This window comes from Gadus morhua, chromosome 4 (genome assembly GCF_902167405.1).
Source record: "Gadus morhua chromosome 4, gadMor3.0, whole genome shotgun sequence".
NCBI classification, from domain to species: Eukaryota; Metazoa; Chordata; class Actinopteri; order Gadiformes; family Gadidae; genus Gadus; species Gadus morhua.
The window spans coordinates 1,492,042-1,554,541 of NC_044051.1; the positions used below are offsets into that span (position 1 = coordinate 1,492,042).

The 62,500-nt window shown below is 47.3% G+C and overlaps 6 protein-coding genes across 9 annotated transcripts in view; 5 read left to right on the forward strand and 1 right to left on the reverse strand.

The window, feature by feature from the left end:
• ntn4 (netrin 4) overlaps positions 1-280 on the forward strand; it is a 27,281-nt gene extending 27,001 nt beyond the window's left edge. The window contains exon 10 of the mRNA XM_030353182.1: positions 1-280. This exon is cut by the window's left edge and continues 1,346 nt beyond it. The gene's annotated coding sequence lies outside the window, so the exon portion shown is untranslated.
• A 3,132-nt stretch (positions 281-3,412) lies between these two features.
• On the forward strand, positions 3,413-5,723 carry sco2 (synthesis of cytochrome C oxidase 2). The gene is made up of 2 exons (XM_030353213.1): positions 3,413-4,297; positions 4,460-5,723. Exon 2 carries the CDS (start codon positions 4,499-4,501, stop codon positions 5,417-5,419), a length of 921 nt encoding a protein of 306 aa, XP_030209073.1. The 5' UTR covers positions 3,413-4,297; positions 4,460-4,498; the 3' UTR covers positions 5,420-5,723.
• Positions 5,507-14,213, reverse strand: ncaph2 (non-SMC condensin II complex, subunit H2). Its single transcript, XM_030353189.1, has 20 exons — positions 14,059-14,213; positions 13,263-13,375; positions 12,951-13,052; positions 12,711-12,772; positions 12,422-12,503; positions 12,027-12,083; positions 11,695-11,774; positions 11,366-11,550; positions 11,153-11,280; positions 10,420-10,512; positions 9,533-9,596; positions 9,333-9,434; positions 8,810-8,854; positions 8,652-8,722; positions 8,332-8,452; positions 8,064-8,153; positions 7,684-7,733; positions 7,487-7,588; positions 6,794-6,943; positions 5,507-6,172 (listed from the first exon to the last, which is right to left on the reverse strand). Exons 2-20 carry the CDS (start codon positions 13,368-13,370, stop codon positions 6,044-6,046), a joined length of 1,821 nt encoding a protein of 606 aa, XP_030209049.1. The 5' UTR covers positions 13,371-13,375; positions 14,059-14,213; the 3' UTR covers positions 5,507-6,043.
• A 1,010-nt stretch (positions 14,214-15,223) lies between these two features.
• On the forward strand, positions 15,224-19,269 carry socs2 (suppressor of cytokine signaling 2). The gene is made up of 3 exons (XM_030353214.1): positions 15,224-15,626; positions 15,937-16,179; positions 17,426-19,269. The coding sequence occupies exons 1-3, from the start codon at positions 15,542-15,544 to the stop codon at positions 18,001-18,003; spliced, it is 906 nt and encodes a 301-aa protein (XP_030209074.1). The 5' UTR covers positions 15,224-15,541; the 3' UTR covers positions 18,004-19,269.
• Positions 19,270-21,910: 2,641 nt separating this feature from the next.
• On the forward strand, positions 21,911-31,122 carry cradd (CARD and death domain containing adaptor protein). Of its 2 annotated transcripts, none has more exons than XM_030353226.1 (2): positions 21,911-22,383; positions 30,049-31,122. In XM_030353226.1, the coding sequence occupies exons 1-2, from the start codon at positions 22,074-22,076 to the stop codon at positions 30,336-30,338; spliced, it is 600 nt and encodes a 199-aa protein (XP_030209086.1). In that variant the 5' UTR covers positions 21,911-22,073; the 3' UTR covers positions 30,339-31,122. The 2 variants fall into 2 exon arrangements, 1 of the variants encoding a protein (XP_030209086.1); XR_003976349.1 differs by lacking the exon at positions 21,911-22,383 and adding an exon at positions 28,069-29,013 and having other exon boundaries at positions 30,049-30,187.
• A 7,973-nt stretch (positions 31,123-39,095) lies between these two features.
• ptpro (protein tyrosine phosphatase receptor type O) overlaps positions 39,096-62,500 on the forward strand; it is a 57,719-nt gene continuing 34,314 nt past the window's right edge. For 2 of the 3 annotated variants that reach the window (XM_030353127.1, XM_030353129.1), the window contains exons 1-3: positions 39,097-39,512; positions 60,870-61,149; positions 61,843-61,998. In XM_030353127.1, coding sequence (XP_030208987.1) covers positions 39,465-39,512; positions 60,870-61,149; positions 61,843-61,998 — 484 coding nt within the window. In that variant the 5' untranslated portion in view covers positions 39,097-39,464. Of the gene's footprint in view, positions 39,513-60,869; positions 61,150-61,842; positions 61,999-62,500 lie in introns of all 3 variants that reach the window. The other variant, XM_030353128.1, reaches the window with a different exon arrangement.

Below are 62,500 nucleotides of genomic sequence, written 5' to 3' on the forward strand. Positions count from 1 at the left end.
TGTGTGTGTGCGCGTGTGAGAAAGAAAGTGAGAAAGACATTTTGAGCACAGATGCAGTTTAAAAAAAGGCTTCAAAACTTTTATGGACATTTGTGCTTCTCTGTAGACAAATCAGTGTACAGTGCGAATCGACAAAGCTTCATCAAAGCTACGTCAGTAGGTGTAGCGCGGAGAAAGCTCCGCTCTCTGCATTTTTTAAAGCCACGGCCTTCAATCTTTTTGTGTTTTTTCTCGTAAGTGACATTTTGTATATATCTTATAAAAAATATCCTTGCTCATCCCGGCGGTTTGTTTATCTTCCTTGTTCTCTGAAATGACCGAAGCCCACAAGAGTTACCAGAAATGTCCCTGTTGTTCTCGAGGAGCCTTGAAATGCCCAAGATAAGTTCGCAAAAAATATCCTTCTCTGTAAGGTCCGTCCCTCTCTCCCTCTGTCCCTCTCTGCTGTCACTCTCCCCGCCTGTTCCCGCCTCCCTTCGCTGTTTGTCGCTTCTGTTTGTCGCTTCTGTCGTCGTCTTTCCCAAAACAAACGTTGCTGCTGTTGACGCACCGGGCGCAGAACGCCCACCACAGCGGAACGGTGTGTAGGGGGGGGGGGCCTCTGGTGTGTGTGTTTGTTCGTGTGCATGTGGGTTTGCGTGTGTATGTGTGGCTGGTCTGTGTGCCTGCGTGTGTGTGTGTGTGTGTGCGTGCAGGTTAATGCCTGTGTGTGTGTGTGTGTGTGTGTGTGTGTGTGTGTGTTGTGCTTTCCATGATGGCCGCCCCTCGGTCCCATCAGGGGTGACGTGCTTGGCGGGTACGTGTGGAGGCATTCCCCCACCCCCCACCCCCCCACCCACCCATGGACTCGCGCCCGGGGGAGGGGTCCCTCACCTGCCTTGCTCATGGAGGGCATTAACAGGGCAGGGGGCCCAAGGCCGGGTACACACCCCCGTACGCCCTCTCAGACGTTTAGAGAGAGAATCACAACAGTTATTAAAGAAGGCAGGGGGGGGGGGGGGGGGGGGGGGGGGGGGGGGGGGCAGATGTGTCGACTTGGGGGTTGCCGCCGTGGGATGCGACCCGGGCCTGTGTGTGTGGGTGTGTGTGGGTGTGTTTTGTTTGGGACGGCCCTGCAGGGAGACGCACACACAGAAAAGCAGAGGGAGAAATATGTGCACGCATTATCTCTCTCTTTGTACCTCTCTCTTTCTCTCTTGCTCTGTCTCTCTCTCCCACTCTGTATGTGTCTCTCTTTCTGTCTCTCTCTCTCTCGGTCTCTCTCTGTCTCTCTCTCTCTTGCTCTGTCTCTCTCTCTCTCGGTCTCTCTCTGTCTGTCTCTCTCTCTCTCTCTCTCTCTCTCTCTCTGTCTCACTCTCTCTCTCCGTCTCCGTCTCTCTCTCTCTCTCTCTCTCTCTCTCTCTCTCTCTCTCTCTCTCTCTCTCTCTCTCTCTCTCTCTCCGTCTCTCTCTCTCTCTCTCTCTCTCTCTCTCTCTCTCTCTCTCTGTGTCTCTCTCTGTCTTGGCCATTGTTCGCCATACAGATGGTGATGGAGGAGGAGGTGGAGGTTGAGGCATCGGTTGGGGTGATGTGGGTTAAGGGGTGGGGGGGTGGGGGGTAACATGGTGGGATGGGGAGTTTTTGGGGTGGTGGTTATGGGTTGTGGGAAAGTAGTTGATGAATGAATATACTGGCATACTTGTGCAGATGCATAGCTCTCCGCAGCATCCTGTGTGTGTGTGTGTGTGTGTGTGTGTGTGTGTGTGTGTGTGTGTGTGTGTGTGTGTGTGTGTGTGTGTGTGTGTGTGTGTGTGTGTGTGTGTGTGTGTGTGTGTGTGTGTACCACAGGAACACAATGCCCCATTTGTGTGCGCTATAGAGCGAAGTTATGGCCTTTGTCCTGTCAACATTCCAGCCCTCCTATTGGTCCAGGGAGCACGGCAGCTCCTATTGGTCCAGGGAGAACGGCAGCTCCTATTGGTCCAGGGTTGCCCCTCCCCCACAGACACACACAAGTACACAAATACACACACTCTCTCAGACCATTCCTGCTGCCCTCACTCCCTCTTGAGATTATGTCTGTGTCACTACAGACCCCATCCCCTGGTAGGGAGATCCCACCGGGGGAGGGATGAGGAGGATGGAGGAGAGGATGAGGGAAGGAAGGGAGGAACAGAGGGGATTTGAGGACAGAGGAGGGGAAACTGGGGAGCAGGGGGAAGAGATGGAGTGTGTGTGTGTGTGTGTGTGTGTGTGTGTGTGTGTGTGTGTGTGTGTGTGTGTGTGTGTGTGTGTGTGTGTGTGTGTGTGTTAATCATGTGGTCTGTGTTATTCCGGTGGAGAGGAAATAAGAAAGGAAAGTGGAAATTAGAATCAGACGCTAACTATATTCAGGGCAATCAACTCGTTCACATCGAATCCCATGACTGTAAAGATAGGCCTACTGTACAGTCATGGAGCTCGCCTCCCTGGATCTCATAGGCCTATTTGTAGAGCACTATTTACACACTCACATCATGCACACATCAGAGGCAATCCTTTCTCTTTTTTTCACCAGGAGAAAAATCGCAACAAGCCAGAACAGAGCCGTGTGTTGACGTTTCAAACGCAACCGCAGATTATTATACAGTCCGAACGATGACAGACGTGCTGAAATCATTACGCACCCGGCTGCCAACCAAGGAGACGGACTAACAGATGACAACAGACAGACAGGCAGACAGACAGATTACACCTTCACCCACACGGAGGGCAGTTAGAAACACGAAACAGCCGGCGGAATTGTATAACACTAAAAAAAGTAAATCAACTGAGAAACAACAACCAAAGCCAAAAAGTGTTGCTCTCTAACGACCGTCGGAAAGCTTGACATCAATAGATATTTTAACCGATGAATAGATCCGTCTTTGCTGTATTTTGGCATCGGCCTACCACAACGTTTCATTGTTTGAAACAGGCCTGGTTTTGGTGGAATTCATGAGAAGTCTTGTAACCATTTTGCACCGCATACAACGATTGAAAACGTTTCATGTCGTGTGTGTGTGTGTGTGTGTGTGTGTGTGTGTGTGTGTGTGTGTGTGTGTGTGTGTGTGTGTGTGTGTGTGTGTGTGTGTGTGTGTGTGTGTGTGTGTGTGTGTGTGTGTGTGTGTGTGTGTACGGAAGATGGAGAGAGCGGGAGAGCGCGAGGTGAGGCTGGTGGTGGTGTGTGTGCTTCGGGGGGGGGGGGGGGGGGGGGGGGGGGGGGGGGGGAGAGTCAGCGTGTGTAGACTTGAAGCTCCAGTGAAAGCCTACGGATATCGAGGGAGAAAAACATTAGGGGTGATTCACAGGCATCGCATGGCAAATAACACATACCTCGCACTCCCATTCACTCTTTCACACTCTAATCTCTCCCTCGCTCACATGTGCACCCACCACAGCCCACCCGCCCCCCCCCCCCCCCCCCCCCCACAGTCACACTCAAAAACATCATCTCCTTGTTCAATTTGTTTTTAGAAATACACAATTGTCAATTGTACGCACTTCCATGCACACACAGATCCTTCTTATTCACTTTTTCTTATAAAACACACACACACACACACTTCCGTTTTTTTTCCGCTTTTAAAAACATAGACCCTACACACCTATATTCACACACACCCCATTCAGTGTGGGGGCTGATGAATACACAACTTGTCCTGCGCACAAATCTATGTCTATCTCTGATTTGATTACATCTATGCCCGAATTACCTACATAATTTGGGTGCTTCTGCATACTTAAATATTATTTATTGTAAGGTTTCCCTGTTATACATACATACCTTTATATATTTACAAACGTACACTTAAACCACAGAGGATTGGTTGCCTTGGAGCACATGTAAGAGATTGTAAAATGCTGAAGTTCTAGGCCATGCTGCCGGAGTCTCGTATCTGAAAACAGACGTTTGCTGACCCCTAGTGGCGTCTGAGTGTAACACCCACAAGGTTCCAGTCGATTTAATGGACTGTGATTATAACACACATCAATAATCTGTGACGGGTCACCATGACTTAATGGAAACTTTTTGACGCTCAAAATGAGGTCATTGACATATGTATTGTCTCTGATAACTAAACGAATAAATAAAATACATTTCAACGAGGCTGATGCTGTTGGGCGAAAACCGGAAGTGACGTTTATTTCGGTCGCGCACCACACTGGATGGGAAATAGCTCAAATCGAGTGGCTACATAAGTGTCCTTTTAGCCAGTTTGAACTGTGATAGTTAATCAATTAACATTATACACCTTGTCACTCACTATTGCTACAACTTGAGCTCCTTTAAAAAAAGGTACGTCATGATTGAGGGGATTCTGGTTGAAATCAATGAATGTACCGGGGTCGGTTTATTAATCTAAAGTTTGGGATGGTTTCATGTAGTCTGCAGAATCGCACCATTGCTGTGCCTTCGTTTTAACACACGCGTTGTGCTTCATACTCCCTCTCCGTTAAGTTATTCTTTTAAGTCGGCTGTCCGTCCTGTGAGGAAGACATGGCCATGCTAGGGTTGGCGAGCTTCATCCAAGGTGACTTCCGCGGTGGAGCGACGTCGCTCCTGAGGTGCGCTCTGAGGGCGGCGAGGGACCAACAGAGAGCCCCTCTCCACTCCCCCCTACAGAAGCCCCCCAACACCTCAACACCGCAGGCCGTCTGCCGATACCAGCCTCTTAACAGTAGTTCCGGACTCTTCGGTTGCACAGCTCGGCCCACCGGTCCAGCTCATTTTATCCACAGATGCTTCCTCACCACGGGCCCCAAGCCCGGCGCAAAATCGGCCAAACTGCAGCTCCGGACGCGGCTGGCGGTGACCCTGGTGTTCGGGGCGGGGCTGATGGGGGTCTGGTGGTACGTGTACTCGGAGAAGCAGCAGATGGCGCAGAGACAGCGCATCGAGCAGCTGAAAAAAGTGGCCCTGGGCCAGGGCAACTTCTGCCTCACGGACCACACCGGGCGCCGGCGGAACAAGAGGGACTTCCTGGGGGAATGGGTGCTTCTGTACTTCGGGTTCACTCATTGCCCGGACATCTGCCCCGAAGAACTGGAAAAGCTGAGCGCCGTGGTGGCGGCGCTGGACAAGGACCCGGCGTTGCCCCGCGTACAGCCGCTCTTCGTCACGGTGGACCCGGTGCGGGACGATGTCGCAGCGGTGGGTAAATATGTGAAGGACTTCCACCCCCGGCTGATCGGACTGACGGGCACCGAGGAGGAGGTGAAGGAGGCGGGGCGGGACTACCGCGTGTACGCCAGCGCGGGGCCCAAGGACGAGGATGGGGACTACATCGTTGACCACACCATCCTGATCTACCTAGTGAACCCCGACGGCCTGTTTCTGGACTACTACAACCGCATGAAGAGCGAGGAGCAGATCTCCGAGAGCATCCGGAACCACATGAAGGTGCATGTGAAGTTGTGACCAGTTTCGATGCTTATTGACTTTAGGAACTCACACTTCTGTGGATGCACTTGACTCCTAGACAGAACCTGCTGCGGTTAGCATAACCATGAGGAGTTCTGGTTGTTTAATGTTGGCTGTAAAATGACATTTGTGTATATACATAAACACCAAACAATATTTGTGCAATGTCAAGAGTGTGCTGTCCTGTGTGTGAGTGATCAGTTGTATATACTTATTTTTACTAATCAGGAAAGAACTTCAACTAGTCATTGTAGGCCAATACAGATTGTATAGGAAAGTCGTAGCAAAGGAATTTGACAAATCAAAAAAAACAAAAAAAACATGACATCACGGTTAATCTTTTACCGAGCAAGTCTTAAAAAAATTGCATGCATGTTAATAATATTGCCGAGATACGAGCACAGTGGTGTTTTCAATAAAGAGCGGAGATTAACATTCGAGGTTAAATCAACAGCACTTAATGAGCCCGCATGAAATCCATTCATTTTGAGGTAAACTCAGTCCAGTTCCAAAGATTTTGCCAGATGATTTCCCCTTCGTGGGTTTCAGAGACGTCCGTCGCGCTTCTGTCCAGGTGGAGGTGTGTCCTGGCCTCGGGCCCCGCGGGGGGGGGGGGGGGTCTCAAATGGCGCCCCCCATGGTCTTGAAGCGGTCGTTGGCCCTGTGCGTGGTGAGGAGGGTCAGCCCCATGGTGTCCACACTCTCCTCCAGCCCCGGGGTACTGCTGATCTCCACCGTGTAGTCGTTGGCCTGGGGGGGGGGGGGGGGAATAGGGCAACAACATTACGGTTCCTTCCTCATTATGGAGCCGGGGGGGTGCGTTGGAGTCAAGGCATTCTTGTGGGTTGTGGAAATCCGACCCTAACCCTGCCTAGGGTTAGGGTCCCTGTAGCCCACTTATCGGATGTTGTACGTCCTGCACTTAAAAATATCACTCGGTGTAGCATCTTCTCCTAGATGTACTTTGTTGTTAACCTAGCGATGGTTAGTGCTTGGCACTCGGTTCTATTAACATCCTTAATGTACCGACAGCGATATAATGTTGTTTCTCTTCTTCTGACCAATGTACTTTTTTTAAGTCTCTTTGGACTAAACCATCTGCTAAACGCCCTGAATGTAACTGTTCATAAGTCAATGAAATCAGATAGTTGTGTTGAGCAATGTGACTTCATTGACACATATATATATGATGTATATATGATGATGATAAGTCAATGTAGACGAATTTGCGATTAATCGCGAGTTAACTATGGCATTAACGCGATTAATCGCGATTAAATATTTTAATCGCTTGACAGCACTGATGTATATGTGATGATGATAAGTCAATGCAGACGCCCTGAAGGTGGATGCGCGCGGCGGGCCTCCTACCAGCTGCAGCGCGGCCAGCATGTACTTGCAGACCTCGAAGTTGTCGAGGCCGCCGACCACGGAGGCCAGCGAGCGACTGCGGCCGACGTCGCCCAGCGCCGCCACGATGCGGTCGCTGTAGTCGTGGATGTCGAAGGTCGGCCGCTCCTCCTGGTGGGGGAAGAAGAGGAAGAGGGGGGAGGAAGAGGGGGAGGGAAGAAGAGGAGGAGGGGGGGAGGAAGAGGAGGAGGGGGGGGGAGGAAGAGGAGGAGGGGGGGGGGAGGAAGAGGGGGAGGAGGGACGAAGAGGTTGGTCGACAAGACGGGACGTTAATGACACTCACGACGGGACGTTAATGACGTTCAGGAGCGTGTGAAGTCTCATATTGCTATTTGTAAGAATGGATAGAAAAAAAGCAGCCCCTTTTTTGGTAAAAAAACGTTGACGATGTGTGTTTTCAGTGTTAAAGTCCAGGATCAAAAACTGATGCAAATGTTGCTCACTATCCATCATACATCTAGGTGGCCACGCCCACTTGTGATGTCACGTGACACAGGAAGAGGCAGATTGTCAATCAGCGAGTGTAATGGCTGATCACACTCTGGCATAATATACCCCTTTAACCTCAGTGGATGGTCTGAACCAACGACGCCCCGGCTATGAGGTGTTAAAGCGGGCATACGTGTACACCTGGTCATGTGATCGGGGCCGTACCTGCATCACGAGGTCGGGGCGAAGCTTGTCGCCCCATTCCTTGACCCGGCGGGACAAGGCCGTCTCCTGGGCGTACCCCTTGGAGTTGACCAGGTACTGCTCCTGGAGGCGGGTCAGAACAGAGCGCTGAGCGGGATGACGGTACCGGGTTGGGTAAGCGGGGGGAGGGGAGGGGAGGGGGGAGATTGGGTACATACCACGCTCTTCCTGACGAGGTCCTCGTAGCTCAGCTCGTCCCCCTGGCTGCCTGAGTCACAAACAAGAGGAAGGGAGAGGAGGTCAGCATGTAGCTCGTCGTGTTAGCCATGGACGCTAAAAGGCCACACCTAATTGCCCGAGAGGGAGATGTTTATTCATGTTACAGTTGGAATCACCCAGCATGCATCTGTACGGACCCTTCAGCGCCTATGATTGGCTGAATGCAGCACTGAGTACCATCAATCCTCATGTGACAGAATTTTTTTCCTTTCAAGCTTCAAAGGTTTTCCTGCGTGTCTCCTCGAGGCTGAACCTCAGTGGCGCGAGACGCGGCCTGAAGGAGGGGCTTATCAAGGAGGGCAGGCGCCCGTCGTCTTACCTGGCATTATGAAGTCGTCCCCGCCTCCGAACCCGGCGGGGACGTCGTCCAACGGCTCGTGGTCGTTGTCCGAGCCGTCGTCATCGCCACCTTGATGGGAGGAGAGCGTGACGCATTGGTGGGGGCCCTACGCAAAACGGAGTGTGTGTGTGTGTGTGTGTGTGTGTGTGTGTGTGTGTGTGTGTGTGTGTGTGTGTGTGTGTGTGTGTGTGTGTGTGTGTGTGTGTGTGTGTGTGTGTGTGTGTGTGTGTGTGTGTGTGTGTGTTACCCTGCAGGTCTAGGCGGTTCTCCTCCGGGCCGTCCTCCTCCTCCCCCTCCCCCCTCTGAGCTCCTTCTCCTGCCGGCTGCAGGAAGGTTCTCCTCAGCTCCTCGTCTGAGACCACCACCCCCTGGTGGGGGGAGGGGGAACCGCAGGACAGTGAGAACACACACACACACAATGTCTAACACACACACTGTCTAACACACACACACACACACCTAACCAATGTCGATGGCACACAAACTGTCTAACACACACAACCACTCTGTCTAACACACACACACACACACACACACACACACACACACTTCCTAACAACCACTTACCGCTTTCCTGTTGATCCTCTTCCTCGTCTTCATCTTTTCCTTCACTTTGCTCAAGTAAACGTAATTCAGATCTGTGACACGAACATGAAATGTTAAACATGCATACCGTTTTTGATTTAATAATTGATTTTAAATATTGGTGATAGAAATGTATTGACCTGTACTCGCCGGACCGCCCTTTAGCTTGTGCTCCGGGGGATTAACTGAAAACATCAAGAAGACACAAAACATAATCAATAATCCATAGCCCTTACTAGGGCTAAGCGATTAATCGAATTTTGATGGATTTCGATTTTAGCGTCAAACGATCACAATACTAACAATCAAGTTTCCGATTTTTCTTTGGACAGCTGGATACATATCAGTCCTTTATTTTAGATTTGAACATTTTCTTTTTGACCATTTGGTGTATTTTTTTAAGGCGAAAAAGGTTTTCAACGTTCTCAGTCACAAAGTGTTTCTGGGAGAGACACGCTGAATAAATACGCCATGTTTTCAAACTCAAAAAAATAATCGTTGGAATAATCGTGATTTCAGTATTGACCAAAATAATCGGGACCGATTTTCTTCCCATAATGGAGCAGCCCTAGCGCTTACTCATTAACGACCACTAGGGGGCGAGGCGGAGCTTCACTCATTAGACCAAACGACCACTAGGGGGCGAGGCGGAGCTTCACTCACACAGGCCGGTGAACCAGCTCCTGAAGTCCTGGAGCGCGTCCGGACGTTTCCTCTTCCTCTTCCCGCCGTCGTTCAGCCCGTCAGGCACCTTGTAGCACTTCCCTGAAACACAACACGTACTGTCCATCAGAACCACGGGGCTTTTACTTTGAAAATCCCACCGTGTAGTGTGCGTTATGATTGTTTATTTTCTTTCTTACCCGTTTTAAGAGGCTTGTCCACGGCGAAGACGTCATAGGGGTTATGCAGCTGCCACGCGTTGGCCTAAAATAACAAATGACATACAAAACGTGGAAGATGGCTCTTTACCTGCACTGAATTCATTCATAAAACACGGGTTCATGAATCCGCTCCATGTTTTGTTTATCTGGTATGTCGTTAGCCCCCGCCTTGGAAACAATCTGACAACAAATCACAACAAACCCTAACTTATTGCCCATTGGGCAGGAGACGTCTTTGCATGACAGTGTAACGCTGAAGGACCATCATGTTCTCGACAGAGCTGAAGGGACCTAGCGTCTCCCTGAGCTAGCCTGTCCCTTAGCCTACAGGGCCTAGCATGTCCCTTAGCCCACAGGGTCTAGCATGTCCCTTAGCCCACAGGGCCTAGCATGTCCCTTAGCCCACAGGGTCTAGCATGTCGCTTAGCCCACAGGGCCTAGCATGTCCCTTAGCCCACAGGACCTAGCATGTCCCTTAGCCCACAGGGCCTAGCATGTCCCTTAGCCCACAGGGCCTAGCATGTCCCTTAGCCTACAGGACCTAGCATGTCCCTTAGCCCACAGGACCTAGCATGACCCTTAGCTCGCAGGACCTAGCCTGTCCCTTACCCTACAGGACCTAGCATGTCCCTTAGCCCACAGGACCTAGCATGTCCCTTAGCCTACAGGACCTAGCATGACCCTTAGCTCGCAGGACCTAGCCTGTCCCTTACCCTACAGGACCTAGCATGTCCCTTAGCCCGCAGGACCTAGCCTGTCCCTTACCCTACAGGACCTAGCATGTCCCTTAGCCCGCAGGACCTAGCCTGTCCTCAGACAGTGACTGGTAGCCGCCGCTGGTGACGGGTGCAGCGATGGTTTCGTACCCTCTCCTGCTGGCCCTTGCTCCGCTCCTCAGTCTCCTTCTGGGCCGCCTGGGGGTTCGGTCGCTCCCGCAACATCCTGCCTTCGCTGGGGGCCTGGAGGGGAACACCGGCCGGGGTCAGAACCTTTGCGGCCCCTGGGATTAGGGCCCCCCCCTGGGATTAGGGCCCCCCCCTGGGATTAGGGCCCTCCCCTGGGATTAGGGCCCCCCCCTGGGATTAGGGCCCCCCCCTGGGATTAGGGCCCCCCCCCCTGGGATTAGGGTCCCCCCCCCCCTGGGATTAGGGCCCCACCTGGGATTAGGGCCCCACCTGGGATTAGGGCCCCACCTGGGATTAGCCCCCCCCCCCGCCCCCCGGGATTAGGGGCCGAGGCAAACTAGAGACTAGCAGTATTAAATAGTGATCGACCGATATCGGCCGGCCGATATGATCAACCGATATTTGCGTTTTTTACGTGTATCGGCGTCGGCCGATTTTATGCAGATTATTATTTTTTTATATATATTTATTTTTTCGCCAGCATGATTAACAGAGAGTTCAATAAATGTTCCTTTTCTTAATCGAGCCATGTAACATTGGTTATCATCATGATGTAAATTGAGGGAGCAGAAGCAGTATCGGCTCAAGAAAATCGGTATCGGCCAATCGGTCATCGGCTAAAGCTGATGAAAACAATAACAATCGGTATCGGCCCTAAAGGATCTCCGTCGGTCGACGCCCCGTATGAAAGGACCTGTTGTCTCTCGATGTGCTCCTCTGGCGTCTGGTCCATCTCCTCTCCGGGGTCCTGGAGGGGCATGAAGTCGTCGTCGCCATCGGCAACGTGGTTCCCGGGGGCCTCTGGTGCTGCAGTCACGTCGACTGTGTGGTGGGAATAGTTCAGTGGAGTTCTGGTGCCATTGTTGTCATGACGTTAAGCCATGGGGGGGGGGGGGGCACGACCTACCAGGTTCCTCCTGCGGTGGCTGACTGAGGGAGTGGCCCCCGGCGTTGTGGCCCCCGGCGTCGGGGCCCCCCTCCGCGGCGGTGAACGCGGCGAGGCCGTGGGTCAGAAGGATGAGGTCCTGGGCGCCGGGGATGTAGGTGTTGATGCGGAAGTCCTTGTGGCTCCCGAGCACCTCGCCCTTGACGCTGCGGGACGGGAGACACCGGTCACACCCTGGTCCTTTAATATTTACACAGGTCAATGAGGTGCAGCCGCCTGGTCAAGAGGCGGCGGGCCCCTCCTCTCAGGGGGGGGGGGGGCCCGGTAACCCGTGACGACGCGGAGCCCACCTTATGAGGGGCAGCTTCTGCTTCTCGTGGGTCTCGGGCAGGATGAGGGCCTCCGGGGCCAGGGGGGCCACGTGCACCGGCTGACACACACACACACACACACACACACACACACACACACACACACACACACACACACACACACACACACACACACACACACACACACACACACACACACACACACACACACACACACACACAGTTGTATTATGACATTGAAGACTGAATAGACTTTGAAGAAAAGCATGGCTGCCCCTTAATGACCCCTATCTCTGCCTCAGGTGTGCCCCCGTTCCGTTCAGGACGGGGGGGTGTGTCGGTGTTCTCACCGTGGTGGAGTCAGACTCATGGGACATGTCGGCAGTGCTGGAGTCAATCTCTTGGTACTGCGGGGAGGACGACGACAACAACAAAAACAACAACAACATGGGGTCAATCGTTTTGGCGGCGGGTCTTCTCCGTTGCCGTGGCGAGGGGGCTCGGCTGTCCCGGCGCCACGCCGAAAAGGTTCCGTGTGCGACGCCCGTTAAAGACACGCAGCTGAACTCACCGTGAGTCAACTCCATGACTGAGCCGTCAAAATAAGTACATTCCTTTTTACACATTATTTTTAAATGTATTTTTTACTGCAATTCATTTTAGGATCTTTAAACCGAGGTGACGAACGGTCGGTCCTAGCCATAAGATGAAGCACGAGACGAAATGGTAATGAAGCAATGGTCACCATGAAGTCTCCGTCGTCGTTGTCGTCTGCTTCGTGGTCGCCTTCGACCTCCTTGTCGGCTGCTCCCGCCTGCTTGTCCCGCCTGTTTAGAGCCCGAGAGCAAAGTGGCAGTCGGCATCTCTCTAGGGATGGTTTTACTGCTCCGGTCTGACGCTATCTGTGGCTGCTGCCAGCCCAAAGCACCAACACCTCCCCCAGGGAGGGGGAGGTGATCTATATTCCTCGAGGTAGCTCCTGTATCCCATGCTGTGAACACGGTAGGTGTTGCAGAGTGAAGAAGGAAGCAAACCTCTGTTTTTTGTCGTTGATGTAGTCCATCGTTTGGAACACCAAGCTGTACAGAAGCTCCACCTGAAAGAGTCAAGGATGAAATAATGAATTAAAGTGCAAAACGTTGCAAATTACAAACCGGTACTGAAGAGATTTCTTCTTAAAATTACATTACTTCCGAATAAGAAGTAGAAAAAACAAAACCTTTACAATGGAGACAGGCGAAACCAGCCACGGTATCAACCAAATAACAAACTACCTTTTTGCTGTAGATGCATGTCGATCCTTGGATGAGAAGCGCTGCTTCCGCAAAATTCAACTGGATCTTCCCTCCGTCAAAAGCGATGCATATCTCGTCCAGCTGTCAGAGGAAGACGAGAGCGTTCAAATGTCTGCGTGTGATTTGACGTCGTATCGTCCAGTGCCCGTTTACATGACTGCGCGTTATATAACGTCACGTCATCCAGGGTGCTCCGGTGACCAGCGCGGCTCCGTAGAAGTCATCGTCACGTTGTTTGCTGTCAAACATGCTTGAGAGAACCACTAGAAGGTTTGTTTGTTGTTGTTTTACCTCCTCCAGATAGTCGTTGAGCTCCGAGGCCACATCGATGTCCCAGTTCTTGGTGAGCTCCCGGATCGGTTGCAACAGATGGGCGAAACGGTTCTCTGCGGACTCCATGTCGTCTTTGATCAACAAACACATGTGATCCATAATGATTACGAGGTTGTAATAATAATAATAATACATTTTATTTATAACGCACTTTACATCAAATTAATGACATCAAGGCGTTACAATGCACATTAAAAGAAAAACAACATAAAAGACTAACTACATTAAAAAGAAAGATGACAGAGAAAAAAATAATCAATTAAAATAGCAGTTTAGCCAAAAGGCTTTCTAAAAAGATGGGTTTTTAGGACTTTTTAAAAAGAATCCACAGTCTGTGGGGCCCTTAGATGGTCAGGGAGAGCGTTCCACAGACTGAGTGCCGCTGAGCAGAAGGCGCGGTCGGCCATAGTTCGGGTTCTTGAGGTTGGGCTGTCCAGAGCGGAGATAGAGAACTAAGAACTACGCTACTAAGTACTCAGTAGAGTACTAAGCAACGCACGTAACGTCAATAATGCTCATGTAATGCATATATCTGGCACCTTATCATTGTGTAACTTATGCATATCAACCTGATGTTTACTGTTTTAAACCCATCTCTTCACCGTGATGTGTTTCACTAACAGAGCAAAACAGCAGAACGATACTTGAGAGAAATACATTTTGAGCTGATCTGATCATCATCATACAATAGTCTTCCGGAAGCTGACAGAAGAGTGGATCTCTGAGTTGAACCCTGCGGATTAAATGCACTCACCCAGGTACCTCAAAGCAGCATCGGAGACGGTACACTGCTCAAAGTGTTTGGTGAATAGATAAATAGATGAGGACACAATTACAGAAGATTGGTCGTAGCCGTCCGCTGAGATGCAGAAGGTAAACAGTCCAAATAACCGCGCGTTAATTCTTCTTCGGACTTAGTTTGAGCGTCACGTCTCATCCGAGGAGCTGTCGCCCCCTACCGCCCGGGCGTTAAATGTTACTGCTGCTCATTGACCCACAGTGACAATGAATGGCCACACGATGGCGCCAGTGCACTGAAATCCCTTTATTAGGGTTTGATTTTAACTGGGCCTTTGCAATCGCTTTGGCATTGAACTCGAAAAGAATAAGAAGGACCTAAAGTCAGACCTATGTGTATTTAACCTATAGGTTACGCAATGGAACATTCTTCCTTTTGTAGGCTTACAACCTTTGGTAGGCGTCTTATTTATTAGCAGCCAAACCGCCTGCTGTTCATAGATGTAGCTGTGCAGATCTAGCCTTCCATTATGAGCGATCTGGACATGCGTAGAACAATGCATGTTGTAGGCTTATATGCAAACTATCAAGTCAGCATAAATATGAATCATGATAACCCTTAACTCGGAGTTTACAAATGTCTGGATCAATATAGGGGCAAAAGAATACACAAAAATACAATTGTTGACGCTTGGAATCTTTATTGAAGTGTATTGTATCGTGTTGTATTGTCTTGCATGGTGAAATACAATTTCCAATATTAATTAATAATTGTAATTATAGTAAACGATGCCATTACAATTTCAATTATGGGATGTACTGTAAACAGCTACATGCTTATTAAATGAGAAGAATAAAATAATGTCTTCAAATTGTGTGTGTGTGTGTGTGTGTGTGTGTGTGTGTGTGTGTGTGTGTGTGTGTGTGTGTGTGTGTGTGTGTGTGTGTGTGTGTGTGTGTGTGTGTGTGTGTGTGTGTGTGTGTGTGTGTCTGTGTGTGTGTTCGCATGTTCGATATGAAACCGAACAGGTAACCACCAGAAAGTTTACATTCGCCATGGGTGGCCTTGCATTAAAAAAATACAGATGTAAAACTGAAAAAATGGAGAGAAAGGATGAACGGGGAATACAACGGACGACCTTAAAACGCGCTGAGCCTGACCACGTGATCTGATTCCTGGAAAGTTCCTGGAAATGGTTCTTTGGTGCAGGACCGTGTTTATGGGCGCGCACTGCCTTTACTGCCCCGCTATCAACAGTGATGGTCGGGCAACATGTTTCACCGCCGACTGATTCTCCAGACGCGAAGACCTGGGCTTTGAAATGCAGATCTCCTCGTCATACATTGACTAGCCGTCATACATCGGAGTCGTTTTGCGCGGAATAGGAGACGTGTGTTTTACAGGGTCACCGTCGAGTCGCGCGTTGGATGTGTGCGCCAAACCTACCACCTCCTTCCACCCGGACCGGGTCTGGCAACATTCTACACCTTTTATTCTAATGCGGAAACTTGAAGATACGAGGAAACACCATGAGAGCAAACATCTCCCCCAGGCACCGCTGATCGTGTTTGCACACACACTGTGTACGGTGGATTAACGCACTCTCGCTGCTCCTACTTGGCTACACGCTAGCGCTGATTAGGATCGGGCGTTTTAGCTTGTTTACCACGTGTTTATATGACTGTGTGTGATACCTACCCCGATTGGGAATGTACCGCGGTCTGTCGGTCAGATCTGAATCTATTTAGTGTTTGTGAATATTGGAAGGTTTGATTGCTTGAAGCGGTTCAACAATGCGCCGTCCTGGCGATTAGAAATGCCACCGTGGAATTGTGTGTGGGTTGAGGGTGCTACGGTGGTACTCATTCCGCTCCGTTCCCCACTCGTTCGCAGGTCAACGTTTCAAGCAGAAGTTCAAAGCGTTTGGAGTCACCTGGCTGGTCAAGCGTCCGTCTGATGTCCGTTCTGCTGGCCGGTTGCAGCTAGACAACAAGGTCGTTCCACCAATGACCTGCCAGTCCTCCGAGCCTCCAGACGCCATCCAGCAGCATGACAGACGGGCGGACAGCGACCCGAGGGCTGGAGACTCCGACGAGAATCGCATCGCGTCGGCTATGAAAGATCTGAAGAACACAGGTAGGTTTTGTTTGTTTGTTTGATTTGTCTCAAAGTGGTGACCCGAACCCACTGGTCACCCGCTCGGTGCCATTACGCACGCGTTGGAATATCTTTTATGTTGTGCATTGAGTGGATGTCGTGCCTGCTTTATTCTAGACAAGCAGTCCATGACATTAAATATGAATCGCTGAAAGGCTAAACGAGGTTTGATCATCTTAACTCTTTTAAAGGGCGATCCAATTAAAAGAATAATCTTATTGCCTCTAAAATAACATTGTTCGTGGTTAATTATACATTAACAAATTATTCACAGACTCACTACCCCGTTGTAGTAACATTTTTTTATATTCAGCAAACCCCAAGTATTGTATTTAATATATTTTTTCCCACTGAAGGACTTTTAAATTCCAGTTGTTGTTGTACAGGCCTACGCTGTTTGCGATATCAGATTGTGAGATTTCCCATTCTTTGATGCTCCGATTAAAGAGATTGGAGTATGCTTGCATCATACAACTGTTCCGAGCACTGTGGTAGCGTACACCAGCAGATAATACAATGTTAAATCCCATCCGTTCCCCCCAATCAATGGGAAACTCGAACGCCAGGAACGAGACCTTTTTGTGTATTTTATCTGAGCAAGTGTAGAACACATATTTCCGCACACACTAGCGTACATTGTGTTGTAATGGGCCGTGACCACCTTGGTCGTGTCAATGCCTCTGCGCAGAGCATCAGATCAGATAATGCACAAGTACGCCGAGCGCCCCTGGCAGAGGCTATGAATGCAACGGCTGTAGATCCCGATCGTTTGATGTTCATGGTCCATGTTCGCGGTCCTCCACTCGTGAGTTTTAGACAAGCAAGAAAGTATGTGAGTGTGTGACATGTGTTTGTAAGATAGAAAGTGTGTGTGTGTGTGTGTGTGTGTGTGTGTGTGTGTGTGTGTGTGTGTGTGTGTGTGTGTGTGTGTGTGTGTGTGTGTGTGTGTGTGTGTGTGTGTGTGTGTGTGTGTCAAGCCAGGGAGGGAAGGGAAAACAGCTGGCCCCGTGCAACCCGCTGCTTCTGCAACGTTTTCTGGGCGTTTTCTGAATGGAATTTTATTCTTTTTTTAAAAAAAATGGAATTTAAAATTTTATCAGATTGAATTCGCCTTTAGCGCCCAGAAAGAGGTCTTCCGTCGTGTGTTGCTTCTGTGTATTCAACGTCCCGATCCGTTCTCTCCTGTGTCTCTCTCTCTCTCTCTCTCTCTCCCCCCCCCTCCCAGGCTGGTACTGGGGCAGCCTCACGGCCCACGAGGCGAAGGAGATCCTGCACGACTCCCCCGAGGGGACCTTCCTGGTGCGGGACAGCTCGCAGCGGGACTACCTGTTCACCATCTCGGCCATGACGTCGGCCGGCCCCACCAACCTGCGCATCGAGTTCAAGGACGGCAAGTTCAAGCTGGACTCGGTGGTGCTGATCAAGCCCAAGCTGCGTCAGTTCGACAGCGTGGTGCTGCTGGTGGAGCACTACGTCCAGCTGTCCCGCAACAGCTCCAAGGCCGGCGGGAAGGACGGCGCCAAGACGGGGGGCGGGGCGGCGGCGGCGGCGGTGGCGTCGGCGGCGGTGGGGTCGGCGGCGGCGGCGGCGGCGGACAACCCTCCGGCGGCGGCGGTGGCGTTGCCGCCGGCGGCGCCCAGCGGCACGGTCCAGCTGCTCCTGACCAAGCCGGTGTACACGGCGGCCCCTGCGCTGCAGCACCTCTGCCGCGTGTCCATCAACCGGAGCGCCCGCAGCGTACGGGACCTCCCGCTGCCCAACCGGCTCAAGGACTACCTGACGGACTACGCCTACAACGTCTGACGGACGGACGGTTGGACGGACGGACGGACGGACGGCGGAGACTGTCCCCGCCTCGCGCAGACCCGGGGGAGAAGGGCGATTGGTTAGGGCGGGCGTGCGTGCGCGTGCGTGACACGCAGGCGTGCGCACCCTTTGACCGCTGCTTTGATCGCGAGGGGGGCTAGCACTTACAGACTCTGAGAATGACCACTCATCTTCAGGAGGAGGAGGAGGAGGAGGAGGAGGAGTGACGGGAGGCAGGCAGTACCGTCCCCCCTTTGAGACACTCCCGGTGGCGTCGTGGGCCCGGGGGGGTCTTTGACCTTTTGAGACTCGTCCCAAAGGAATATAATTAGTAAGAGAATGATGACGATAGAACGGGGGGGGGGGGGGGGGTCATTCTTTCCTGGTGAGTCATTACTGCGGTACCGGGGCTGCTCAGGTTAACCATAGGGCGCGCGTGGGGCGTTTTTGCACACATTATGAGGTCTGTTCATCGTGGCTTTCGGTGTCTCTGGAGAAAGGCGTCGAACACTGTTGGCATTCTGTTTTTTTTGCTTTGATATTCCACGGTTTTTTTTCTTCTTCTTCATCTTTTTCGGACTGTTTTCCACCCGACCCCGTCTCTCCTGCTTTTGTATCGTAGGTTAACCATTGAGGAACTTGGTGCTTTACTCGGTCAACATTGTTTGAGGACGTCCAAAACACTAGACTAAAGAGAGCTCCGGTCTCCTCAGAAGGCCTCTGTTGCTACTGTACAATCTCCCTCTGAGGAATTTATTTTCTCTTTCTTTTTCTTCCTCCTGTGTTTCTCAGAAGCGGAGACATGATACCGAGCGGTTCTATTCATACTCATACTGGAGTAATATCCATTATGCTAGGCTGTACTTCCCATCAGATACAGCCATTACATGCATTCCTTCTGCCCATCATTACAGAATACGGATTGATACGTTGCGCTGACACCAGATCTCCTGCTAGCCTGTCACATTACCAACAGTTCCCCCGGGATTGGATCTGGGACCAAGACATTTGGTAATACACCATGCATACAAACGGACAGAATTACGGCGGTCACAGTATTGTGACTCACTTTGTTTTTCCTCTATTGCTGAGGTCAGTTGCTAGGTGATATCTTAATTGGATATGTCAGTTGTGATCGCCTTGGACTATTATGAAATTGTTTTTGTTAAGGCAAAAGAAAATGCAAATATCGAAAAGAAAGATAATGTGTTGTTGGTTCAAAAGAATAAACAGATAGCTGCTGTTAAGACAAAGGAAGTACATTTTTCTGATGCTATATATATAGCTATATATATATATATATATATATATATATATATATATATATATATATATATATATATATATTATTGTTTTGTTTATGTAATTGCTCATCTCTACAGGATTTTTTCAATAGTTTATTTTCTTATTTTTTAACGCTCTTTAAGAAGTGCCCAATCATAGCATTCAGGCTACACATCGCTGGGCAATAAAAAGTCAGGGTGATTTCTGAATTAAATATTTTGGGCCAGGTGCTAATTCACTATCCCAGTAATGTCCAACCAAAATAAAGGTAGAATGGCTGGTCTGTCTGCTCTGAAGTAAGGAATCCGTGCCCCGCAACGCCACAAAACAGCCAGCTGGTCAGGGAAATATAAGGTGCGCTAAAAACAAACTGATCTCTGCTCTGTATTACTGGATCTTAATAACTGTACAGCATACCTATGGTCGCGGCAAAACATTTGGTAAAAGTATTTATTGATTGTGTGCAAATGTTGTTTTCCTGGTAAACTATTTTTTTTTTTTAAAAGCTGTACACTATTGGAACGCATGCTATCTCTCCTTGAAAACACGACGGGGAGTGAATGTATTGTGGTGCTGACCCCTCAGCTGTTGTTTCCTCATGCGCTTTGTAGATGCAGTCTAAATTGATTTCACTTTGTGAGGGTTGGGGAGGGGGGGGGGGTATATACAGAAGAAAGGCAAATAATAAAAGACTGGAAAATAAAGTCTGAACTTGTCTCTGAATTGTTTTTTGTCCAGGTCTACACTGGCTCTGGAAATCTTGAGTTCAAACTACGATTATTGAAACATGCTCCCGTGCACCTCTTTTAAAAAAAAAAAAACTTAAGTTTTACGCTGAACGATTTGCATTAGCGCCTGAGATTACTTCCTACTTCCTCGCTTCAAAACTGTGACTCATTGTTCTGGCCAAGGACGAAGCTGACGAGACCTCACACTTTCAGAATCTTTCGGGGGAAGGGAAATGGCTCAGTGGGCTGGTCGGACGTCAGGTGTGTCTATAATAAACCCCTTATGTTAAGCTCACATAAGGTCATGACTGCTGCTCCACCTAAGCCCCTTAGGTCATTAGGTCTGTTTTGCAACATGTCCACTTGACACCACCCCTGACTTAACAAGATTTTCAGTGTTTCCGAAGCAGGCTGCTGCTTCAGTACGGTGGTTTCCGCTGTGCTGGTTCATCCCACAGCGTCTCTAGTTACCCGGGTCCAAATCCGGTTTCCGGTGCAGTCTGCAAAAACCCATTATGATTGGAAAGCGAAATTGGAAACCCTAGTCAGGAATGGTGTGGTTGTGACTCAGCCATTAGACCAGCTGAGCTCTTCCTACCTTAGGCCCAGAGAATGAAGGGTTAGCCATCGCCACACCACTCAAACCGGACTTGGAATCACCTCGAATATATCGGACCATCAAGAAAAACGATTTGGGTCTTCTGCCTAAAACGTAAGGCAGTTCTGTGATCTGCAATACTGGATTAACAAAGGAAGAGTGAATGGCTGTTAGGAGTTCTCTGAAAGCGTTTGCTATAAACTTCCACACAGCTGTCATCAGTTTAGTTTTTCCCACCCCAATGTCTCACATGGATAAGTGTGGTTCTAATATTCAACCAGCCGCTAACCATTTGTGGAATAACAAGGTCCATATTGTCTAGAAACCCATTCTAACGCAACAATACTTGGACGAATAAGAATGATAGTGATGTTATTATAACCCTAGCTCTGTGCTTGCAGGCGAAGCCGTCTATACACATTGTCAGGTGCAATGAATGGCTATTATGCCCTGGTTGGCAAAAGTCCAGGCACTCTGAGCGTTATTTACACACAGGTAAGATGGCCACGCCAAAGGGACACAATGGAGTGTCTGTGAGGCTTTTTTGCGGTGTCATTGTTGATGTTCAACCTTAATCTAGTTTAACTTAAACCTCAACTGAAGAGTTAGCTGCACAAGCACAGCTGTCCTCAGGTACAGTTTCACCTCCACTCATTGTTAGTGTGCAGGGCCAAAATCAGTGGTCAGCCCTCCAAACAGCCAAGGCAGAGAAGCTTCTTATAAAGGATGAATTATTTATTATCTGGCTCTGGCATTAGACATAGTATACTCTCAAATGATTATAAAAAGTAAAATGTGCAATATTATAAAAATTACAGTATCTATCCCTCTCTCTCAATCTCTCTCGCTCTCTCTCTCTCGCTCTCTCTCTCTCTCTCTCTCTCTCTCTCTCTCTCTCTCTCTCTCTCTCTCTCTCTCTCTCTCTCACTCTCTCTCTCTCTCACTCTCTCTCTTTCTCTCTCTCTCTTTGTCTCTCTCTCTCTCTCTCTCTCTCTCTCTCTCTCTCTCTCTCTCTCTCTCTCTCTCTCTCTCTCTCTCTCTCTCTCTCTCTCTCTCTCTCTCTCTCTCTCTCTCTCTCTCTCTCTCTCTCTCTCTTTGTCTCTCTCTCAACTATCTGTCTTGATAAACAATTTCCATACTTAAAATAATCAGAAATAATAAATAATATTTATATAATAATAATATATAATAATAATATTTTCAATAAATACATAGTATTGATTATTGGAATTGCTTAATTTATATTTGGTGTTTTTTACCAACCTCTTCTAATCTATTAGTTCCGTGTGTCAGGTTTCCAGTCGGACCATATACCGGGGAGCATCGTCACTCTGTGATTGTAACGTTGTTATTATACATCCACGGGTCGTAACATTAACCGACACTATCTCGTTCCTTGACCTTAATCCAGCTACTTCACACTTGGCTATGCCAGCTACCCTGCCGATCCTAGTAGCATGGACCAGGCCCACAGGGAGGTGCTACGAAAACAGCGACTGTACCTCTCAAACCAGATACTAGTCAGCGACACGATCGTTCAGTTTCTCTACCAGGAGAATATTTTGACGGCGAGTCACGTTGAAGAGATCGAGTCCCAGAATACCAGCAAGAGGAAAACCCTGAGTCTCCTCGATGTCCTGCCGACTCGGGGACCCCGGGCGTTCGACCTGTTCATGGAGTCGCTGCTCCAGGACTTCTCCTGGGTCAGAGACAGTCTGCTGCAGCAGCTAGAGGCGCAGCCTGCAGCAACCGGACCGGGCTCTGAGGGTGAGCCTTCAATGCTCTGTCAAGGAAACACACTGACTTCCATGAGCGCTAATGCACTGTAAAGAATGTACACTGACTTTCATGGGAGTTTAATGCACCGTAAAGAATGTACACTGACTTCCATGTGAGTTGAATTTCTTTACAGTTGAGTGCACTGTAAAGAAAGTAGGCCTACACTCACTTCCATGTTATCTACGCTAATAATCTGTTGTCGTCTCGGTGAAATGTGAGACACGTCATAAGCACACAGCAAACTCTGTTGGCACCGAGGATGGATGATAAATAGTTGATATTTGAGTACATAATGACTAATAATAGACTAGCATCCCTCCCTTAATGTAAAGATTGCCATTTAGATTGCATGGACACATGGAGTCACATTGAGTGTAAATCGAATTGATGACATTTTCGCACAGTGGGTATATTTGTTCAATAATATGCTGTGTAAATGCATAATAGATATCATCTTTACTGAAATTCTTCATGAATATCCAAAGAAATTAAATATAAGTTTATGTTATTACAATATAGTGTACATATGTTAATATTATATTGTATGTATTTTAATTATACCGATTTAATAGAAATAGCCAAACCACAATATCAGAGCAGAAAGGAGACCCTGAACTAGGCCAGGGTGTAAATTTATCCCGGACAAATACAGAGAGGGAGAGAGAGAGAGAGATAGAGATAGAGATAGAGACAGAGATAGAGATAGAGATAGATAGAGAGATAGATTTGAATCAACTGTCTGCGAGTTGTCCGGTCCCACTCCAACCATCATTGCTACTGTCTACCGTCCCCCTAAGCCGAATAGTGACTTTTTAATTGACTTTGCTTCTTTTCTCACCCATCTATCCTCTCTCTCCCCAAACATAATACTGCTGGGTGATTTCAACATCCACTTGGACAATATCAATCTGCCTCTCACCAAAGACTTCACTTCCTGTTTAGATCGTTTTGAATGCCAGCAACATACCACTATCACCACACACTCCAAAGGACACATTTTAACTAAATCTGCTGCTCTGGTGTCACCCCTCTTGACCTTACAGCTGATGAACTCCCCATAACTGACCACTTTCTCCTGTCATTCACAGTGCAACTCACTCTCTCCGTCTCAAAAACACCACGCCCTCATTTCATTCCGGAATATAAAGAAGAACATCAACCCTGCCACTCTCACTTCAAGTATCAACTCCTTCCACCTCACTGACATCCGCAATCTATTAGGGGTGGGAATCTCTTGGCACCTCACGATTCGATTCCGATTATGAGGTCAACGATTCGATTCTGAAGCGATTTTCAATGCATCTCGTTCCAACAATTTTTTTTATGTACATTTCCATGCGTGATTTTCAAAAATATATTTATACATCTGGGTTTGCTACTCAGAGTTTGCTAATCACTTCCTACTTTTGTGATGATCATTAAAGACATCAGATGAATTAACTTATCTAATACTTCATAAGAGAGAAAGCTTTTGTCACAAATATGACTTTCTATGAACAATGCAATAATCGATGCAGCTTGCATTACAACACAATATGGAAGTATGTAAAAAATAGGTTTCAGTTTTATTTTATTTCTAATCTTTCTTTTCTATGTAAACTGCTCTTGAAGTAGAAGGAGTTCTTGTGTCTGGCTGTGAGTTTGCGCGCATGCTTTGCTTAGGCTGAATCGCAATCGTGTCAAGACAAATCAGATTGGCCAATACACACTGAAGATAATTTCAATCAATTATCCCTCTCTGGCGAACAGAATGTTGCAGGGATTATTAATTTATCTGCATCGAGACAGAATCGTTCTAGCGAGAATCGCGATGCATCGAAGAATCGATTATCTTCCCCACCCCTACAATCTATCCACCCCTGATGATCTGGTCTCTCATTACAACACTCGACTCCACAACATTCTCAATACTCTTTCTCTGTTAAAAAACAGATGTGTTTCTTTCTCTGTCGTCGCCCTTTGGTTCACCCCGACCAACGTCTGATGAAAGCCACACGTCGGCAACTTGATAAAAAAACCGGACTCACCATTCACAAAGAAATGTACAATAATCCCATTTTACACTACAAGGACTCCATTGCCAGCACTAAAACCCACTACTACTCCAGTAGAATCACTGCCAATAAAGACAACTCCAAGTCACTGTTCTCCCTACTCAATAATATCACTAAACCCCAGGACTCTCTCCCCCCCTCTCCTGTGCACAACCTCCTTCTGCAACTCCATTATGTCCTTTTTCACTTCAAACATCAAGGATATCCACCAGCACCTTGGATTAGTCCCTCACCACAGCATCTCGACAGACTTTCACCCTTCGTCACTCTCACTCTCCTCCTTCCAGCTCCCCACTCTCTCAGAAATTACAGAACTCATCCAAAAATCCAAACCATCCACTTGTCAACTGTACCCCCTCCCCACACAACTAGTTAAAGCCTGCCTCCCTTCTCTGGCCCCCCTCATCTCTGCCATCATCCACTCCTCTCTCACCACTGGAACTTTCCCTACAACCTTCAAAACCGCGGCTATTACACCAATACTGAAAAAACCTGGTGCCGACTAGTGGTGGATTTAATGATTCGTTTCCGTGATCCAGTTTGCGTGATTCAGTTCGACTGGAGGAGTCGTTCGCGAATCGTTCGTTCGTTCGAGTATCCGGTAGCACTAACTCCACTGAGTCTGACTGACTCTGCTGAGAACCGTGCAATGGCGTGCATTCCATGATGCGATTTACCGCTACCGGAAACCAGGCTGAACGAACAAACGATTCCTGAACGACTCCTCCCAGCTCAGTCGAGTTTCCGGTGAATCGATTCACCGGGAACTCGACTGAACTGGGAGGAGTCGTTCGCGAATCAGCCTAGTTTCCGGTAGCGGTGAATCGCATCTTGGAATACACGCCATTGCACGGTTCTCAGCTGAGTCAGTCAGACTCAGTGGAGCTAGTGCTACCAGAAACTCGTTAGTTCGTTCAGTCGAGTTTCCGGTGAATCGAATGGTGAACGAGACGAACGAGAGAAACGAAAGACTCGTCCTAAAGACTCTCTCATTCGAACCGGTTCGCGAACGAACGAGCCAACACTAGTGCCGACCCCTCCAACTTCAACTACTTCCGTCCAATTTCCAATCTTCCATTCATCGCTAAGATCCTTGAAAAAACAGTTGCCTCCCAACTCCATTCTCACTTATCCGACAATAACCTATATGATCAGTTCCAGTCCGGTTTTCGTCCACTCCATAGCACTGAAACAGCACTAATCAAGATAACCTCCTCGACCTCAGTTCAGCCTTTGATACACCCGGTCACACCATCCTCCTCAACACACTAGCTTCCATTGCCATCACCCACACTCCGTTAGACTGGTTCAATCATACTTATCTGGCCGCACTCAGTTCATCCAACTGAAGTCGTTCAAATCCATCCCCTCCTCCGTCACTTCAGGTGTGCCCCAGGGCTGTATCCTGGGACCCCTCCTCTTCATCATCTATCTCCTTCCCCTCTGCAATATCTTCCGTAAATTTAAGATTCAATTCCACTGTTATGCTGGCAACACCCAGCTCTACCTCACCACTAAGCCCTCGTCCACTCTTCCGCCCTCCTCCCTCACTAATTGCATCACTGAAATAAAAAACTGGTTCACTCTCAACGTCCTCAAATTAAATAGCAGTAAAACCGAGGTTCTACTCATTGGCATAATATCGAACCTATCAAAAACTAACAGCTTTTCAATCAACATAGATAATTCCACTGTTGCACCCTCCTCTAAGATTAAGAGTCTGGGTGTCATCCTGGACCGTACACTATCCTTTCAATCCCACATCAATAACATCACCCGGTCTGCCTACTTCCACCTACGAAGCATCAATCGTCTCCGCCCCTCCCTGACCCCCCACACTGCCGCCGTCCTTGTCCACAGCCTCGCCACCTCCCGTATAAATTATTGCAACTCTCTCCTTCTCGGCCTCCCTAACAAATCCCTCCATAAACTGCAACTGGTCCAGAATTCAGCTGCCCGCATTATAACTGGAACCCCATCCATCCACCACATCACCCCTGTCCTCCAGCAGCTCCACCGGCTCCCGGTTCAGTTCCGTCTCAAATTCAGAGTCCTCCTGTTTACCTTTAAGGCCGTCCACAACCTCGCACCCCCATATCTGTCCGACCTCATCCATGTACCCCCTCCCTCCCGCTCCCCCAGATCCTCTAACTGCGTACACCTGTGTGTCCCCTCTGCCCGTCTCATCACCATGGGGCACAGAGCATTCAGCCGCTCTGCTCCCCGTCTCTGGAATGCTTTACCACCCGAACTCAGAAACATCACTTCATTTCCACTTTTCAAATCACATCTCAAAACCCATCTGTTCAAAACTGCCCATTCCACCTGATGCCAATCACTATGTCTGTGTTGTTACAATTTTCTTTCTTTCTATTTATTGTTATTGATTTATTTTTTGATTTGTGTTCCTCTCAAATGACTTTTGTGTACCTCTGTACGGTGTCCTTGAGTGCCGAGAAAGGCGTCTTTAAATAAAATTATTGTAGAGAGAGAGAGGGAGAACTTTAGGTTGAGTGAGAGAGTCATTTCCCCTTGCTTTCTGGTACCCTTTTTGTAGTAATTAGTTTTGTCCCTTTGGTTATTTAATGACTTTGGCAATGTACATGGTTATGTTCCATGACAGTAAAGCTCTTGAAATGAAAGAGAGAGAGAGAGAGAGAGAGAGAGAGAGAGAGAGAGAGAGAGAGAGAGAGAGAGAGAGAGAGAGAGAGAGAGAGAGAGAGAGAGAGAGAGAGAGAGAGAGAGAGAGAGAGAGAGAGAGAGAGAGAGAGAGAGAGAGAGAGAGAGAGAGAGAGAGAGAGAGACCGAGAGACCGACCCTCCCCCTAGCCCGGGGCCCGATCCCCCCCCCTCAGCCTCTCAGACAGAAAAGTGTTTGGCTCCTGCCTGTTGGTTTTGCAGTCCCCATGTGGACAATAAGCAGCATACGGGTGATCCGTGTAAGTTTATACCCTTCGAATTACACACACACACACACACACACACACACACACACACACACACACACACACACACACACACACACACACACACACACACACACACACACACACACACACACACGCGCTCGCAAGGCCTCTGTTGGCAGGAGTGGACTGCTTTCAGAGCTGCAGGCCATTTAGTGTGATGGATGTGGCTGGGTGGACGCCGTGCCCTCCAACCCTCCTTCCCCGCTCCGTCTCCGGCCTGTTTTGCTTCGCTGCTTGCTTCCTACTTTCCAGGAATTCTTTGCCGGTTTTTTTTTTCGTTTTACTGCGAAAAAACTCTCGGCCTTCAAGGGAGAAATGTGGGCCTGATCCACGGGAAGTCCAACCTAATATCTCGTTAGTTATTTAATAGAAAACGAAACGTACACTGAACTACCACGTTGATCCAATACAAACCCGGTCACAATGATTATCCTTTGTGGGCTTTTTTGATTTTTTAACTATTTTTTCTAGTTTTGCTCTGGATTCGAGTATGGGTCACCATGATGACAGGGGTTCTCAACTTTACAACCTTAGCAATGGCCTTTTGTCCTTTACATACAAGGAAACTTGGGCCCCCTCTGTTTTTTTTTTGTGAGTTTGCATACTAAACTAACAAATGTGTGTGTTACTTTCTTTACAATAACAGAAAAAGTGTGCACACAAAAGGTCAATCCGTCGAAATATAGATAATCTAACATTTCAATCATTAACTTTCCTGTTGCATGCCAAGTCTCTGCGCTTAGTGTTCGAGGTGGCAGTGAGACTGTGCACGGGATGTATGGCATTTTAAAGTCTGGACTCTTTTTCTGAAAACTTTTTTTTAACTGGCTGGATTTGACCAATGAGAGATCAGATCAGCGGTCGGGCGCACACCTCCCACATTGAAGACGTTATAGTCTCAGTTTACTGGCTGGACTGTGGTGGGATTGGTGTTTACACTGGCAAGCACTGACACACCAATGCCAAAGGACTTCATTGAGAAAGAAATATGTCTACAGGATGTTCCGTTGGTTAGGGGTAGGATTGGGATGCCCGTTGCAGAACCCAAACAGTTATGGTTCTCGGTTCAAACCCCAATGTTGGCCCTGTCTCTCTGACTGATGTCCCCTGACTGCTCCTTAATGACATGTAGAGAACATTTGCTTTTAAGTCGTGTTTTTAATAAAAAAAAGTCTGTAGGACCAAATGTGTACAGTATTAAATAAGCAATTAAATTCAAGTTAAATTATTAATTTGCCTGCCTTCTTGCTATACACTTTGTAATATATATATATATTATATTAATATTATTTATTATACTAGGTTTAATATTTTTATTTTATTTGTGTCATTAAGTAACTTTCAAATTGGTAGTTTGCGGTTGTTGACACACTTGCCCAACATATGTTTGCCTTCAAGCTAGGAGTGAAGGGACAGAAAGTAGGTTCAAGTCTCATACCAACACTTGCTCGACTGCTTTTTAAACGATTTGGCCTATTAGTATTGATTATTATTACCCTTTGTATCACCCAACATCGAAAGCAGGCTTTTTGAGTAGGATCACCTGATCGATCAAAACTTTTATTTATTTTGGGTGGAAAAACCGGGAGAAGTAAAGTAAGTAAAATTTTAACATATTTCACAAAGGTTATGTTTTGATGACCTTTAAATTCACCTTAGTTTCAGTTCAGCTTAAAAAGGTTTTTATCTGCTAACAGAATGTGTTTTTTCGAAGAAATATGGAGCAACAAAGCAATAAAAACAAGGAAGTAGAATGTTCAGCTTGGTGCTTTGAACACAACCGTTAATTCTTTATTTGATTGCATCCATTTTCTTTATTTCATTTCTGCCCTTTCATTTTTATGTTGACTTGGCATCCATAGTAAAAAACCACAACTCCATTCAGCAAATTACACATCTTGACATGATTAGGACTCCGGGACTCAAAACAGTTATACGCAATCACATTTGAATTGAAACTCAAGGGGGAAGTAAACAAATAGAAAAATGAATGATATTAAATGTATAAAACAAAAACAATTCAAGGGCAACGCATTAACTAGGCCAAGACGGTAATTGGCCCAAATGTGTTCTAATAAATGGTAAATCTTGATAATTGAAACAAAGGGGGCGACTGTCTCTGTCCTAGCTCTGCGATCTGGCTCCCAGCTCCAGTGACGTGCTTTGACCGGGGTTCAGTCACCCAAGGTCAGCACTCGGCTGCACAGAGTCACTGGAAAGGTCCACGCTTTGAACTATTCAGGAAATAGGGACCGGTGTGGAAAACAAACCGAGTTTGTTTTGTTTAATGATGGCTGATTTGAGGTTTTTTTCGACCTATATGCGAGCGCGCACTGCCAACACAACATACTGTTGCGACACAAATCTTTGTTGACGGCTGAGAGATCTAATAGTATTTTCCTAAGGTGCCACCGAGGCCAGTAGAAAGGAGACCTTTTGAATACCAAATGAGCAAGCAAATAAAGTGACCCAAAGTTAAACTATTTTCCTTCTTCATATGAGGAAGACCACCTCATGTAGCCGCTACTTACAAACGACAAAGCTGCCATTACGAGATCTTTAATAGCTCCTTTCTTCTAACCTTCCCAGCGACGATTCCTTCATCCAGGTGTGCTTCCCTCTTTCCCCCAGATGACATTCCCGAGGCCGTCCTGGGAAGGGTTCCCTCGGACCGGGAGCTCTCGCGGCTGGCGTCCCGGCTGGGCCCCGAGTGGGACTCCCTCCTGCTGCACCTGGGGCTGTCGGCCGGGGCCCTGTACCGTTGCCGCGCCGACCACCCCCTCAGTGCCCACGGGCAGGCGCTGGCCGGCCTGGTGAAGTGGCGTCAGTCGGGGGGGCGGGCGGCCACGGTGGGCCGTCTGCTGGAGGGTCTGCAGGCGGCCGAGGTCCACCCGTCGGTCCTGAGAGAGGTCCTCCAGTGACCCGGAGCGGCGCCCGTTTGTGGCGTTCTTCTGGAAACCGCCTTTTTCCCTGCTGCTCCGGAACGGGGGTGGTGGGGGGGGGGTCATGTGGGGAGGGGGGGGCATGGGGGCAGCCCAGGCAGCGTCTGTTTTTTCCCTGAGGGATTTCTCCTGCTCATCCTGGGGGTTCCCGAGGCGTTCCCGAGGTGTTCCCAGGCCATCTGTGAGTCATCACCCCCCCCACCCCGCTGACGTGTCCTGAGTCGGCCCCCAGGTCTCATCCCAGTGGGGGGGGCCTGCCCAGAGGACCTCCAAATTTGGACCTGAAGACTGCGTCATCATTGGTTAGGTGAAGGACCCCTTATGCTAATCGCCATGGCGTTAGTGGTCTAGAACCTTCTCTGACTGACTGGACTATTTCTGTTCTTTTTCAAAGAGGGGCTCGCCTAGTTAAGACTCCCATGGAGAAATAGCCAGCCGTAAGACTTTTAAGACTTTAAGACACTTTTTAAATGTAATTCTAACACAAACAGCAATGGTGTGCCAAAGAAAGTACACTTTGGTTGTAAATAATCCCTCCTGTTGCCAATCGACGATGCTAAGGTACTTAGTGTGATTGAAAGGGGGGGGGGGGGGGGGGGGGGGGGGGGGGGGGGCTTGCGTTTACTCGGGCTCAAAGAAGACTGCCTTCAAATCGGTTGTTTTCTTTCTGCGAAGAAGCACAGCGACATCAGGAACAATCAACAGATCTTGGAACTCAATGTTCCGATAATGTAAATAAACCTTTCCCAAATCCCAAAAAAAATTTGTAGGATGACTCTTATTTTGACGTAGGGCAGGTGTAGGTGGGGGGGGCGAACAGGTTGTCGCTCACCTCAAGGGGTCCCTGTACCAGACCCTCACTCATCCCGGGACATGCCTGTCACACTGCATGGCTGAGCGCTGTTTGGACGATCGGTTGCTTCAGGGCTCAACACAGAGGGAGGAAAAACATCCGCGAGAGAGATTGTAAACATGGCAGCCACCCCCATAGGCCTCAATGATGGTTCCACGTCTGCGCAACGCAACTTTGATGCGGGCGTGACCCTGTTTTGGTTCGGCGTCTGGTTTTAGTGAGCGGGCCAATCACAGCCCTCGCTGCTGCGTCGCCTCGACGCAAGGGTACAATTTTTGGGAGGCGCACGTCTGGCCCTCACGATGGACGCAAGGAGCGTCCGCAAGGACGTAAGGTGTCCGTAAACCCCCTTGCGCTGCGTCGACGTGGAACCATAATCAGACCTCCATCTTGTCTCACAGCGACCCGGGTTCGGTTCCGTGAAGCTGCAGGTCATAATCTGTATCTCTCTGCCCACTTCCTGTCCCTGCTCACTGTCCTCTTTGCGAAGCCACACGAGCCTGTATAGATGAACAACAAATATGCACTTATGTAATGGATGAAGATTAGCTAGAGGCCAAGTACCAGGGCTGGAACCTGGAGCTGAACTTCTGGCTCACATCGCTGTGCCTGAACCTGTCTTATGGTTGGAGATGGCAGTATGGCGTCCTTTCGGCAAGCATCTCTGAAGTGGCTTTAAACGTTGTGTGCCTTTTATACTAGTACCGGTAGTGGTTATTATAGTCTTGGATGTCTGGACTATACCGGTGTGGAGATCTGCAGCTTTCTGTAGTTAGTTATAGTAGAGATAGGGGTTGGATTGAGGCATCCCTGGTGGATTTATCGGTTTGGACAGGTCATTCCCATATGAGTTATGTAGTAATACCTTCTGTAGGACCTGGGCCAATCTGTATCTTTTCTCTTCCCTAAGTCCTGGGGATCTTCTTTGCTGTTTATTCTCCATCGTTCTCACTCAATCAGTTTGACAGCTGTGCGTGTGCGTGTGCTTGTGCGTGTGCGTGTGTGTGTGTGTGTGTGTGACGTAATCACGGCCCTCAGGCCTGGTTCCTACGCGGTTTGTCGTGTCGCCGTGCACCCTGGGCGAGGCCCCGGTTCATGACGCACTCGCCTAACTCCGGCTTCAGGCGACGGAACGCTCGGTCTCAGAGGAGAGAATCAGGAAGTTAGGATTCACACTTTGGAGTCCTCGACCGCGGAAGGTATTTCTCAATAGTTCTCGTGTGTGTGTGTGTGTGTGTGTGTGTGTGTGTGTGTGTGTGTGTGTGTGTGCACTTTAGTCCATTGTAACCGAGCTACAAGATATGGGGCTTTGGTGCAGTCTGATTAACGGCTTGTATTTCCATTGGTCATCTCTTTTCGTTGCTCTCTCTCTCTCTCTCTCACTCACTCACTCACTCACTCACTCACTCACTCACTCACTCACTCACTCACTCACTCACTCACTCACTCACTCACTCACTCACTCACTCACTCACTCACTCACTCACTCACTCACTCACTCTCTCACTCTCTCACTCTCTCTCTGCCTCTCTCTCCATATTAGGTTTTATGGAGTTCGGTTGGAAATCGGAGTTCGGTTCGATTTCCAGTGCAAATAAACGTCATTATTATAATGGCTTCAGCTGGGGGTGACCCAACATGTACATAAACATGTCTAAGTCGTTTAAAATCAATATTATGATTAAGTTACTGCCGTTAATCTGATTGGCCGGGCCTTATATGACAGTCTTTGGGCATTGCTCGTCCATCAAACATAACGATGTGCATAATTCACGCACAAGGAATGCCATGTTCCTCATGTTCCTGACTGGTGAGAGCCATACGCTGTGGTGCCTTTGGTACGGTGTTGTTTTAGCACTTTATGCAGTGATGTGGCTCGTTTGATTGAGACACACATTTTGAGATGAGTTATACTTTATTAATTTATTAACTATAATCAAGCAATAATTAATCCACAATGTCCTGGACTCGTTGTACTACTAAATTACAACACTTAAGGTGTGTGTGTGTGTGTGTGTGTGTGTGTGTGTGTGTGTGTGTGTGTGTGTGTGTGTGTGTGTGTGTGTGTGTGTGTGTGTGTGTGTGTGTGTGTGTGTGTGTGTGTGTGTGTGTGTGTGTGTGTGACGACGTGCGTGCGTTTCATGTCATGGTTGATCGGGAATGCACCAGTCGGCCGATGTCACACAGTACTGCCCGCCTGTCACCGACTGCCTTGCTGTACAGTCAGTGAGTGGATATAGGTGCACCGTGCACGGCACACTCAGTGGTTTGGTCTATTCCTGGGAAACCAGAGGAAAAGTTCACACTGATATGAAGCTGATTCAGTCGCCTGGCCATAAACTGCTATCAGAAGACTGTTGTTCCAGGAATCGCGGCAGCACCCACACGCAGACGGCTCACAATGATTGTTTTTTTCCCTCCCCATTCCATTAAGTGATTCTTCAAAAGCTAGAACTGTAAAGTTTACTGTGGGACTGCGAGAGATAGCTGTATGTCTTATATTTTAAGGTGGACCGGCCGTTCTGCTCTGAAGTTCTGCTTTGTTTTGTTGAACACGATAGGTGGTCGGATTCAAAGAGGAATTTGTATTGTGTGTTTTGCATTACGTCAGCGCCAAATGAAATATGATCCTAGAGGCTATATTATATTTAAATAATTGTATTTATATTTTAGAGACAATAACGTCAAAAATACTCGATCCACCCCCTATAAAAATGCCTGCCTAAATTCGTTTTTTAACCCAAAAACATGGAGGCCGTTGAGATACACGACACGGCCTTTTACTGTGGACCAACTCAGTCATGCACGTGATACGAGATTCAGCGCCTGGTCCCGCGAGTTTCCCGGAAAGCTGTTAACTCCGGGCTTGTTATACTCCCGTTCTAGGAAAGCCTGCAAACACTCGCTTTTTTTCCCTGCCTCCTCCATCTCCCCCCCCCCTGCCCGAGCAACCCTGCCCTTCTTCGTGTGGCCCCGTGACAGTCTTTTGTGGGGTGAGGTGCTAAGGGCAGGTATGACTTCTTCAAAACTAGAAGTAGCCTAATCGTAACCAGGTTACTTACTTATAGAGAATGTTATGTTTGAAGTGGCCCGTGGAGATTATTTCCCATTTTCCCATTAGGTAGGCTAATTCATGGATAAATAATGCTTTCTGCACGACCCTAAAGAAGATGGCTTACAAATATAAAAATACACGTGTTTGTCAATGTAGATATTCTCTTTGTAATTATTGATAGCCGCCTTGTTTTCAACTAGTCACGTGGTCGGCCACGCAAAAAGAATTGCTCAATATCTTTTTATTTCCACGCGTACATTTACCCGCTTGATCAGGTGTTGAAAATTATGAATTGGAACCGGTGCAAAAAATAATCAATATAGTTTCATAATAATGATAGTTATAGTACACTGTCATAATTAATATATGTTCCATTAAACGCGCGTAAACCACACACGCGAACAGCGCCCAGTGGGGCATCGGGGCTGACAATAACAGACACCAGGAACTCCCTTATATGGCTTGTGTTTTCATCGCTCGCTTGCGTATGTGTGCAAATAAATGGACGCATAGTACTTTGATGTGTTTATTCAACACATGCAAGCGCATTTATTAACCCAGCGCTGTAAACAAACTGGGAGGCCCCCATCAAAGTAGCAAATGATCTACCCCAACCAGAGGTAATCGAGTTGAACTTTATAATGCAAAAAGAAATTAGGAAATACAAAACATATGCTGGATTTAATTATGGACTTTGGACAAAATCATGTGTTGTATATCACACAATTATGTGAATAAACAAGATATCTATAGCATTGTACCATTGTACCATTAAATCATACAACTCGCGTGTAAATGTGGATGATGTTACTCATTGACTTATTTAGTTACAAAGACCTGTTTTCAACCTGCTGTGGTATTTATTATTTATTACTTCCTTGCTTGAGAGAACATTTGTTCTTGTCGTATTTCCTAGACTGAAGTTTATACTGGCTTGGGTTAAACATAAGAAATATAAATGTCGGTCACAGAGAGCACTAAACCGCCCTCGATGGAGACAGACTGCTCCGACGTCCGCGATGTGAAGCTAATCTGAAAGGACTCCTTTTGCCTCTAACGTTTTTTTTTGTGGTGTAATTCCCCGCCTCCTCTGGTCCTGCTTCTGAGAACAGCATCTGCCTTCCTGGTACATCCAGCTCTACTGCATGGTTTCAGTGTGTCCGTCACATTTTCTAACAGACACACACACACACACACACACACACACACACACACACACACACACACACACACACACACACACACACACACACACACACACACACACACACACAAAGACACACAAAGACACAGACTCGTGCGCGCTTAGGTACATGTACATGTACATTCAACATGAACACAATGTATGTTGACTATTTTTTTCCCCAAACTCTCCTTCACTCCACTAATGCTATGCTAACCCTGAACTCATACAGTCGAACGGATTCTGTTCATTCAAACATGACGACCCAACTGCAGCCGGCGATGCACAGCGGAATGTGTTTCCCAGGGCAGGTAATTTGACTGCATAACATGTTCTCATTTGCAAGCAAAGAAAACGCCACCCAAACCCTCCCATTCCAACACACACACGCACAAACGCACGCACACATACGCTCACAGGCTCACACTCACTCACATGCTCGCTGGCACACATACGCACACACATCGTTGCTTTCTCTATCTCTCCCTTTCTCTCCAAAACACACACACTTTCTATCTTTCTGTCTAACTAACACATGGCACACGCACACACCCTCTTTCTCTGTCTAACGTGTGACACACACACAAACACACACAAACACACACACACACACACACACACACACACACACACACACACACACACACACACACACACACACACAGAGTGCCCCACCAACAGGGCCCCTTGTTGTTCAGGCTCATAGAAGGTGTCTCCTTACATGTGGAGGGTTGCCTCCGATGGAGAGGGATTTCTGCGGGATTACCCCTACCTACTGTGCTCCGCTACCCAGAATGCAACGGCACATGGAAAAGGTTTTCCCGGAAGCCCGATTGGTTGGAAATGGGCGGTGGGCCAACGTGCTGGGACATAACACACACTTTGTTGAGCCTGCATGCACGCACACACACACACACACACACAATCACCCAGTGACACGTACACACACACACACACACACACACACACACACACACACACACACACACACACACACACACACACACAGACACCCAACGACACATACACACACACACACACACACACACACACACACACACACACACAGACACAGACACAGACACAGACACAGACACACACACACACAGACACCCGACAACACATACACACACGTGAGCACACCACACTTCTGCAACTCTGTCTTTTTTCTTCTCTTTTATTCTTTTTTCACTGCCGTGTTTATGTTGGCTTATTTCCTGGGAACCACGACAGAGAGGAATGATGGTGGTAGACGTTTTCTGTGTTTTGTTCTGGTTGTTTGGGTGTGTAGTTTTGGGCCCGTTTGCCATTTCATTCCATTTACACACATCAATTGAATCAATGGTGGTTTTATATGATCGTTATCACATTAAAACGGGCGATTTTACAATATGAATGACACTCTGAGTGAGTCTAAATGGATTGTTTCAAATGCAGAATAATTGGGTGTTGATGAACTCTTGTTCAGGTTTATTCGAGGCAGGAAATAATGACTGTACAGGAAATGATGGCCTAACTGCCACAGGAAATCCTGCTTGATATCAAAGTGCACTGTATTGAAGGAAGAGTACATTTTCAATCAGACCGTAGGCCTAATATTCTGATGTAACGACCCATAAAGCTGTGGGTTAAGATAAAAAAAAAAACATCGCTTACTGACAGTTACCATCTCAAAGAGATTGACAGACCCATGTCCCAAACTATGACGTCCCCGCAAAGACCCTCCGATAGACCAATAACTGTCCGCCAAAAAAGCTAATGCATGTCTCCATCTGTGCGTTTATGAATGTCTAAATCACTAGGCCGAAATTGCAAATCCGTTTACTGCATTCCAAAGCGGCCTACATATTAATTTCATAATCTTGTAAATACTTTCTCCAAATGTGTTTCTGGGAAGATGTATTTATAGTTCACACACACGTGCGTGTAAGCCTCGTAGTTGGTTTGTTAAGGCACAAGACTGCCCTCTTGTGTCAGAAAAATATCCTGCATTTGTTTTACCAAGTTGCTACAACATCCCCGACATGTTTAATAGTCACGACGTAATCTGTAGGAGGTTGTGAAAACACGCTTACTCTAACATGCAAATTCGATGGAGAAATGCTGCACGTTGCGTTTTGATGCAAGTACATTCTTGCTGTTGACGTTCACCCAAATATAATTTTTGGCCCTTGGATCCCTATTTCCTGCTCTGCTGTCACTGTAATTCCAAGTATTTTGCTGTGATGGTATGCGTACGCATTCATGTAATAATCGGCATACTTTCATATAGGCCATTTCTCCCAGCATTTTTAGTTGAACAAAATAAATCGGGAAAGGGAATTGAACAATACAGATTGTTTTTAATGCTAATCAGAAAACTAATATGAATATGGGAACTCCTATTAATTTCTAGCTGAATTACAATAAAATAAAAACATAAGTCTTTGTACAACCCTTTAAATAACCGAGATGTTTTGTTATTATGTGAACACACGTTTATGTGGTGTGTGTGTGCGTGTGTGTGTGTGTGTGTGTGTGTGTGTGTGTGTGTGTGTGTGTGTGTGTGTGTGTGTGTGTGTGTGTGTGTGTGTGTGTGTGTGTGTGTGCGCGCGCGCGTGGGTTTCTGAGTGCGTTTCATCCTAACATTTAAAACTTCATACACAGATTAAACGGATTAGGCTTCATTTGGCATGTGACAAAGTAGATAATGGTGATCCAAATCGCTTAAAGGCTTAAAGAAACGCAGCCAAATCTTGTGTTCTAGTTGTTAATTATCTCGGTGGAGTCATCCTAAACCCTATTCAGCGTGAAGTTTGCTAGTCTAGATTGATAAGGATCCTGAATTTGCATTTTTGTCCCATTTCCTTTTTTCACTCTTATTAAAAATGGCCTGAGTTCAAGGACTGAGAGCATACCGCCTTCAGGGAGACGATCCTTTCGAAGATAATCTGAATTGAGGCAGAAAAACCAAAGGCACACAAAAAACGCTTGGTTTACCTATAGCGTTAATAACTGAACATGCTTAACGTTACCTGTAAATCTGCCATGTTTATAATAGGCCTCTTCCAATATATAAAATGATGTATTTACAAAGTCCAAAGTGCATTTGATCAAAAGGGAATCGAACTCATAGTCGTACTCGACTTTTATTCAATCGATTAATGCTCTTTTTGTAACTATAGGCAATATATAGGTATATATTTTAACCATTCCAACCTTTACCACTAGGAGGCGGAGCAGCTTCTTTAATGCATGAAAATATTTTTCCTCTCTTTTTTTACGATACTTACAAAACGGAATACTGATCACTATCTCCATTACCAAACAGTAACATTGTCATTCAAACTTTTGTATGGCCTTTATGCTACCATAAAAACGATTTTTCAGTAATTACTTGAACCGTTATGTTAGGCGATGCAGCATCAAATTCAACATCTGGTTCCATCTCTTGATCTGCTGACCATTCCTTTGTTAGATTCCCCACATTAGATTTCTAAAACACGATTGACCCAACTGTACTTTTCCTTTATTTACAGACTTTTTTAATAATATTTTTTACATCGTATTTTTTTTAATGTAACGAATAAAAGCGCGGAATGATACCCAGTCCACCAATGTGGTGCCTCGGGCCCCCAGCCTCCTCCTAGGGAGAACAGGGCGGGGCGTCGGCGAGCGGCAGGAGAAAGCAGCCTCTGTCTCTCCATGTAGCATACGTCTGTCTCGTCTTGGAATGATGACCATTGCCTTGGTCCCACCATCCCTTTCTCCAGGGCACCGTATATGTCGGGGGAACCCCTCTTAAGACACCGACCCACTCTTGTCCAACAAGTATTTCCCCCGTTAGGGATGGTATTAGCCACTATCGGTCCATTTTGAAGTGAAGAAAGCAGCGTTGGGAGCGAAGCGCGCAGACAATTACGCGTGTCGAGTCGCGCTGTTAGCGGTCCTATGCAGCTAAAAAAATCGCCATTGTTTGGATGAACGAGATACTGGTGAAAGCTAAGAAAAGGAGACTTTTGTCTGCGAGCTATCATGGTCTCAACATTTCTTTGGGCGATCTATCTCCAGTGTTTCATCCAGGTAAGATTTTTCCTCTTTTTCTCCGGGACTACGGGGTGTTTATGAGGGGAAACATGCTACCCATCAGCTAGGGGGCTGCGCGACGCTCCGCCTGTCTGGCTTGTCATGTGGAACGTGACGGCTTGTGGCTGGAAACACACTGTATACCCGAATATTCTAGATTATTAATGTGGGTCGGTTTATCTACTGTATGTCGTGTGCTCTGGTGAATCTCATCCCTCACATGGTTTGCAGCACGTTACTCGGAGGTGGCAAACGAAATGTGCTTCTCTGTATAGCCTATTTCTTCAGGCAAAATTGGGTCAGTCGGCTGATTCAACAGCCATGTCAGTCTCACTGGTTGCAGGCCCTGCATCCACTGCTGAACGTAAGACTCGCTTCAGAGCACATACACAACTGTACACACATTCACATCACGCACAGCCTCTCGCTCCCTGTCTTACACACACACGCAGGCACAAATACACGCAGGCGCGCACACACACACACACACACACACACACACACACACACACACACACACACACACACACACACACACACACACACACACACACACACACACACACACACACACACACTATCTCTGTCTAACACACACAAACACATACACTCAATTTTGGCACTCTCTCTGTCTAACACACACACACACACACACACACACACACACACACACACACACACACACACACACACACACACACACACACACTCTATCTCTGTCTAACACACACACACACACACACACACACACACACACACACACACACACACACACACACACACACACACACACACACTCTATCTCTGTCTAACACACACACACACACACACACACACACACACACACACACACACACACACACACACACTAAATGTAACGCTCTCTCTCTGTCTAACACACACACACGCACACGCACACACACAGAAACGTGGAGAGAAACATAGAGATAGGGTCCACCTGGATTCCATCAGTCTTTGGGTTCTGACAGGCCTCAGGATACATGCCTGCACAGCCAGACTCATGAGCAGACATGGCTTTAAATAATTCATGAGATAATGAATTTTATAAACATGTTTGTTTTGCTCAATTGTCCAGCTCAGGGCCGGCAGGAATTGTACTCCCATTATTTCAAAGCCGGCTTAGAGTGGGCTTACTCTCTGCTACTGCCGTTTAGTTTGTGTTTTTAGCGATAGAAGTCATTGTGACGTGTCATTCATGACGTTTTCCTTTCCCGTTATCAGGCTGTCGTTTACAGAAGGCCCCCCCCCAACACACACACACACACACACACACACACACACACACACACACACACACACACACACACACACACAAAAACACACACACACACACACACACTCTGTTCGACTAATAAGTACAATTGGTGAAAGGGAAAATAGTAGCAACTACATATGACATTCAGAGTATGTATTCTTTCATCCAAAGCGTCATTGCATTATCGTGAGTGCATGGGTGGCCCTAGTGGGAATCGAATCCCCAACCCTGTTTGTGTGAATGCCTTGCTCAACCCATTGGTGTAGACCGGACCCCAGAATGGGTGTGAATGACAGCCGACCCGTAGACGATTGGATATGGTATCTATCTACCTGTTATCTGATTGGCTGGCTTGTCTTTAATTTCCTGTTTGTTTGGTGAACCACCATGTGGGGATGACAGGACGATATTGGAGGAGATGAGTTATATTGCTTTTAGATTTGTTTCCTATGCGTGTGTGTGTGTGTGTGTGTGTGTGTGTGTGTGTGTGTGTGTGTGTGTGTGTGTGTGTGTGTGTGTGTGTGTGTGTGTGTGTGTGTGTGTGCGTGCGCGTGCATGACAGTGCATGTGTGTCTGACCCATTGTTTGAGGACCACTGATTTACACTGAGGTCACAAAAATGTTTTGGCTGGCATTTCTAGTTGTTGCCCAAAGGTGCTCTGCAACATTTGACTTAATGTTGGAAGGGGAATCAACACATTAAGATTGATTAATGAACACATGTGTAAATTAAAGACATGTGAAGTTGAAGACACTTCATATAATATAGATAGATAAATAGATCCTTAAAGAGCACCTATAATGCTTTTTTTGACGTTTAACCATACTCAAGTGTCAAATAATGACGTTTCTGCATGTAGACGACGTATTCCCTGCTGACCGTCTGGGGGGGTTGTGCAGAGCGCTAAACACTAGGGACAATCCGGATTTTCGATGTATGGTACTGCTGCAACATGCTCTACCGGAAGGTAACCAATCACAACGGAGTGGGGTTGGAAGGGGGGCGAGGGGGCGGAGAAGGACGAAGCCGAGTGTTGACGGAGAATGCTGAAAGCGGCCAGATGAGAGGAAGAGTTTCCCGAAAAATCGACATAGTTTTTTGTGCTGTGATTCGTGTCAGGTTGCGCTATAGGAGTCATTAATAAGAAATTAAGACCAGAAAAGTAGTGTAATAGGAGATTTTTAATAATCCTTTGAAATTACAATGCCACTGCAGCTTCCAGACAGACATAACACCACACATTTCCTCAGAGAGCTTCCATACTTAATAAGATAAAAATACAATAAATAAATACTAAAAAAAAGTGCAAAGTTATTTTTGTGCATTGTAAAACCAGCTGCAATACAAGACTTCCTTATTATACATGATAAACCTGTCTCTGACCCGGCATCCCGTACCAGGCTCCTCCCACTCACTTGGCTCTCAGCGACGTGTGATGTGTTAGCATAATGTAGGTCCAATGTTATAGCCACACACCCAGCAGGGGGGGGGGGCGGCCGAATCACCGTATCTAAAGCAGCAGGCGCTGCACGCATAGAGTCCGGGGTCTGGAGGCACAGAGCGGGAGGTGCCCGCGTGAGGGAAGGAGGCTGGGAAATTCACCTTAATAACCGCTAAAAACAATGCATTGAATCAGAAATCTGAAAAGTAAAATATGTAAAAAAATATAAATACGTAGTGTTTTTTGAAAGCCGAAGGTAGTCCCCAGGGACAGAGATTGACAGTTGTGGAGACTACGTTGTGAAAAGCTGAATCATTTGGTGCCATAGAGAATATACCGGAGACAATGATGGCCATAGTGACATTGTTGACTATGAGTGACTTGCCACTACTGCTCTCCTTGTACTGTCAATTGATTGACAGGCCCAATAACAGCAGTGACAAAACCTGCAGACATAACTTTGATGAGCTACAACATTGCCTGCGTATTTATTACAGATAAATAATTCAATATTGATCCAGTGCATTTGAGAACCCAAGCAGTGCCACTGCCATTCAGTAGATTACAGTCGAACATAACTCAAACCCATTCCTCCTGCCTTTCATCGTTTAAAAACCTAATGGTCTCATGAAACCAATGAATGAATACCTGGAAAGCTTATCGAGCTGTCTAGCTTATATTTTAAATCAAAAGTTTGAATTATTCAAACTTGCCAAATAGTATGATTAAGAGCAAGTATTATTATTATTATTAATCTGTTATTCAGGCGTCCTATGCCACCTATTTATGCAAACAAACAACAAGGCATAAAGTTTTCTCCCGAGTGTGTCTCCCCATTGACTCTTTGATTTTCCTTCAGAATCTTGATGCCATTTTCAAAAACAAAACACCCACAGTCGGAGCAATTAACCAAGTCCCAAATATGTTTTTACACCAAACATATCAAATGCATAATTCCATAATTGCAGTCGATTACACTGGAGTGCAGTCCCACAGATCTGCTCATGTGAAGTCCAATAACATGCAGTAGTGTGTGTGTTTTTTGGGGTGTAATCGGGTATGGTTCTGGAAGGAAGATTACACTAATGACCACCCATGTGAGCTCATTAGCCACCACCGCAAGACGTCTGCATTAGCGTTTAGCATTAGCCGTGGCTATCAGCCTGTTTTACTGCTGCCATATGGTTAAGAAAGTACAGTGTAGACAACTGGAACCTTGCTGTGGGCTAGCTTAGCTTTAGCGTGCTAAAAACAAACTGAAAATCAACACATAGTGCTCTTGATCACAGTAACAGTCATGGGTTATGTTACAGGACACCCCTAAGCCCTTTGAAGGCTGGGTCTAGCTGATAGATGTTGCATCCTATGTAGGGATACGAGAGATTTAAAAATCCAGTGCAGCGCAAACACTATGACTGGATAGAGAAGTGGAACATTATCGAATTGAACTCGAAATCAACCGCATCCTACCCTCAACAAATCAGCATGGAAAAAGTGAATGAATTTCTAAATTTGACCATCTTATCGGGCGCTGATGGAAAAAGAGGCTGCATATTCGGTGACATCCCAGTGTCGCTGTCCCCCTCCAGCGTTGTTCAGGGCCCCCAGCCCGCCGTGGGGCCTTAACCACGCGTCCTGAAGAAACACAGGACATAGTAGAAGAAGGTACACACCGCTGACTTGACGCCTCAGACGGATAGCAGGCAGCCATTATTGATCTGCCGATAGCTTCCTGTCCTCCTGTCAAGAGGTGGGAGGAGGAGGAGGAGGGTGGAGGAAGGACGCAGCACTATAAAGAAGACACCGGCCCCATCCTTAGCTGGTGCCATGGGGGGCATTCAGCACGGGTCTTGTTGGAGTTTGTATAGGGCGTCATTGTTAGGGCTCATTGAGCCAGTCAGAGAGTGGGTGGGGGCTGAAGGGAGGGACCCCCCCCACCACCCCTCCTTGTGTTGTCGAACACCCATTGTTTTCTCTGTGGGGGGAGGGGGGGGGGGGTTGGGAACACAACACACAGCATCCAGCGGTCCCTCATTACTCTTTGTTTAGTTTGATTAAGCACCCTCCCTCTCACCCAGAACAACAAAAACAAGGAGTCGGGATGTGAGTTAAAGAACTCTGTGGATCAACGGTGGTTGGAGTCACTTGGGCGTTTTCTGTAATTATCTCTTTTCGCCGGCTCTCTGTTAATTAATGAGATCCTCGGGCGTTTGCCCGGGTCTTCGCAGACGGGCGGGTGAGGTTTTTGCACTTGTGTTGGCACAAGCGCTACTCATTAGTTTTCCTTTCCTTACGTTTCCAGAGCAAATTACTCCCGCAGTTAACGAGAATGAGCGAATAGACGGCTCGAGGAAGACTTGACATCCATACAGCAATCAAAAACGTTCATGTTTCATTGATGCACTGCCAGATAAAATGATCAAACTGTCAAAATATGTTTTGACAGTTTATCCTTTACCCTGAATGGCAATGTAATTTCCGTGTCAATTTCCAGGCGTCCATTTTCAATTTTTTCGGCAATGTATGTATTTCTATCCTACAAAATAGAGGCGGGATGAATTCTGAATTGCCGTTGTCCATCACTACCAGCTGAGATCGACTATCAACCAACAAGAGCGAAACTGAAAGGCTTTTCAGCGGCGCATAAAGGATTCGGTACAGACTCAGTCTGTCTGTCTGTCAGCCAGTTAGGAGCTTTCTCTTGAAGGAAGAGTTCTGTCCGAGCTCATTGTACCACTGCTGTGTTTTTGTGTGTGTGTGTGTGTGCGTGTGTGTGTGTGTGTGTCTGTGTTCGGCGTGTGCGTGAGTGTGTGTGTGTGTGTGTGTGAGTTTGGTCTGTGTGGGTGCCTGCGTGTGTGTGTGTGAGTTGCGGGCGTGCTTGTGTGCGTGCGGGTGTGCGGCTGTGCGGGTGTGCGTGTGTGCGTGCGTGCGTGTGTGTGTGTGAGTGTGTGTGTGACCATATAGGCAGAAGAGCGGGATCAAGCCCCGTGTTCTCTCCCCCCCCGATCCAATCCAGGCTGATCAAACTCTGGCTGGCTGTGTGCTCTCTCCTACAGAGCCACGGCCAGCCAATCAGAGGGCCAGCAGGCAGTCTCATCAGCGCTAATCTGGGCCTCGTTGCTGTCATCCGTACACTTGATTCCTTTTTATTTATCTTTTCACGTTTTTTTAAAAGTTCGCCTTCGCTCTATTTTTGGGCTCGAGGTCTGACTCGTTTGCAGATGATCTCGTTAGTGTGGAAAGTATCTTTCGCAAAAAATAAGAGAATGTCAATAGGTCTGTTTATTTTCGTGTTTTTTTTGTGGTGGTCCCTTATTATGGATCCATTTCCATCCTCTTTCCTTATAGCTCTATTCATTTTCGTCTTGTGTTAATGTTTGCATAATTTGTCCGTCAACAATAGCGATGGTTGTTCTCTCGGCGGAAGGATGTTCTCCTGCCATATGCTCAGCTTATGCATATTCATATTATCCACTCAAACCCACTTGTTGAACTTTCGTAATAAGTGCCAAAATCCTTGTGCAGTGGTGCGCTCTTACTGTGAAGGATGAGCCATATGCCGCGGCTGTATGTCTGCGGTAAGATTGACTGGGTGGGGAAGGGGATAACATGACCACACAGGGTTCTCTCTCCATACGGCGGTTGCTCTCCGAGGCCTGTATTCATTAGATCATGGCCTTGGGACGTCCCTTGCCCTTTAGATCACTGGCTCACATCCCCGGCCGGGACCACGCTTTGGTTCGTCCTATCTGTGTGCACAACCAACCAGCACAAAAAAAACTTCTGACTCACCCATTCTGGCTCCTCTCTCTTTCTCTCTCTCTCTCTCTCTCTCTCTCTCTCTCTCTCTCTCTCTCTCTCTCTCTCTCTCTCTCTCTCTCTCTCTCTCTCTCTCTCATTCTCATTCTCTCTCATTCTTATTCTCTCTCACTCTCTCTCTCTCGCTCCTTTCTCTCTCTCGCTCCCTCTCTCTCCCTCTCATTCTCTCTTTCTCTCTCCCTCTCTTTCTCTCTCTCTCTCACTCCCTTCTCTCTCGCTCCCTTTTCTCTCTCTCTCTCTCTCTCTCTCTCTCTCTCTTTCTGTCTCTCTCTCTCTCTCGCTCCCTTCTCTCTGTCTCTCTGTCTCTCTCTCTCTCGCTCCCTTCTCTCTCTCTCTCTCTCTCTCTCTCTCTCTCTCTCTCTCTCTCTCTCTCTCTCTCTCTCTCTCTCTCTCTCTCTCTCTCTCTCTCTCTCTCTCTCTCTCTCTCGCTCCCTTCTCTCTCTCTCTCTCTCTCTCGCTCCCTTCTCTCTGTCTCTCTGTCTCTCTCTCTCTCGCTCCCTTCCCTCTCTCTCTCTCCCTCTCTTTCTCTCTCTCTCCCGCTCTCTCCCTCTCTCTCCCTCTCTTTCTCTCTCTCTCTCTCTCTCTCTCTCTCTCTCTCTCTCTCTCTCTCTCTCTCTCTCTCTCTCGCTCTCTTTCTTTCGCTCCCTCTCTCTCACTAATACACATATGGACCATCGACTGGTGCCAGAGTTTTTGGGAGGGTGAGTCAATACCCTCAGGTTTGCATGATAATGTTGGCAGCTGCCTGAGCAGGGGGCAACACTTCCTGGTCGCGGTCGACCGCACGCCGCCCCCTCCCTGCTCCCCACACCCCCCACCTCCTCATGCCTCCCCCAGACACAACTTTTCTTTCACAAACTCCATCTCACCATTTCATTTCTTTTTCGCCAAATTCGATTTTCTCGTTGAAAGATGTTCAAGGGCGCCTCAGAAAACTGCAATAATAATGATAATTAAGGCAATTAAAATTGAAGCATTAAAAAAAAATCATTAGTATTTTTATTGTATTTATTTTATTGCAATCTGTGAGACGTTTTATTGTAGTGGTAATCGTGGCTCGTCATTCACCCCAGCTCGTCTTTTGGGTGAGGTGGAGGTGAACCTCTGGAGAAGGGCTGTGCAGGGTGTGGACGTTCACGTGCACCGTAGAGATATATGTGATACTAATGCTTCATGGGCTTCTCTTTACAGAAATAAGATACATGAGAGGAGCGCACTCACGCCCATAAAACAGAAATAAATGTGATTTGTGTAATGACCTGAGAGCTTCCACATATGTGCTCGATTCATACGCACCCTTTCTCAGTCCGACTGAAACCTATAGCCCCACACTGAAACTAATTATTTATTTTCCGGTTGGATAATATGCTGTAGCATCTTGAAAGGTATGTTTTTGGGGTTTTTTCGGAACCATCTGGCCAATATTATCTCGGGAAATATATCCAACAAGTTTGGATTGATGGTCTGCCAATGAAAGGGAGTTTACAATCCAAGAGAATTCCTTTGGCAGACGAGGCCGTTCCACAACGATAGTGTTTGATTTCCACTCAAACAGCGTCAGGCCTACAACATGTCCCCTCTTCATGTTTAAACATATGAGCAAATGAGCTTCTCTTACATATCTTAATCGACAATGTGTGTCCCCTCCCTCTGACATGGATCATGTCCTATTATAACAGAGTAACATTATAATCCCACCCCTGATTCAACACCCAATTCAAAGCCAAACTGAGGAGGGTTTTTCGGCAGCTCGGAACAACTTGAGTCTATGGTTCGTTCCCTGTTTGGATCAAGTTGTTCTCCAAAACAAACACAGAATACACCAGGCCATTTCTCTTGAACTGAAGATTTAAATAGCCAACGGCCCACAAACGTGGTACGTTTGATTGTGTGTTGTACGTCCTTGAACTTAAAAATAGTACTTAGCATTGTGTAGCATCCTTTCCTAGCTATCTTTGTTGTATTACAGGGAATGGGTTAACCTAGTGATTGTTAGCGCTTGTCACTTGGTTCTATGAACATCCTTACTGTAACGAAAGAGATATATTGTTTTTTGTCTTTCTTCTGACAAATGTAATTATTGTAAGTCGCTTTGGATAAAAGCGTCCGCTAAATGCCCTAAATGTAAATGTGAATGTATGTACGTTTACATTGCTTTCCTCGATGCTCAGGGCTCTGAAATAGGGGGAGTCGTATGTAGGGCTTTAAACAGGGGCCGGAAAGAATAACAGGTCAGGGACCGGATTGAGAGTGCGTTTGAGAGAGTGCGTTTCACCCTACATGATTAAACATCGCCCTCTCTTGTACTCTGGTTTCATCAGAGATAAGTCTCCCTTGTGCCAGTTTGATGAAATGTAAGGGAACGTGACGAAATACCCTCTGTGTTTCCCTCAGGTGATTTTTTTTTTTTTACATCACCCTCTCGATCCCTCGACGCCCATTCTCCGTCTCGCTCGGAATTCGCAAGATAACGGGAAAAAAAAAAGAATCCTTATCTTGTTTGACTTTTGCTTTGTTTTACAATACGGGGGAGACATGGTGAAGAACTCTGCCTCTACTTATTCCTGAAACCCACCTCACAGTCAACGCTTTCACTGATCAAGTACAGTAAAAGTAATAGAAGTTCTTTTACGTTTTTTTCTCTCTTCCCTTTATGAACAAGAATAGAATAACGGATAAAAACAGCACGGCCTAAATAAATAGTTCTGGCCTTGAAAGCTTCTGCCTCCTTTTCCCCTGGGCCATTGAATATTCATTTCTGCTTCTTCACAACACCAGCCTCCCTTCACATGATCAGGATGAGTGCGTGTTCATAATACAATGAAGAGGGCCTCATAGACAATGTAGAGGGCCTCTCTATATTGGACATGCTTCATTAATGTCGAATTAGGAGCATTACTGATCTTTGCGTTTTGTATTCCAGCAGACGATACTTGAGCAGTACTGGAACGAATTAACGTACAGATAGCAGCATTCAGATAAGAAATGTCGTTCCGGTTTAACCATTATCTTGGGGTACTGCTTTTAATATGGGTTATCAGGACATTGTTTATTAATGTATTAATCCTGCGGTCGGTCATTAAGGCACAATGTTGTATGGTTAAGTGTTATATGAGACCAAAACAAGCAAGCATTTATTTAGACCATACAAAATTAACAATAAGGATTATTAGACTAAGTAAAAGTTGATTCAATGCTGTCCAGGCATTTACATTTGTCTTACCAGGAGAACATCTCTGTTGTAAATATGGAGTCTAGATCATTGTTGAACATACGCTGAGCAACAGTGACCTGGCTTCGTACTGGATACTGTGTCTTCTCAGGTATCAGAGTCGACGGGATGGCATTATGCGGCACGTAACTCTCAGAAGCGAAAGAATGACTCATGTTGAGTTCTGCCATCGATTACACACCCGTCTGGCCGCTTCGAGGAAGTAGGCTGGCTTTTTTTAATTCACAGAGGCGCTCTGTTGTCAAGTGAAACAAGGGGATTGGGGAGGGGGGGGTCCTCCACAGCCCCTCGCCCCTCCCCCACCGTTGTCGTCGCCATGGCAACCCAAATAAAGGGGAGAAGGCAGAACGATCTGGGGCCAGGAGGGAGAAGGCTCCACTGTTGACTGCTCTCCATCCCAGACAGCCGATGAGGAGGGAGGGAGGGAGGGAGGGAGGGAGGGAGGGAGAGAGGGAGAGAGAGGGAGAGAGGGAGAGAGGGGGAGAGGGAGAGGGAGAGAGAGAGAGAGAGAGAGAGAGAGGGAGAGGGAGAGGGAGAGAGAGACTCTTGAGTGGCAGGCAGATAGATTGATAGACATAGCGACCAAGAGAGGTAGATAGTCAGACAGGACGAGAGATAGGGTGAATAAGGTCTTGATAGGCTCAGAGCGGACAGAAGGGGATAGAGATAGATAAGAAGAGAGTCTGTAAAAGAGTGAGGGAATTACAGACAGACACCGAGGGACAATGACAGAGAGAGAGAGAGAGAGAGAGAGAGAGAGAGAGAGAGAGAGAGAGAGAGAGAGAGAGAGAGAGAGAGAGAGAGAGAGAGAGAGAGAGAGAGAGAGAGAGAGAGAGGGGGGGGGGCAGACAGAAAATCAAGGAAATAGACGATAGATAGGAACAGAAAGCCATGTCAATAGATTGAGAAGGACAGGGGGCGAGATTGAGAGGAAGAACTGGGGGTATCTGGCCTGGAATGTTAATATTAATCTCTCAACCTCTTCTACAGAGTTTATCCATGTGCTTTTCGCTCTTTGATACGTACCACAGTGAAGTGCCTTTAAATATATGCTCACACACGTCCTCCCTGTTATTAGGACGGTCTTTAAATAGGTTTGGGATGGCTGAAATGGTATTAATACAAACAGTGTTTGTGTGATCAAATGCGAGTTAGACTGGCATCTTGTTATTGAGTACAAGGGGCAGACAGACAGACAGACAGACAGACAGACAGACAGACAGACAGACAGACAGTTAAATTGCTTAGAATCAGTGTAATGGTCGATAAAATTGTCGAGGAGTAAAATATGGCCCAGGAGCAGATGAAGGGCAGGGGTACAGCAGGTCTTGTGCGGTTCTGAGGCGGTCTGCTTCAGTTGGGTTTTGAATGTTGAGAGTAATTGATGGTCCCTTTACTACTCCAACCACTCGAAGCTCTCATCGCATCCACGGCACACTCGAGTTAGTCTCCAGAACAGTTCCCCCGCACATCCTCCAAACACATTGACGGGTCAGTTCAATATACAAACCCCTCCACATTCTCCCTGGGACAGGAAGCAGTGCATTGTGGGACGGCGAGATGATTGAAGAGTGCCCTTATGAGGAACTAGCTTGGCCTTTTAAAAGTCTGGGTCGGCCTGCCAGAGCAGTTTAATTACGATCTTGTGGTATTTGAAGGTCAATATCAAAAGATTAAAAAAAGGAAACAGCCAGGGTTTAAAAGTTGTGAGAATCAAGGGCCGTACACTTAAACAAAAATAGTCCTTGTAGTGCTTTGAGCGTTGTGGGAGATGTAGTTCTTTAGTGGTTGACTAACCATGTGAGAGTTTGGACAGGATCTCAGAGTGAGGATGGCTAGGGGAGTGATGTTTAGATTGCGTTTTACGTTTCCAAACATGAAACATCTCTTCTTTGTTGGCTATCCGGGAGTAGGACACCCTCTTAGAATCAGAGAAAGACGTGTATTTTGTGGTTGTAACTCTTTGGATTTCGTGGCTTCCTCCACCTTGCCAGAGCAATCGTGGATGTCCCCAGAGATCACTCACCTTGTGCTGTATGAGAGAGATCTCTATTATCTGGATGTTAGTCTATCTCTGGTTCGGAGTACCGTAATCATGGACACCCATCTGAAGGGAAGATGTATTCAGATCATTCAGGTATTTCACCCACTCAAACCTTTTCCCCAGTCTCCAAAGGGGAGTGGATAAGTGCCTATTTAACAGTACTCTGTTTTCTTAAACGACTTCATGGCCTTAATACATTTCACGCAGCGATGTAGGAAGCGGAGACATTACACAGAAATCCCAAAAAGCCAAAAAGATATTCTTTCAATTCCAGATGAACAAAGATGCACTGTTTTTTTAGTGCAGCTTTCACTAATCCCGTTTTTTAACGTATATCCTGATCCGGATCGATTACTCGCATCATCCCGATGGAACGCTCTCCTAATCCCAAGTGGTGGTGGTTGTTTTCCGCCGTAACGCTATCGCTCTCATTACGAGGAAGAGAATTACAGCAGTTTCTCTTTTGACTTTCTTTCTCGTGCTTTTGCTGTACTCGTCTCCCTTTCTGGCGACCAATCAGATAATCCATTTTGCTGCGGTAAGCCTTTGAGTTTTCTGACCCAAATTCCTTATCTGAGTATCTGTGCCACGGAAATGTGTTACTAGCGAGATCTCTCGCCATCCAGCGAGGCCCTGAAGTGATGCCCGGCTGTCCAAGGGTAACTTCTGATGTCATCGTGCACTGTTGCATCATGGGAATTAGGAGCATCACTTGGCCAAAGAGGATTAAAGGCCGACATTGGGACGTATTATACTGAGATACCTAGCACAAACCGGCACAACGTGTACTCCTTGGATGAGACTTTAGCATCGACTCGTTTTGTAAGCGACTCACGCAGTCGCAGACAGGTGTACAGGGAGCGCTTGTTTTGCTTTGCAGCGGAGGTAGAGCGTATACTGCATGGGCGGGGCTAGTTTCTTTTTTGGTTATTTTTTTTGCGGATGCATTGCTTAAAAAAAATACCGCGAAAATATCGCGAGGACACTACGTGTCATCGTGGGACGGCAATATCTTCATCACAATAAAAATTTGATATATTGTGCAGCCCTAATGTAAATGTAAATGTAATTCAGATGCATGTAGTTAAGGAGCAAGTAGGGGGATAGGGCTTTCTCCTCAAGGATGCCTACAGGTCTGCTTGCGGATATACTTGAACCCAGAACGTTGGGGCAGGCAGTCAAACCTCTCAAACGCCCCTTATCTCTGTTACCTTCTTAAAGCATCAGTGCGTTGTGGGTTTGAGTCGAGAGCAGCATGTGTGCACTGTGTTTCCGGTGATGATGCAAGTGTTTGGGATTTTTGAGTCTTTGTTCATGGACTGATCAAGCAGGGTCACCAGAGAGCAAAGTGTGTTTCAGTGCCTTTGACGCCTGGGGTTTCCACTGTTTTGAGAGTTTTGCTTTGTCAGGAGTGTGAGTCTAGCATTTTTGGGAAATGTACTCGAGCGATTGCGAAAAACTGTAAATATTTTACTTCACAGCCCCCCCCCCCCCCCCCGCCCCAAAAGACCAAATGATCCTCCGATAGCATAACACAAAGAATTTGTGTGCATCCGCATACATACGTGTGTGTCTGTGTGTGTGTGTGTGTGTGTGTTTGCGTCTGTGTCTTTGATTGAATACATATATACACACAAGGCCAGAGTCCGATCACAGGACGTTATTATGGTTGAGTTATAACGTTACGGGGAGCGAGCGAGGAAGTGGGTTTAGAGTGCAATGAAGCCATTTCAGGACTATTGCACTCAGTACTAGTAGCTCTGCACTCCTTTCTCCTGCTCTACAGCTGTGGTCAATAAGAGATGTATTTTTCTATTCGTGGCTTCTCGACGTGGGAAGTGGGATGTGATTAAATAGTGTAATGGGGACATCATGTTCTGCCAATGGTAAATGAACAGAGTATGCCCACAGACATGAGAGAAGTATTTATATTGTTGTCTTCAACCATCTTTTGCTATGTCCTTTAAGTGGGCTGTGGCCTGAGGTAGAACGATAGATAAATGATAACATAAAGAAAATGGGTTTTTCTGTGCAGCCTACATTTCAGGTCGACAGAGCATCCTGTAACACTGACACACAGGACAAACTGTCCTCTGGTCTAGGCCAAGTGTAGGTTGGGCCTTTACTCACAGGGAAGGGACATTTAGATCTGTTTGTGATCTAGGCTGTTTACTGACGCTGTAAAAGAGCTCATTCTGCTTCCAAACACTGCTTCAGTTGGAGCCCTAGCTCCAATTACACCTGTGGCCTCGTGCTTTGCCCCTAAATGTCTTTTTGGAAATGGCTGCCATTTAAAGGTCACTGTCCAATGTTTCCGACCAACAGCCTGTGTTAATAAAAAATACATCCGTTGACATGGATAATATAATACTAATTATTATTATATTGTTATACTCTTTATTTGTCTTTCAGGTTTGCTCACTAACCTATCCTCATAGCTTGGACACCAGATAGTATAAGCTGGAATGAGGATCTAGAATGATCTTCTAGTGTAAGCGTTCAAGATGGCGTCGTTCCTACTCTGTATTCACCCAGCCGCCCTGTAGATAAACGGTCGCACGCAGAAGGATCCGGTATGTTATAGCATAATGCCAGGGGGTCGTTACGCTGGGATCTCTGACGCCCTGGCCCAGCAGACATACACTATTTATCCGCCACGGCGCGACTTCATGGCTCTCTCGCCACACCCAGATGACAGAGCAAGACAGATGAGCCTCGCAGGCTGGAGGAGGCGTGTGTGTGTGTGTGTGTGTGTGTGGTTGTGTGTGTGTGTGTGTGTGTGCGACTGTGCGTGTGCGTGTGTGTGTATCTGCGTGTGTGCATGTGTTTGTGTCTGTGTGTGCGTGTGCTTGTGTGCGTTTGCGAGTGTATGTGTGAGTGTGTGCGGGTGCGAATGCGTCTGCGTGTGTGTGTCTGTGTGTGTGTGGGAGTGTGTGTGTGTGTGTGCGAGTGTGTCTAAATCTGTGTGCGTCTGCATCTGCGTCTGTGTGTGTGCGTGTGTGTGTGTGTCTGCGTGTGTGTGTGAGTGTGTGTGTTTGTGTGAACGACTCCCACTGAGCCCGTTAATGAAAGGCTGCCTTATCTCTGGGATTCCAGATATTATGACTTTGTGCCCCCAACCCCCCCCCCCCCCCCCCCCCCCCTCCCTCCCACCACACACACACTCACACTCCCCCATCTCCTCCACTAGACTGAGTGCCGCCGTACCTAGAATAATAACGATGACGGGGGAGACAAGAGCTGCTGGTGATGATGATGATGATGATGATGATGATGATTTGAAGTGTCAGGATTGGCCTAACAATGTTTATTTTGTGTTCTCCAGAAATGTAGCGTACGTATGGCCAGGATGTAAATCAATACTTTTTTGTATTGATCGTGCATGAGATTGCGTTTGGATAAATCTTTTAATCAATAAATGCTCAGTTTAAGACCAATTATACACGAGTACGCCACAGAAAGTTGAGTTGTTTTGACGGTATTCTGTTTACGACGCTATTTTTAAGTAAACTGTGTTGCTATTTTAACCGACCAATCACAACGGCTCGCTATCATGTGGGATGTTTGAGTCTATGCTTTTGATTGGTTGCTGAATCAAACCAAGCATGCATTGGGTATGCTAATGTTCCACTGGGGATTCAGAAATTATCACATAATCAATCATAGAAATGCAAACTGTCACATGATCTGATTGCGTGGACAAGTTTGGATGGAATTGTTAGCTACAACTCAACACATATACATACACGCTTGCACAAACATAGATACACACACCCACACATATACACACACACACAGATAGATACACACACACACACACATAGACACACATCATGGACACACACACACGTAGATACACAATCATACAAACACACACATCATGGACACAGATAGATACACGTACACACACACACATAATATACACAAACACACACTCATATAAACAAACACATCATGGACACACACACACACACACAATTCATGGACACACACAGAGATACACACACAGACACACACACACACACAAATCATGGACACACACATAGATACAAACACATACTCAAACACACACACACACACACACACACACACACACACACACACACACACACACACACACACACACACACACGATCATGGAAATAGTCCGTATTCCATAAACAAGGAAACCAGGAAGGAGGCAATTGGACAGGGCAGAGCAAGGTGACCTTTTGGAGAACGCCATGGGTGTGTGGGAGGAGGAGGGGGGAGGGGGGGGGGGGGCTGTTGACCAGCAGGATGTCAGATAATGAAGGAGGAGGACACCCCGCGGAGATATGCTAATGACATTCAGAGCACGGAGGTTCCGGAGTGGGGCCAAAGTTAAGGGCTGATTCTGGTCCCACGTTCACGCAACGCATCGACCACGCAGACCCTTCGACGCAGTCATGAACCTTCATGGTTCTGCGTCGGGTTTTAGCGAGCGGACCAATCACAGCCCTTGCTACTGCGTCGCCTCGACGGAAGGTTACCATTTTTGGGAGGCTCATGTCAGGCCCTTGCGGTGGACGCAAGGAGGGTCCGCAAGGACGTCAGGGGTCCGTAAACCCCCTTGCGTTGCGTGAACGTGGGACCGTAATCAGCCCTTCATGCTCCACCACCCAATGTAGAATACACTGCCCTTTGCTACACTGGTCCAAAACAGGCTAGATCGCCAAGCTATGATATAAAGACTGTCCCTTTTCCCAGACTTTACTGGTCGGGCAGATTCTCTCTCGTCACTCATCTTCATCCGCTCATCCGGGGTCGGGTTGCGGGGGCAGCAACTCTTGCGGTCTAGATTTAGGTCTGACAGATTCAGTTTGCAAATTAAAAAAAAAATGAAATGCAAATTTGCGAAAAAAACTGAAAAAAGCCTCAAACTGGTCCAATTATATTATTTTCCGTGAATTTCATTAGCAGAACAGCAGGCATTACCGGCTTACGCTGAGAACTATTATGTCGCTATCTTCCTGCGTTCTTTCTGTGTGTGCGTGTGTGTGTGGGCCAATGAATGTGGAAAAGTTGAAAGTGTTTTTTTCCTGCATTTCCAAGAAGTGCTTGCTCATACATCCTCAGAATCAATTCGGCGCCAAGTATCCCTATTCCGGGCCCCTGTACCGGGCCCCTAAAGGCCTTCTGGGAGGGCGGGTCGTCGGGCTCCGACGCTCCACATGTCGGGCGGGGTCGGGCTGAGCCCTTTATCAGGTGTTCGGTCGGGAGCGCTCGGAATGCCGCCCTGTTTCCCTCCAGCAGCTCTCTTCCCAATTCCGCTTACTGTACTGAGAAGCAGGGTTTCTGCTGTCGACGAAAAACCACGACACTCCTTGCCTTCCAGCTGAAATCTTCATGAATCTGGAAGTGCTTAGCATCTGTTATTCATCGCTGGCTGTCAGGCGAAACTCCACTTGGATCCTATTGTACTACCGGGGCGTACGACCCGGTTCTCCCACCATTTAGCCTCTCAAATGGTAAACAAACTGCATTCACGCACCGAAATCCGTGTCAGCCACGCAGGGCGACAGCCAGCTGGTCGGCGGCAGTCAGGGTGAGGCGTCTCGCTCAGGGACACCTCGACACTCAGCTAGGAGGAGCCGGGGATCGAACCGGCGACCCTCCGGTTACCAGTCACCCCGCTCTACCTCCTGAGCCTCACACCCGGCCGCCAAACCTTTCAGGAGGGTTTTTGAAAGCGATACTGTCTTTCTGGATCCTCTTATCATAGTCCATAATTAACAAGGCTCACAGAGTCCCTCCGCTGCCACTCAGCGCCACCAGACGCAGGCCTAATGTGTTCAGCCCGGCAGCCGTGACCGTGCAGGGCTCCATGAATGATTTAGAACGGTTAAATGTGGTGATTTAGCCTCCGACGGCGCCATGAAAGGTAATCTTCCCCGTCCTCGTCAATGTCGCATCGGAGGTCCGCAGACGGTTGCCACGCCGATGGTATGGACGAGAGAGAGAGAGAGAGAGAGAGAGAGAGAGAGAGAGAGAGAGAGAGAGAGAGAGAGAGAGAGAGAGAGAGAGAGAGAGAGAGAGAGAGAGAGAGAGAGAGAGAGAGGTAGAGAGAGAGGTAGAGAGAGAGAGGTAGAGAGAGGGGTAGAGAGAGATGAGGAGAGGGAGAGAAAGAGAGCGATGAGGAGAGGTGTAGAGAGAGAGAGGGGGAAGGGACAGAGGAAAGCAGAATTGACAGCGAGAGAAATGGAGAGAGTGAAAGAAAAGCGAGAGTGATAACGAAAAGAGAGTAAAATCTGCGAGCGGGAGAGAGAAATAAAGAGAGAGAGAGTGAATGGTAAAGAGATATCACCTGAGAGACGTAGAGAAAAGGAGAGAGCGATAGAATCTGAGAGACGTAGAGAAAAGGAGAGAGCGATAAAATCTGAGAGACGTAGAGAAAAGGAGATAGCGATAGAATCTGAGAGACATAGAGAAAAGGAGAGAGAGATAGAATCTGAGAGACGTAGAGAAAAGGAGAGAGAGATGGAATCTGAGAGACGGAGAGAGCGATAGAAGAGAGAGATGGAATCTGAGAGACGTAGAGAGAAAGGAGAGAGATAGCGTGATAAGGAGGCAGAACAGATCGAGATAGAGAGACGGACCGCGGCAGACGAGTGAAGACAACAGAATCCGGAGACTACGACAAAAGCCTTCTCCTTGTTGCTCCCGGGCTCAAGCACCTCACCCCACCCCTCCATCACCCCTCTATCCACCCCCACCCACTGCTCCGGCCAACCCCACCCCACCCCTCCAGCACCCCTCTATCCACCCCCACCCACTCCTCCGGCCAACCCCACCCCACCCCTCCATCACCCCTCTATCCACCCCCTCCATCCACCCCCAGCCACCCCCCCATCCAGCCCCTTCACGACCCCCCCCCACACACCTCCAACCCCAGGGCAGATCTCATGGCCACGTCAGGGACCCCCGTGACCAGCAACGAGGGAGGCCAGCGAACAGAAGCCCCTTTGTGGAAAGAGAGAGAGAGAGAGAGAGAGAAAGAGAGAGAGAGAGAGAGAGAGAGAGAGAGAGAGAGAGAGAGAGAGAGAGAGAGAGAGAGAGAGAGAGAGAGAGAAGGAGTGAGATGAAGGGGGAGAGAGTGATGGAGAGAGAGAAGGAGGGGGAGAGAGAGAGGGGGTTAGGAAGAAAGAGATGGGGTCAAAGAGAGGGGGGGAGAGAGAGATAGAGGGGGGAGCATAGATGATTGGAGGAAATAGTAGTGAGAGAGAGTTAGGGGGAGGAGGGAGAGAGATAAAGGAGGGACGATAGGGGGAGTGGGGAGGAGAGAGGGAGAGGGAGGAGGAGGGTAAGAGAGAGGGAGGGAGAGAGAGAGGCATAGAAAAGGATATAGGGAGGAAGAGAGAGTTGAACGTAAAGAGAAAGAGCGAGAGAAAGCAAGGGTCGTTGCCCAGAGCTGGAGAATCAGCTGCAGGGAGAGAAGAAGAAAAGGGGGAAAGCTCCTAAAGAATCTCTCGTAGAGGAGGAGGCATCACAGAGAGAACAACTATGTATGATTCATGGGGTTTTTACGCCCTCTTATATTTTTACTGCCAGTCTCTCCAGATTAAAAGTGTGCGTGCGAACGTGTGTGTGTGTGTGTTTGTTTGTCTGTGTTTTGGTGTATATGTGTGACTGTGTATATCTGTGTGTTTCTCTGTCTTTGTGTGCCATTGTTTCTCTTTTGTGTGTGTGTGTGTTTCTGTTTCTTTGTGTGTCTGTGTGTGTTTGTAGGTCTGTATCTTTGTGAGTGTGTGTGACTGCGCGCTTGCCTGTGTGTGTGTGTGTGCCTGTGTATTTGTGCTGTGTGTTGAGTGTGTATGGTGTGTTGAGAGTGTGTGTGTGTGTGCATGTGTATTTGTGTGTGTGTGTGTATGTGCGTGTGGCTTTCCTGATGCGCTCTGCCCTCGTCCTCCTGATGGTAGACCACAGGGAGGAGACTGCAGCTCCCCAACTCCACCCGAGCCAGACTCGCCTCCAGAAAGCGCTGTCATATCTCCGTCTGTCATTAAGGTTTCCTCTGTGCTTCCATCGCCGGGTCCAGCGGCAGCTCAGTGGCTGCTAATGACAGCTAATGCTGCTAGCACTCTTTGTCGCATTGATCCCAGCGTTGGTGGGGGGGGGGGGGGGGAGGAGACATGGCGTCGGCCGGTCGTACGTCAAAACGGAAACGTCGATACGGACCGTCACGGTCACGCGACGTTTCGGGGAAAACGTGAAACGACCGGCGAAAGATAAACAACGGTTCTCTTGGACGGTGCTTTGTGACAGAGCGCTGGAGGAGATTGTCAACCTCCGTGTTACACAGTTTTTTTATTGTTTGTGTGTAATTGTCGTTTTATTTGTGTGTGTGTGTGCGTGTGTGTGTGTGCGTGGGTCCACGATGACTGACTAGGATAGCTGCCAACCGGAAAAAATATTCTGGCACAATAACCCGACCTTACCAATTCACAACATTAAATGTTAGCATTGTCGTTCTGTGTTTCAGAATCAATGCAGTAAAAAAATCGACAATGTTACTGATGACATTGATTGGTGATGAATGATGGAGTGGTTCGGCCAATCATTCGTAAAAAATTAAGTGTCAATCATTTCCCACACTTTAAAGTGCAGCAGTTAAGATTTAAGAGCTTTTATTTGACTGTAATTTGTTAGAAATGGCATAGCCATCCATCTGGACCAACCCTAACCCTATCAGTGAGTGAAGTGCTCGGTGAGAATATATGTCTCCATCGCTCCTGCCTCTGTGCTTTCAGACCCGCCTTCAGAGCCATCACGGCAGCTCTCTCCCGATTGGTTTGGGGGATCAATCTCACACGTCAACCAGTCTTTTGGGGTTGTTTCGTTGCCAACTATTGCTCTCTTCTCTTCTCCTTCTCCTCCGCTTTCTCTCTCTCTTTATAACTCCTGAATCGTACCTCCAGCAGCTCTTAGTCTTCAGGGCTCGTACATCGTGAATCACATCGCAACGGCCGTCTCGACTCCGGAAGTGTAGGAGAATAAGAATGTTTATGGTAGTAAATTAGTGTTTTGGTCATTGTTTAATAATCAATCTGAAAATGGTTTGTCATTATGGGGTGACATTATTGTGTTTGAAACCGCCGTTGTATCTCATGCGAGACGTAGCAAAACAAAGTTTTGAATGGATGCGGTATATTTACGACCATTTAGGATTTCACATAACCTCAACTCTCTTGTCTTGAGTACTCTAAGAAAAGGCAGATTATCCGCGACAAAAATATCCCATGATGCAAAGTACAAAGCCCGAAACAGTGTATAATTACGGTTATTTCAGATTTCACACAACTGCAACTCTCTTGAGTACTAAAAATGGTGGCAATTATCGGCGACCAAAAAACTCCCATAATGCATTCTGATGTACAAAGCCCTCTATGGTATATTAATGTTGATTTAGAATGTGACACAACAACTACTCTCTTGTCCTGAGTACTCTCAAAATGGCGGCACTTACCAGCCACAAAAAAAGTCCCATGATGCATTCTGTTGTTCCCCCCCCCCGCCCCTCCAGAGCAGCGCGGCCTTCCAGGTGACCCTGCGGGACGAGGACTGGATGGCGGCCGTACTGGAGCCGTCGGACCTGCGGGACAACGTCACCGAGTACGCCGTGCTGCTGGCCGGCGAGCCGCGGCCCCGCCTGGTCCCGTTCCTCCCGCTGCCCGCCGACGGCAGCCTCCCGCCGCCGCTGGTGCTCAACGTGACGCACCCCGGCCTGGCCTACCGGGTGGCGCTGCTGGCCCGGGACGGACGGGCCTGGACCCGGCCACTCCGCAGCGTGGGCGTCCTCACACGTAAAGACCCGACGCTGCGGCGAGATATCGACGATTTATGCTTTATTATAGAGAGAGAGAGAGAGAGACCCTCCACTCCCAGGGAGTTCTGGCCAAGACTTTGGCCAGAACTCTATTTTGAAAAGTTTCAAAATACTTAAAAGACAGGACAGAGGTTCCATACACTACACGGGGTGGTGGTAGGGGGGGGGGGGTACTCCTAGCACTCTTCACACGTGCACTTCAACATGCTTTTTATCACAAACACTAAATTAAAACAACCTCATAAATAACGATAGCAATAAAGTAGAAGCAATAAGGTAGCTTATTAGGTAGGTAGCTTATTTATTTTGGAAAAACACTTTTTTTCTAGATGTTTTCTTTCTTATTTGATGTAATAATTCTCAGAAAGGAGATTAGTTCGTTACTTTAGCCTTTGGAAACGGACACCTTAACTGAACCGTGTTTAAAATATCCATGTGGATTAGAGTTATGACATTGTCTAATATTTACAGTGCGTTGCGTATGTGTGCATAACACAGATTTTACTCTGCCCTGACCTATTTTGCGAAGATTAAATCCAATTAGGTGTAAAGATGTAGGCCACATAAATAATGCAGCGTACTTATACACCTAGAGATGAATACTTTTCCCTGTTTTGGTTATACTACATAAAGACAGATAAAAATCACGTGTTTTCTGTGTTTGTTCCAGGGCCTCTGCCAGTGGACAGCGCGACCATATCAGACTACAGAGAAGCTCCGGAGACGGGGGTGGTGTTTGAGATCAGCTCCCCGCCGAACAACGTGTTCAGCCGGGTGAACATCAGCTACGTGGAGGGGACCGACCTGCGCTCTATGCTCTATAAAGGTAACCGCCTTTCTTAGGGCGGGGTTTACAGGGTCACCTAAAGGGGGAGTGGGGTAACCCCTTCGAAGAGCACCCACTCCCTATGTCGATATAAACCTATAAACCTTCATCTATTGACTTATTTTTCTTTGTACGTCCTGGCACTAAAAAATATTACTTAGCATCTTATGCTAGCTATCTAATTTAACGATTCCTAGTGATAGTTAGTGCTTTGCAGTCGGCTCTATGAACATCCTTGCTGTACCGACAGAGATTTATTGTTGTTTCTCTTTCTTCTGACAAATGGCATTATTCTAAGTCGCTTTGGATAAATACGTCTGCTAAATGCCCTCGATATAAATGTTATTATAAAGGGCTCGTTCTAAGGTCATAAAAACGCAATGATTATTATTTTCATGAAATTATACACGTATTAAAACACGTTGATGAATAATCAATTCCATTTCTGCCAACTCCGTAACGCTGTGGCAAAATTGGACACACTGCACCGTTAATTGAAACG

Excerpts from the sequence above, each read along its gene's own strand:
- sco2 (XM_030353213.1), top strand. The coding sequence starts at position 4,499 with ATGGCCATGCTAGGGTTGGCGAGCTTCATCCAAGGTGACTTCCGCGGT.
- ncaph2 (XM_030353189.1), bottom strand. The coding sequence starts at position 13,370 with ATGGAGTCCGCAGAGAACCGTTTCGCCCATCTGTTGCAACCGATCCGG. Across the intron at positions 12,773-12,950 it reads CATGCATCTACAGCAAAAAG|GTGGAGCTTCTGTACAGCTT; the intron begins GTAGTTTGTTAT and ends TGACTCTTTCAG. Across the intron at positions 8,154-8,331 it reads GAACCGCCTAGACCTGCAGG|GTGGCGATGACGACGGCTCG; the intron begins GTAACACACACA and ends CCTCCCATCAAG.
- socs2 (XM_030353214.1), top strand. The coding sequence starts at position 15,542 with ATGCGGAAACTTGAAGATACGAGGAAACACCATGAGAGCAAACATCTC. Across the intron at positions 15,627-15,936 it reads CGTGTTTGCACACACACTGT|GTCAACGTTTCAAGCAGAAG; the intron begins GTACGGTGGATT and ends ACTCGTTCGCAG. Across the intron at positions 16,180-17,425 it reads GAAAGATCTGAAGAACACAG|GCTGGTACTGGGGCAGCCTC; the intron begins GTAGGTTTTGTT and ends CCCCCCTCCCAG.
- cradd (XM_030353226.1), top strand. The coding sequence starts at position 22,074 with ATGGACCAGGCCCACAGGGAGGTGCTACGAAAACAGCGACTGTACCTC. Across the intron at positions 22,384-30,048 it reads AACCGGACCGGGCTCTGAGG|ATGACATTCCCGAGGCCGTC; the intron begins GTGAGCCTTCAA and ends TCTTTCCCCCAG.